This window comes from Labrus bergylta, chromosome 1 (assembly GCF_963930695.1).
Source record: "Labrus bergylta chromosome 1, fLabBer1.1, whole genome shotgun sequence".
Taxonomy (NCBI): domain Eukaryota; kingdom Metazoa; phylum Chordata; class Actinopteri; order Labriformes; family Labridae; genus Labrus; species Labrus bergylta.
Window position 1 is genome coordinate 12,075,049 of NC_089195.1, and position 55,000 is coordinate 12,130,048.

Consider the following 55,000-nt stretch of genomic DNA (forward strand, 5'->3'; position numbering starts at 1 on the left):
TAAAGTTACCTAGTGTCATGTTTTGTTTTTTACTCATTTATTTAGCATTTTTGTCTGTTCCTGTTTTATTTACTTGATCCTGCTCCTCATGTTTTCCTGCCTTGAGCCTCCCTGCCCTGATTGTGCTCACCTGTGTCTCATTATCCCCTGATTGTCTGTGTGTATATATCCCTGTGTTTCCTCCATCACGTTGCCAGTTTGTGTTGTGTTCCTGTGTGTTACCTTGTTCTAGCATTTTTCCTAGTAGACTTATAGTGATTTTGACCGTGTCTGCTATACCGTTTTGCCTTTTGCCTGCTCCCTTTGTATTTGTTTGCCTCGAAGATTTGCCTTCCTGTGTATCGACCTGGACTGTAAATAAACTGCCTTTTTCTGAAGTCAGCCATGTGTGAGTCTGCTTTTGAGTCCCTGTCTCTATCTGGTTCTATAGCTTTGCCTCTGTGCAATGCCTGTCAGCACCTGTGTGTCCAATCGGACTCAAAGCTGATCATTTGCTCTTACTGACATTGTTTCCTTTTTTCTAGATCCTTGCTTATGTTGTACTTACTCTCTGATGTACGTCGCTTTGGATAAAAGCGTCTGCTAAGTGAATTGTTGAAACCCTTAAAGGAGCAGCATGTAGCTCTGACACCTAGTGGTTGAAATGGGTACTGCAGTCTAAATTCTAGACTGCATAGAATTCTACATTGTAGAGAGCTGCCTGACCCCGAGTCAAACAACAGGACAGTAGAGGAAGGGCGTCCTGTAGTGTGGTGACGCTTCTCAGTATTTTGATCTATAACATGGAGATAAAGTTACTTGTCAGCTGTGTATATCAACCAGAGTGATTTAGCTCAGACATGTAGCTGTAACCTGCAGGGAGGACTGAAGGCTGGAGGTGTTAGCAATGCTATACGTTACACAATGCATTGCTGTTTGATTCACTTCCCTTGTTTTGTTCAGATCACCTACTGCGGACCGAACTCTGGTGCAATTGGAAGGGAACCGAGAACCCTGTTTTCAAGTTAACCAGAGCTCAGTTCTTTAGTCTGCACCAGTTTGTTTGAGCGTTCAAACCAAACCAAACGACCAATCCGACTAAGAGACCGAAGCTAGTTTCAAACAGACCAACCGGCTCAGGAGTGAATGCACGCTTAGGCCTCGTGTCCACCTGTCCTTTTTTTCGGGGCAGTAAAGCGCTGGCTGTGCATGAAGTGTTTGTGCGCAGAGAAGAAAAGCGCTGCACGTCTGTAGTGTCTCCATGACAACAGTCTGTTGACACTGTACGCTGTATTTACTGCATGTTTTTTTATTTTTTTTTTAGATTTTTTATTTCCCGAGACGTTTATTTATTACAAGACACGATCCGTAGGAGACTAAACTAGGGGGGATATCATTCATTTGGAAAAGAGCTGCGGTAACGTAAACAGCCCCTTTCTGATAAGTTGAGAGTGCTCGGAGAGGCTGCACAGAAAAGGAGGAGTGCTCGCTTTCTGCTGCGAACGCTCTCTCCTCATTGAAAACTTTTTTTTTTTTTTTTAAACGAAGCTGGCGATCAGAAAAAAACATTTGGTAAACACGAGGCCTTAATCTGCAGATACTTAAACTGATATCAAACAGTATGTTTTCATGTCTCTAAATACGATGTTTATCTGTTTGTGTGAGAGAGAGGTGACTCAGAATACGGGTTAGGAGATTTTTATCAGATAAATAAAGAAGCTAAGGTTTGAGTTTTACAGTTTTGAATCTTTCATGAGAAACAATCCTCCTGTTTTTATGAAGAGGTCGTGTTCTCGGTCCTCTGCTTTGGCATTCCTCCCACCTTAGTAACCGTGCATGTGACCCTGAGAGGAGCAAGGGTCACGGGCCAGTGGCGAGGGTCGTCGGGGTGTTGAAGGGGGGGTGAGTTCAGGGTCTCTAAGTCCTTCTTGTTATAAAAAGCCCCCCCCCCCCCCCCTCTGTCCACCGTCTCTTTCAGCGGGGAACTAAAATGAACTCCATGGGAGGCCACGGTGCTCCGTCGCAGGCGTCTGCTCGCACCACCCCACCCCACCCTAAAGCTAAGGAGGGCCGGCCATCTGCGCCCTTTGTCTGAGGAGGGGGAGAGCTCCACGTTTGGTTTCTACACACCCCTTCACACATGAAGGAGAGCAGAGAGAGAGAGATAGAGAGAAGAAATACAGATTGTGGAGGAGATCCCATCCTGCGCTGTTTTCATCAGTGTTCTCCAACGTGAGGTGAGAGAGGAAGAAAGACAGAGACACTTTAAAAAAGATAGAAAGTGACGAAATAATTCATAAAGAAATTGATTCATTTTGAACATCGTTATTTCCGGTGCATCTTGTCACAGCCTCTCTCTCTCTCTCTCTGTATGAAATATCAACCTTTCTCTCTTCTTCTCCCCCGTCTCCCCAGCACACAATGAGCGGCTGTGTTTTCCGGGGAGTTGCCAATTGACTCTCTGAAATTGTTCACATAGCTCATTGTATCTCCCCCCCCAAAAAAGAAGCACCCCCCCCCCCCAATGTTTGAATTATTCAACACGGCAATAACTTCTCATCAGAGTCGTCCGTTGCAGGCAGCAGTGGATTCACATCTGAACATTTGAATATCAGACAGGCGCAAAAAGAAAGAAAAGAAAACGCCTCCCTGGAGACGGTGGCTGCTTTACTCATAACTCATTTTAACGTCTGGCGAGGAGCAGAAAGGATGAAATATTGGGGAAAAAGTGATATGTGACGTGTAATCAGCCATGGAAATGGGATGCTAAAGGCCCATTCCACTTTTTTAAGAATCTCCCTGGGAGTAAAAATATCACAGAGCAGGGTTCATGACCAGAGGCCCCAACAATACACATCAAACCACCATTCAGGGGAGAGCAGGGTGGGCGATGAAAAAAGCAGAGGCGTTTGCTTTGGATGAAGCACAGATGTTCAGCAGGGATCCATATTTAGGCTGCCGTGGAGCCTCTTTCTTCCGCCTATCTGAGAGTGTGTTTTTGCGTTTTTAGGTCTCATTTTGTGGAAAGAAAACATGTGCACACACGCCTTTAACATTTGGACATGTGCTCGGCTGGCACCAGCGACCTCATCGTGTCCATAAAGTCCTTGTTGACTCTCTCTTTCACTCACTCGCTCGCCCCCATCCAGCCCCATTGTCTGTGCAGAACAGCTCAGTGAATGGGAGACCTAGTTTTGGATGTAGAGGTTGGAGGACCCTCTCCACCACTCTCTCCCTTTGGCTCCTTTTGTTCTCCTCCTCCTCGCTGGAGGCCCATCCTGGACCTACTTACCCACAAACAGCCAACTGCTGAAGTCACCCAGTTTCCACTGTGGGTCAGTGGGAGCTCAGGCAGGGTCCAAGATTTCACATCATTTAGCCAACAGTTATTTTGGGTCTACTTAAAGGCTTAATATGCGATTTTTCACACTTAAATGTAACAGAAATCAAGTATATCCTCTGAAAATAACTCTGAGTCATGACTGTCTACAATGGGTGTAACACCTGAGTCCCACTGTCTGTGATGCTTTCCGAGTTTTTTTTTTTTTTTTTTTTCCGAGTCATAATTTCACAGTTGGCTGACTCCTCCCCTTGCATATAAAAGTTGTTTAACAGAGGGACTAGAGAAAAGAAGAATAACATACTGTACTCACTGCTTAACTGTGTTTCTAGATCACGGTCATTTCAGGTAAATTTACGAGCATTATAAAGATCGCTAGCATTAGCATGCTAATATAACAATGCAGCGTGAGTTGTTTTTGTTTCATGCTGGTGCTCAAGGGCGACACCTGCTGGATCAAAAAGTCACATATAAAGCCTTTAAGTGACATGAGACGTGTTAACTTCATGTTGTGTTGGGGTTAACTCATGTCAGGAGCTTCCTTAAAGCCTGGTTCACACTGTGCGATTTTTCTACGATCGTATATAAGTCACATTGGACCAGACCTTGCGATTTAGGTGCTCACACTGTGCGACCCAATTGTCAGGCACGACCTGAGAGCTCACACTGTACGAGTGAAAATGGGACGGAACGTTGACAGTTGTTAATAAAGTTTCATTTGAAAACTCCAAAGGACGGCGGTTGGTGGAAAAAAAAGGAATTGGAAGTAGTTTTAGGATAAAGGACGACCTGACGATCGCCGAGCAGATCGGCCTGTTAAGATTGTAACATTATGCCGCTAAAACTACAAAATAATCTGAGCAGATAATCGGTTCCCTGCTATTGTCAGGAAGGAAGAATCGGAGCTCAAATTGGCCTGATTATCCTGCAGTGTGAGCCAGGCTTTAGTTCATAACAATGTTGGGACAGTACATTTAGGCCTGAAATGTTTGTCAAAAGCCGTTTTCACACATGCACTCCTGAAAATATCGAAAGAACTTCAGGAGGACAGCTCCTGAAATCCCCCTGTTCTGGTTGTTCATACATGCATCTCACAGTGGGAGACTATCGGGGTCTGACAGCAGCCCAACCTTAAAACTTCAGGAATTTTCAGGAATTTTGTAGAAGTATGAAGCAGGATGGGATTTACTTATCTCTAAATTCCACCAGACGTGTGTTCGGTCCGTCTCCGCTCCGTTAGCAGAGCTGATATGTTTTTATTTTAGTTATTTTAGTTACATTTTTTATATTTTATTCAGTGTGTGTTTCCTCTGTCTCCGCTGTGCTGCGTCTCATCTCCGTCAGTCCGGAGTCCTCTACAGCAGATACATAAGACTTCTATTTCTGCAGGATGACGGAGCAGGGAGGATCAATTTACCGCAGAGCAGAGCGAGCAGGACAGGAAGTCAGACACCAAATTTTCTCTTTTCTGTCTGTCAGCCGAATAAAACACTCTGTTTTGATGGTTCAGAAAAAATCCCTTTTGTGTGTTTGTTGATGTGTTTATACAGTTTTATACCACATACATCGTGTTATCTCGGGCTGTCGCAAGTGTAATCTATAATTACCGCGGGAACTCCTTTGTCTCTTTGTCAAATCAGCAAAGAGATCGGAGGTACCACTTTGTCCACAGGGGGTGCCAAAGTCGACACAAAGCTCCTCTGCAGATTTACATGTTGGGCTGACGGTTGCTATTTAGTGGATAATGTGAAATATGTGAAGTCAGTGTAGGGTCACAGCGAGTACAGATATTGGTGGATGTGTTTGTCTGTTTGTGTGAGTGGTGACACTTGCTCTTGATCTCCATGGTAACTGAGAGGATAACTCGCTTGCTCAACCCGTGTGTGTGTGTGTGTGTGTGTGTGTGTGTGTGTGTGTGTGTGTGTAGAAGTACAGTTGTGTAGAAATGTGTCTGGTATGTAAGAATGTAAGTAGTATATATGTCCACATACTCTTCAATTAAAATGAAACCCCCAAGCTCTTCCACTCCCCTCCACTCTTCTCCTACACACACACACACACACACACACACACAAACGCTCAGATCCTAAAAAGGGCGCTAAACGGGGCGTTAAAGCTGTCAGGGTGATGAGTGCAGGGCGGGAGTTCTGCTCCACATGATGATGTTGTAAGGAGGCCGCTGAGGTTCACACCCCCTCACTTTCATGATGATTCATTGGCTATCGTTCCCTCCGCTGCCTCACAGCCTCGTCACAGTCGCAAGTGAGCCTCGGTTTGAGTGGCCACAAATGAAATCTAAGAGAGCAATCAAAGCGGCGAGTACGATGGTTGTAATAAAGCACAAAGGCAGCTGTGTAATGAAACACAGAGCTGATGTTAGATAAGACAAGACGACGCCATAAACTCAACCTTCTTCTTACAGACAACAAACGTGTCACGCTGCCTCAAAACCAAAATATGACAAACAACACATTGATGCTGCGTGGCACACGGGACGGGACCATGACCTCTGAAGACGGTACAGCGAGTGGATCCCTTCGTCCCCTTATCACGCCGCCCTGACATTAAGCAAGCCGAAGCATCACAGAGGCCTATTCTGTAATTTCGCGGCTTGAAACGGCGATCTGAACAGGGCTATGGACGAGCTTGGCGATGTACTTTCAACTGGGAGGGCTGTGAACGCAGCGACAAACAAACAACTCAGGACGGCGAGCACTGAAACGCTGAATCATGTTGGTTTTGTGTTGAAGACAGGCGTAAAACGCTTTCTGTGGACACTAAGACGTCTGCAGCGTGGAAAGAAAGATGGTGCTAAAGTAATAGATGACATTTATAATACCGTTGGAAGCACAACTGAAACTGCAAACTTTTGCACGGTCGTGTTAGCATGTAGCGCTCAGAGTTCAGCAGGCGGGTATCAGAGTGGGGGCATTTGATGTTTAGACCCCCTCACAATCCGGGTATATTCAGTCATGCTTAGGTTTAGTCCGTTATCCGGCAGGACCCCGACTCCATACTCACACACACACCCACACACCCGACACCCCCAGGCAGCGCACCCTCTCCTGCTGGGCCTCGTCTTATCCTAATGGGATTGCCGCGGTGGAAGTCTCCCAATAATGAAAATAATGAAATCAGCAAGAACCCAAAGAAAGGTTAGTGCTCCTCTCGCAGGCAGCATCCCCAGCCAGACTGCACGCTCTCTCCCCCCCCCCCCCCCCCCCCCATACTACAGAACAGACAGAAAAACCACAGAGGGGAGAAGGAGGGTGAGACAGAAGGGGGAGGAGGAGGAACGCAGACAGAGCCTCAGGGAGAGGAAGGTGAAAGGAAACAAAAAACAGAAAAGGGAGGAGATTTATGAAGGTGGGGGGGAGATAATTAAGGGAGGGGATGGCTTGAAGGTAACCACCAGAAGGATTTTCAACTTACAGTTTGACTGAAGAAGCATCTACTGTGTCCACATGAATTCATGCATCAACCCTAAAAATACAATTGTGTTTATCAGACATGCACACAAACAAAGAAGAGAATTGTGGGATGTGCGAGCAGAGGCGTGGCGGAGTTCCTTTGGGACAGGAAGTGGGAGCACTGACAACAGGAAACGGGTGTGAAAACGGCTGAGAGACGATTCCCACAGCATCTACGCTTGTGTCGTCTCTATTCTCCTCTGGTTCCTCCTCGCTTTCTTCCCTTCAGCTTCTCTGAGAGCACATAATCACTGCTCAGCGGAGGTCAGAGATCAGTCGCCCGTTAGAAAGACAGAAGAGAGCAAGACAAGTCACCGCGTCTGGGTTTGTGAGCGTCTCGTTCAAACCCTGCAGTGTTTTGTGCTTCCCGTGTTAGCATTGGGTGTTTAATCAGAAGAAGCCCGCGTCGGCCATGATTAAAACTGTTTCCCCACTCAAAGATCTGAGACAAAGAGAAGCACTTTGAAGAGTTTGAAGTACAAACTGACGTTAACCACGAGTATAAATTATAGCTGTAGAGACATCAAAGACGTCGGACATTTTGCAAACAACATTCCAGAGAGTAAGAGTCTGCATGTCCCACCAGCCGAATGCATCATCAAAGATTTTTACATTTCCATCATTAGCAGGACGTTATTAACGATTAGGACACATCTTATGACATCCTGTTTCTGTTTACTGACTGCTCAAACAAACGTTATTCATCTAGCTAACAACGACCGGTAGTGTTGCCAAGCCCAGATCAAGTTAATCCTTTGTGCCATGGCCTAAAATGTTTTATTTAAACATATATCTAATCCACATTGTTGCATTAGTTGTTCCTTTATCTCAATGAGAAAGGGTGCTGCAGAGCGTTCTGCTCAGTCAAATCTGTGTTACTCCATGGCTGTCAGTAGTCCCCAATAAATTCTCTCTGTACTCCTGTGTGAGTTTGCTTAAACACAAAATATAAATATATATATATATTTTTTTTAAGATTTATTTTGGGGCTTTTTGTGCCTTTAATGGAGAGATAGGACAGTGGATAGAGCTGGAAATCAGGGAGAGAGAGAGAGTAGGGAATGACATGCGGGAAAGGAGCTACGGGTGGGATTTGAACCTGGGCCGCCCGCTAGCGCACACTAACCACAGCCCCACCAGCGCCCCAATAATTAATTTGTTGTCTCATAGTGAGGAGGTTCCTGGTTTGAATCCCTGTCTGACAGGAGTCTCTCTGTGTGGAGTCTGCATGTTCTCCCTGTGCATGTGTGGGTTCTCTCCGGGTACTCCGGCTTCCTCCCACAGTCCAAAGACATGCTCGTTAGGTTGTCCATGGGCTTCCAGGCGTCTGCTGCTGACGAAGGTAAGGGAGACGGACGTTTCCTGTTACAGCCTCGAGACGGTGGCTCCCCAGCCATTGGCTATACGACCAGTCAGGAAGGCCAAGCAGTACAACCTATCAGGGACAGTGTTGCCGTAAGTGTAAGTGTGGAAGTTTGTCTGTTTGTGATTGACTGGCGACCAATGAAACACGAGGATAAGAACTACAAAATAAAACAGGAAACACTAAAGACACACACACAAAACGAGCAACAGGAAGGAAGAGACAAAATAAAACAGGAAGTGAAATCTAAAGACTGAAAAACGTCACAAGAGAGAGAAATGTTTATGTTGTGAGGCAGTGCCAACTTATTTGTGAAATTTTAACGGATGGTTTCTGAATGGTTAATAAAAAATAAGAATGAGCCGGTATTAGCTGCAGAGGGCTTGTGCTTTTTGTTGCCATGGTAACAAAACAGGTCTCAATATCGATGGATTTTTACTACAAGTGCATCAAAGTTTTTATATTCTGTATCACAGCCGTACCAGCATGAGAGCAGGGAAGTCACATATTACAATAAGGATTATTTAAGGTGTGTTTGAACTTTGATCCTTCGATATATTAAAAAATGATTAAACTAGATTAAACATTTGTAGAGTTTAAAACGCAAAATTGTGCATTTCAATATCCAGGAACCATCTTGGCTGGAGTGACATTTCAAGAAGATATATTTCCTGTGTCACAACGATGTAGGAAGACCTTGGTTTACTAACTTTGTGTTTCCCTATGAGGACTGTCAGCCAGTCGTTTTAGCCCAGAGTCATTTATGTGTGTTTGAGTTAAGTATGTGTACCTCGATATATCGTGAGAATGTTTTAACACCCATTCAGACTAAAAACTAGTGACACTGATGAGGTCATGTCTCTTCCTCGTCCTATTTCTCAACCCACTCCCATTACTGCTCCCCTCCTCTGCAGGTCATTAGCTCTTTGAACCTGCAATATCTCTCTCTCTCTGTCCTCTGCACACCCTCTCTCTCTCTCTCTCTCCTTCTCTCTCTCTCTCTCTCTCTCTCTCTGGTCTTCCTCTGCTCTCTAATTTGCAGAGGAGACACACTGCCTCAAGGCCCTCCTGGCTAATTTGGCAGCATCCCACATCAGAGGCATGGGGCTACAGGCGGGTAGCTGGTATGGGTGGGTGGGAGAGTGGGGGGGGGTTATAATGTTTTAGGGGACGGTTGTGCCACACCTCCAGCGGGGCCTTAGAGACAGCAGTCTGAGCCCCCCGTGGATAAATGAGAGGTTAGCATGGGACCTGAACAAATCAATGTTCCCACTGGTGTGTCACTGCTGCTTCCAGTGACAGCGGAGGAAAGACATGCTGCATGTGTGTGATCGTCCACTCTGCCTATCTCTCTGACGTTCCCCTTTAATTGGGTGAATTGTGTGTGTTAGTATGAATTCAGGTTTTATTTGATCCCCTAAACTTAATAAGCATTCAAAGGCGCAATGACAGCGTAAAGCTATGGCACAATTCTGTCAGCATCATCTGCTTTGTTTAGATTCTGGTCCTGAATGCTCTGGATTTGTTTGGACCAGAGAAGGTAGGCGCTTTTAAGGCACCCCCACACGGCCGTTTTGGACGCCCCTCGGTTTGCCAGATATGAGAGCAGTTATCAGGTCAAACCAACAGGTGTTGCAGCGATGGAAGCGGGCAAGAGAACTGGTTCAGATAGAAGTGATTGTACCCGACCTAAAAAGCCTCTGCATGTTTCTAATAAGCTCCACGAGCAGAAACGTGCTCAAACTAGGATCAATATTGGAGATGCTTTTGAAAAATGGAGAGAGGTTAGAACACAGAAAGGTTTACAGACCGATGCAGAGCTGGACAAACACTGAAGCTTCAGTGTCCACCACATGGCAACCTGTGTGAGCATCGACTATAGAGAGGAGGGGGGCGGGGGGAGAGACAGCTCTCTACAATGTTTAGAATTTAGACTGCAGTACCCATTTTAAGTATTGCTCCTTTAACATACCGTCCCTCTCTGTGTAACTACAAAGGCATAATGATGCCAGAACTCCAGAAGCAATCTGTGAGTTGGTTAATGCCTCGTCCTTCATGTGCATGTAATCAGCTTCAAATGTGAGTGTTTGGTTGTCTTACACTTTTTACTATTGGCTCTTGCCTTTAAGTTCACCTCCATGCAGACTTTGTCTTTGTGTGTGTGTGTGTGGGTGTGTGTGTGTTAATTGTACAAGTGTGTGTTTGCTCATATATACACCTTTTATTTCAGGTCTGCATGCACCCAATGTTGTTTGTTTCTCTGATGTTTGCTAATGTGTGTGTGCATGTGTGTGTATATATGTACTTGTGTAAGTGCTCACTCTCAGGCTCTCTTTCCTCTTTCCAACTGGGACCTTTGTCACCAGATGTCATTGCCTGGGAACAGAAAAAGGAACAATAGTCACCGAGAGCCAAAGGGCAATTTGCCTGGGGAGGGGCAACACCAGCCTGTCACCTAACAGGTTTCTGTTTCACCCACAGTGTCATTTCATCAGCATGTTTGGGAGTGCTTTGAGTATTTCAGGTGTCTTCTGCCACGTTGAAGTGCTATTTAAAAACATGCTCCAGGGAGAGTGTTGAGACAGGGAGTGAGAATTGAGATTGAGGGGCGCAGCGGTAGTTTCTCATCAACAGTGCTGATTTGAGCAACAGGGCGGGGCACAGCTGTATAATGTGTTGTTTTGATACTGTATCACAAGGAAGGGCTGGGAATATCCTGGGGAGGAGATAATACCCAGGAAGCCTTTCCCCAGCAGCCACACGGTCCGAGCCAAACAAAAGAGAAGCTTGACATGAAATCTTGATGGAAGACAGATTAGCATCTTGGCTAGAAAGCCCTGACAAAGCAGAGGAGCGCACAGCTCGGAGGCCCTTGGGAACATAAGCACACTGACAGTAGTGTAGGCCAGTGTCAACACGAGGTTAGTTGAAGAGGCTCCCACCAAAAAAATGCTGTGTCACTCTCACCCAGTCATTTTATCTGATGGACGGTGTTTTGAGCAGGCAGCGATTACGCCCGGGCACCTGTGCTAGCACGCCGTCAGTTTGCACAAAGAGTTTTGTAAATAAGACGTAACTGAAGCTCAGTGGTACATATTTGTTGTGCAGCTGGGACTATTCAACCTGGGATTTGCACGTTTGTGTGTATGCAACATGGCTACCTTACATGTAAGCCAAGCATTACTGTAATTGATCTGTTGGGGGGGGGGGGGGGGGCTGCAGGCAGGTCATGCATTGAGTGTTTGCGTGATCAGGCTTGACCTCCCATGGAGAACAAATACCTATTGTTGCTGGCGAGGAGAGGACAGAAAGGTTAAGGATGAGGCTCTCTTTCTGAGGTCTTGTTAACCACACCAGTGGACAGGACAGAAACAAAAGAGATTGATTTAGGGCGCTGTTACCCTGCAGCTGCCCACTGCCAGGCTCCGTCTTCTATCTTGGATATTAACCCTTCAAAGTGTATTTCAATATGCAGATTCAAAAAGAAAAAAAAAACTTTAAAACATGATTGTACATCCAAATTAAAATGCTATTTATTCTGAACCTGCAACAGCTAAAGTTAGAGTTTCAGTTCTTACTTTTACTCAGTGAACTTGTGGAAACCGCACAAGCTGAGGTGAAAAGGTCAGCGGGTTGAATGGGAAGCAGAAGGGTGCTTCTGGTGATTTGGAAAAGCTGAACAGCAGGAAAACAAGGCTGTAAAAAGGTCAGCAGCGGTATGAATGACCACTCCTCAAATCTCCACATTTCACCGCCAGGACAAAAGGTGTCACTCTGGAGGGTCCTGCATGTTCATTGTGTGGAGTTTTGAGGCATTTTACACAAGTGAAAATTGGTTGAAAATTTCAGGCAGGCTTCCTAAAGAGGTGATGGTTGTGGTGGTGGGGAGGAGGGGGGCGTTTCAGGAGGCAGGATGACGTTCAAAATCGTTTTCTCATAGTCCACTGCACAGCTCCTACATTGCACCTTTTGTACATTTTGTGTTTTTTATTTTTATTTTTTAATATTTGATATTTTACATTTTTAAATTATTTTACTATTTTATATATTTTAATAGCTTATTATACTGTATTATTTAAGTTGTTGCTATTTCTGCTTTATTTCCTTGTTAATTGTTTCGCACCAATACACCAAGTCAAATTCCTTGTATGTGTAAATGTACTTGGCAATAAACCCCGATTCTGATTCTGATTCTGATTCTGAAATAAAGACACAGAAATGACGGACAGAGCAACAGAGTCCAACACTATCATGATTCAACTTTTAATGGCCTGTTGTGAAGAACATACTGGTCGACAGAAAACATGATGAAGCAGTTTGATTAAGTTCACCGGTCACAGGATATATGGTGTGTTCCATTTGTTCTCACCTGACTGCCGGGAGATGATCTAGGTAAATTCAGATTCAGCTCAACCCGGACATTAATGGGACGTTTTCACAGGTTTTGTGTTGGTGTGAAAGCTCTTTTGAAGACATTCTTTCAACCATCACTGAACCCTTTAGCCTTCATTCCTCTTCCCTTTCATCCCACTCCAACCTCCCATAGAGCGGAGGTGCACATGGAGGACGTTGCCTAATTACCCATGAACACCACAAGCCCAAGTGGTCCTGCGAGAATGATGTAAATCGGTGGCATTTAGAAAAATGTCAGCAAGTTTTCAGAGGAAGCAATAACAGGCGAGAGAGACCCATTATGGCCGAGCGTTTTAATTGTGTCAATGTGTCTCCCAGCCCTACGTAACGGCTTTCAGGATAAATGAGAGTTTCATTTTGTCAGGTCTAATATGTCCTCGGTCCACAGAGGCTGAATGGATGATGTTGACAGAGGGATGATGCATAATGGCTCCAGCTGAACACACTCTGAAATCTCTCCCAGGTGAAATGCAGTTAGATCAGGATTCACTTAAGATGTTTACGCAGTCCTGAAACATGCAGGACGGCCTTCCCCTGAAGTTTTCTGAAGTAGTTATTAAAGTAAATCCCTCTCAGTCTGAAGGGTTCTCTGTTGGACAGGATGGGGGGTCCCAGGAGGCTGGACTTGATGTTAGAAGGACGTTGCGGTCATAATGCTTAAGATATCCACTCTGTTATGACAGCTGATTAGTTTTAGGTGAATGCTGCTTGTTATCTGACGAGTAGAGAAGAAGATGAAGCAGCTTCGTCTATTAGCACCACGATCGCATTGGTTGCGCAGCAGTCGCAGGATATTAGCATCACTACACTTCCAGCTCGCTCACTGGCCTACTGTGGTTGCACATATGCTTAGCTAGTCTAGCTTACCATGCTAACAGGACCTGCTATGTAACGACAGGTAACCTAGCTTACCATGCTAACAGGACCTGCTATGTAACGACAGGTAACCTAGCTTACCATGCTAACAGGGCCTGCTATGTAATGACAGGTAGGCGAGCTGTCTTACTGAACAGGAAGTCAGCGTTTTCCAAAAGAGCTCCAGGAGAGTTACAGCTTCCTTTGAAAAGTAGCAGCCAATGAATATGCTGCGTTTAGCACACACTGCTCGTGTCTACTTTAAGTCGCACACGGTGGAAATGCAGACATACAAAGCCAGGTCAAAACGAGCAAACACAACTGGTGGGTTCAGACAGGAAGTAGCTCTGTTATGATCTACTTCAGTGAAGCAAACGCCGCTGACGACTGACTTAAAGGAGCTGCTCAGGAGGAAACCTTTACCAACCACCTTGTGTGACCAGAGCAGGTCACCGATCTTTGGATCCATACATGAGGGTTTGTGGTGAAATGTAAGTGTTTTGATTTTGAGGTCTGAAAATATGATCACCCTGACATACGGGCCGTAACGACTGCGCCCAACCATTCCGCCGCTGTGCGTTTAACATTTCACACAAAGCAGGGTGTAAGTATCTCGCCTTCGACTGGTAGTCTGTAAGCGCCGATAGAATCACACTCGTTGACTTCATTTGTTTAGTTGGAATTAATTGATGTGAATTAATCAACAATTCTCATGCTACTTGCAGCTCTGAATCTTAAAAATAAAAGGATTATCGGTCAATGGACGAGCAGACAATGCTCGCTGCAGCCCGGAACTTCCTGTCCATTCAGGATCTATTAGCATTCCTTCCTCTGCTTTATCTCACATGAGGAGCGCTGGGTTGTTGTGGTGATGAGCCGGCCTCACTGAAACGTTTGACCTCTGTCCCTGTATCTCCTCTGAGTCGTCTCTCTGCAGCTTTAGGACACAGCTTGTCTCTTCGTTTCGGTGTGGGCGTTGCCTTTATAATGACTTGGATCTGAACGATGGCGTGAAGAGGACTGGTTTGGCCTGTATGTGCAGAGGGAAGCCTCGAACAATGGACACTCACACTCCTGAGCTCTTACGCCTCTTTGAGTCTTTACCTTAATACCGGTGTCGCCTGCTGGGACACATGACTCCCTCCTGTTCTTCATCATTCCACTTTTCTGCCTCTCTGAGGCACGTGAGCCGCCGGCTCCCAGAGCGCCTTGTGACCTGTTGAGCGTGTGACCCAGAGTCACCCTTACTGAGGTAGAAAGTAATATGATTAAGCCTTGAGAACTTGTCATGCTATACTTCTAATCTCCATTTTACATTGAATACATTAGCAGTCGGGGACAGTTGGGGACAAATGCAACCTTAAACTCAGCCCGCAGAGCTGCACCTAATAACCCCAAACCAGGGAACTGGGCTAAAATCGTAAAGAGGAAGTTTCCGAGTGCTTTTTGTTTGCTGGCCGTGGCACTTTCTTAACTCCAAACAGGGACGCTCTGAAATGGGTTTCCTTCCTCTCCTGCTACCCCTCGCTGAGGGTGGAGAGGTGAAGCAGGGGGTGGGAGGGACCTTCACAGATTCCCCTGTGTGTTGGACTTGAAAGTTTCTATCTCTGTGAACTTAACATCAAACGGTCACGGGCTGCTGCTGGCTCTTTGAAGTGGCAGAGAGGCGGGGGTATCAGAGATGAATATTGGGCCTCTGCCTCGACATGTTCCGGTTCAAAACGGACCGTGCCGTGGTGTAAAAACAGCTCAGCTAAAGGTCCTCTGAGACTGGCACAAGATCAAGGCTGAGGACTTATCTCTCAGTCACCATTCCTGACACATGAAGGATCTACAGACTCACTACTTACTTATTGAAGTCTCCCCTGCCTCGCTTTGAGGCTCACATTATTTATTGTTTGAGAAAAGCCAGTTTGGGTTCGCTGTCTTTCAGGTCTAATCTGTCCAAAAAGCAAACACTGAACCATCACAACCTCAACTGAACTGCCTCTTTTTTAAGCTACCGAATAAAATAAAAGCAGTTTTCACAGTTTTTCAAGATAATTTGAGGAGGACTGCTCCTATAATCCTCCTGATCTGGTTGTTCACACATGCAACAGACAGCGGGAGACTGCCATGTCAGACAGGAGGAGGGGGGGGGGGGGTCTCCTGAGACAAGGCATGACATAAAAATAACAATGCAGAAGTTGGCGGAGCAACAGAGAGAGACAACTTTTCCAAGATGGCCACCGCCATCAACGAGCTTCAGAAACCAATTAGTGACGTAACTGAGACTACATCAGACTATATAAACAGGAAGTCTTTACTCAAGAGAAAATGAATTGGGTTTCACTGAGTTATCATTTCTTCTTTTCGTCGACCTCTCACTTCCGTGCAGTCATCCTCCTGATGTCATAAAGATCCCTGGATTATCTTAATATTTTCACTTTCATTTTCCTTCAGTCTCCCTGCCGCCCCGTCTGAGACTGGGACTTAGGAAGAACCTAATAAACCAAATCAGTGAGCCTAAAACATCCAAATTTTCAAGTAACATTTGTATAAATTCATTATTTAGTTTTCTATTTTAAACTATATTTAATAACAAACACCTCATGTAGGCTTTATAAATCTGTTAGCCACTTTCAATCAAATAACATTTGTAATTTTAAACAGGCTGCTCATACCAACAGCCTACTACCAGTACTAAGTTCCTGCTAAACTGTGTGTTTTTTAACGTCGGCCGACAGGTGCAAGCGCTCGGCAAAGGCTGAAACGACGTGCACTACGAAAAACTCACCACAAAATTCAGAAACTCTGCAAATTCAAAAGCAAATGCAGCGGCTGAAACCTGCTTCAAATGGAGCAAACGTGAAAATATCAGGAATTTTTTATGAGTTTTGTGCAGGTGTGAAAGCCCTACACTATAACATACCACTACTACTGTTATTACCAATTTGTTGGTTGGCTATTTAAGGATGGCCAAGGTTTAAAACATCAGTGCAGATTCTGTCCAAGTGACAGCTTCCAGTGTTGACAAATGAAGCTAACGCAGAAGTGCAGGAAATGCAGTTCCTAGAGTGTCCACTGCTAAAATGCTCATTTTCACAGCAGACATAAACATGTTTACAGCCTGGTTCAGCAAACCGGTCCCCTTCAGATCTTTGTCTGTTGCTAGGTGGACCAAAAGTTTGTTAGAGATAGCATTTCCAAGATAGCCACTGCCATCAAAGAGCATCAAAACTCAGCTTTAATTCGTGACGTCACTGAGACCACGTCACTCTGATTTTCTTGGAAACAGGAAGTCTTTACTCAAGAGAAAAAAATGCTCAGTCAAAAATGAATTGGGTTTCACTACAAGTGTTAATTTCTTCTTTCGGTCGACCTCTCACTTCTGCACAGTCAACACAGGGCGCGTGCACTAACCACAAGACAACCGGTGCCCCTGTATTAGAATACAATATGACTAGGAGGATCTATACTTTGACTCAGAGACTGTAAATATTAATGGACGAAACCTGAGTGACGTCACCCATCTGTTGCTGCAGGGGGCGCTAGGGTCCCATCAATGGCGGTCTCCATGCTGGAAATGCTGTCTCAGTCTAACTGAGTCAACAGTCAACCTAACAACAGGCTGAGAGCTGAGGCGGGTTTTAAGACTCCTGACAAACCATTACACCACGCCCACCTGTCAATCAGGTCAGCTACACACCTTATTGTGAATAACTCTTATCCTTCATCAAATCAAAACTGATGAGTCATCAAAACATTCACCCCCCGTACAGTGTGTGTCGATTGAGACATGAACTAATCAGACCTATTTGTTTTTTTGAACCAGGCTGTAAACATGTTAATCTCTGCTGTAAAAACAAGCTTTTTAGAATGGGTGTGTATGTGACTTCCTGTGCTTCCGCAGCCAGCCTCTAGTGGACACTCAAGGAACTGCAGGACTTTACACTTCAGCATCGGCTTCATTTTTTTTTCAACACCGGAGGATGCTGCTGGACTCTGACTCAAGTCATCAAGTTGTGTATTCTACTTATAGTAGGCTACAGCACTGCTAATAGCTTTTAATTGGACGGGCATTAGGACCCTGCGGATTCCTCAGGCTGAGGGGGGCCGGGCTCTGGTTTTCCCATGCACCACCATCCGCTGACATTGGCCACTGCTCCACATTAAACACCCCGCATTCATAAAAACGCAAAAAAAGGAAAGAGGAACCATCTGACAAGAGCAGCAGCATCCACTGGTCGCTGCCTCACTGTTTACTGCGCTCAGCTCGTCACCAGAACAGAAACCAGCGCGCACACACACACACACACACACACCGAGGGGAGAAAAATGGCCAAAAGTGAGAGGCAGAGAAGAAGTTTGAAGAGTGAGGAGTTCTTCTTTGATTCCGACGCGTCTCTCTTGGATCAGCAGGATTTCGACATGTCTAGTTGCCCCTTCAATGACGTCTTCAACTCCAAAGACTCCCACATGGAGCAGATCGACACTTTTCTGAAAAACGTACAAGTTTTGCTGGAGGCTGCTCGGTTTCTGGAGAGCTCCGACAGGAAGGACGGAAGTGAGTTTATTTGTTGCTGCGTTTGATCCGTTTTTTTTTTTTTGATTTTTTTCATTTGCCACTGAATTTCAGGAAAACAAGACTTCATTATCAACAGACTCAGACAACAAAGAGCTGAGTTCATTCAACTAAGTACCACTGCCTGCTAGAAGCACAGCCTGTATGCCTGCACAGCCGCCTGATATGAGTGATATAACCATTGCAGTTACAGGAGAAGATAGAAGAATGCTTTATGAATGTTTACTGAAGTGTTTGAGCTGCTTTATCTGCACCGTGCATCGCTCTGCTGCTGCACAACTCCCAGCACTATATTTAATACCACAGCATTGATAAATAAAGCTTTGATATAGCCTAACATAACCACGGGGTGAGCGTGGGTGTGCAGGTTGGCTTCCAATCCGAGATGATAAATCTGGCCACATTGCAGCGCCCTCCAACTCAGTTCAGGATGATGTCATTGTGCCCCCGCACACACGATCGAAAAAATCCTGAACTTTATGGATAAAGCGCAGAGAACAAGACGAGCCTGCATGCTGATCAGGCTTTTATTAAACGCATTTATAACCGTGTGGTCTGGATGTTTAATGTGTTGGCTTATATTGTGCAACCTTATGAGGAATCAGAAGATGTTGCGCTGCAGATTGCATTGCCCCCCTCCTATTGCACATGGCCTTAAAATAGATTTCAATGGCGGATCATTAATGATGATTTTATAAGAATAAGAGTGATTATCCTCCCTTCCCCTTAACAAGCCATTATTTAAAGACAGAAAACTCTCATATTCGAATATTTAGCTCCGAATAGTCGAGTACTTGGGCCCAAGCGCGTTGCAAAAGTCCTTTTGAGAAATAACACGGATTATTATAAAGTAACGTGGGAATTCTGCACCGACACGGCTCTTCTCTCGGTTGTTTGCTTCCTGCTACGTGTGGGCGTGTCGCACTGGTTTCCACATGGCGCAACGCTCCTCTCTGATTGGTCAGATGCGAGCTCAACCCTCGAAGTCTGTCAAAGCCGCCCCCCAATCAAACGCCCGCTCGGTAGTGACGTCATGTGTTGCTGGGCCTGGCTTCAGCCGGCAAGTACACCCCCACTGCCCTGGTGCATTATGGGATTTGTAGGCAATTACTCGGCAGTTTGAGGAAGAGGAGACCGGGTAGAATAGTCATCAGAGGGTTAAATGACATAAGGAGCAATTGTGTTCAGTTGAAGCGATATTATCTCACAGATTAGTCAAAGCTGTCTTTTTTATGTTTGCAATCATTGACAAATAAAAAGCATCTATGCCTTTAATAGGAAGACGACCTAATATAATGTTGACTCTCGTGATGTAACCTATGGATGTAACCTAGGCACAATTTCTGCTTAATCATCACCAGCAGCAAAATAAACTCCATTAAAATGAACAACATGATCATATTTTAAGAATGTCTGATGACCTACATGGACTGTAATAAACTCTTACTAACAGACACAGTAAGTTTTATACTGAGTTATTCTAATGAAAGTGAAATCCTTCAATAACGCAGCACTGTTTCTGGTTGATTAGTCACATATCATAGAGACTAAGACAAGAAATTTGTCATAATTGTTGGCATATTAGAAAACCGCACTGATAGACTCGGTTTCCCAGAAAGCACTGCGCGCAGACCGGCCGTCAGGTGCCCGCCTCTCAGCTGTGGAGCTAGGTAAACAAACAGGAGAGAGGAGGAAACGAGCAGCAGCAGGCACTTTGCTGGCTCCGGGCTCCCTCGGGGGATTTTATATCGTTTTTAATGCGTTTTTATAACCGTTTAATATCCTGTTTCCTACAAACTTTTCATACTTTCATACGCCGAGGCTGACATTTTCTAAAGGCTAAAAGCGAGCAAAGGATCGGCTGTCGGCTGCCACCGTGGAACCACTAGATCCTTTTCCTCCACCTCCTCTTCTCCTCTCGACAACCACCGGAGATTTTAATATTAACACGACTTTTTCTTTGGTTTCTTCGGGGTGAAATCAGAGGCAGTAATAACCGATGTGTCGTCTTTGTATTTAAAAGCGACAAAGCCGACGTTTCGTTCACGGAAGGAGTGCAAAGCTTGAGTCCGTTTAACGACAGCCAGCCTCAGGGAAGAATGACGGCTGTTCAACTAATCAATATCCAAAGGTTATTAGAAGCTGCGGAGTTTCTAGAAAGGAGAGACAGAGGTGATTTAAACATTTAAATGTCATTTTAAGGGGGGGGGGGGGGGGGTGATTGCCTGCTGATTATAACCCAACGCTGTGCATTTAAAAGAAGGAAGGAAGGAAGTGTTGTCACCACCGATGTCTGAGCCTACCTGTCCTGTGTCACCTGTAAAGTGTCCCAAAGTCAGCATAACGTTTTCTTTCTCTCTGTCCACAGAGTGTGAGCACGGGTATGCATCGACGTTTCCGTCAAACAACCAGAACACAAACTACCAGAGGCAAAGAAAATTCCGAAACAAGAAGTTCAGCAGTAATCACAATAGGTGAGTAAGAACCGTAACGCACGCTCTGTGGGTGACACGCAGAAGAGATGACACTGAAGGGGGGAACAGGATTACTTCATGTTTTCAGTCCCAGCAGCCATGCATGGTGCAAGTCTTCAATATGGGAGACTATGAGGTCCAACACAAGATGACATTCATAAACATGATTCTGTATATTTGGTGTTTCTTGCAGATGTTTGTGATTCAACCCGTCTGTTTTACTACATGCACTCTGCACTGTGTTGATGCACTCACCACGCCATCATTCACTCGTTTGTTAAACAGGAGAGCCGTCATTAGGAGCGTCATTGTGAGCGTCATTGTGAGCTGGCTGCAGCTTCTGACATGAAACATACAGTCAGTTTGCATGGCTTTGTTTGAAGAGACTTCAAACGTGTAGCAACTTGTTTGGCTTGAGAGGGGGGGGGGGGGAGAGAGAGAAGAGAGAGAGAGAGAGAGAGAGAAGAGAGAGAGAGAGAACAGGGGGGAGGGGGAAGCACCAACAGCTCTGCTTGCTTTTCATCAGCTGATTGTCAAACGGACTGCAGTGGCTGAGGTTAGGGACCGTGGTGAAAGTGACGACCTCTCTAAACGAAAAACAAGTCATTCTGATGTTGTAAAGTCCTCTCCACCACAGATAAATAAACACATGAATCAGCTCCACTAAGATACCTTTAATTATTTCTGTTCCATGCATACCTCCCCCCCCCCCCCCATGTCACATGTAGTCTTCACTGTGGGAGAGAGTAGTAGTTTTGTCTTGTGCCCTAAAGGAGGGAAAGCAGCTATTTATGGCCGGTGTTGTTTGCAGACATCCAAAGGTGAACACTTGGAGGCTTTTCTCCACTAATGATGTTTACTTAGGGCTGTCAGTTATTACATAACTATGCTGCTTACATTAATCTGTCCATTCACTGTCATGCATCAGACCCCTCCATGCTCTCTCTCTCTCTCTCTCTCTCTCTCTCTCTCTCTCTCTCTCTCTCTCTCTCTCTCTCTCTGATCCTTTTTAATATTAATGTTAGAGCGGGCCACAAACAGGAACTGCGCATTACTCACCACAAGCGCTGAGCGCTGCCTAGTTCTGCATGGCAACAGTCAGGATCAGATATAGGTCTGAGGCGCTGTCCAAACAGCTTCTGATGAGTTTGCCCTTTTGGGGAGGATTCTTCATAAATATATCTAAAAATGTACTCTGTTCAAAGTAAACAAGTCTTAACACAGCTCCTACGGTGTGACAGGAAATAACAACATGTAGTCCTGCTCTCTGCAGGGACATGCTCACATCTCTAACACCATTTAGCATTTAACACCATTTCTCATCCTCACGTTGTGGTGCAGATTCTTTCATTCTCGCTGGACTTGCACACCTCGCTAAACAACATTATTTGGATGTCCCTTTAGGTGTCAGGTTACTGATGGAGCACGGTTCTGTGTCTTTAGGGTCCACTTTTACTTCACAGTTCTGCTAATGAGAAGGCCAACACGGGCGAGAAATATTGTTGGTATGAGACTTAAGTTGTGAGTCATTTTCACATCCTTGTATGATGAGAACGTTATCCAGAGAGCGTCCACAGGAATCTACAAGTCACACCTTCATCGTCTTCAGTCTGTGAACGACAAACACAGAGGAGGAAGGATTTGTGTTTTACTACCAACACAACCAAAACCTCATCCACTGAGACCTGCTAAAATATGATTGAACTCAGTGCTGATAGAAAGGGATTAGACAAACTGCAGCAGTGTTTGAAACACAGTTTGCAGGGTGGCAGGAGCTCATTCCAGCTGTAGCTAACTTCTCAGTAGCATGTGGAGGCTTAAAGTGATGGGCTTATCTGACTCTGTCCTCTATATACTGTTTATAGCAGGCTCGCTTTATCTCCTTGACCCACTCTGTCGGTGCGTATACATGCACACTTACAGGAGGGACTCTGCTGCACGTTAGCGTGGCCTTGAGCCAGTTTGTAATCTGTGCTGCATTGTTGTTGAGCTCCAGACACATGTGGTTGATTTGAGAGGTCGTTAAAGAAGTGTGTGATGATAAAAGCCAATGGGAGCGTTGAGCGAGCTGAATAAACTGAGCCTTCTGAATGTGAGGTCGCGCTAATGTTCAGTGATTGTTGGGGACTTGAACCAGGTTTTGTAGTGATTCCTCCTTGTGCAAACTTTGAGGCTTCCCCGTGGTTGTCTGTTTTATAACTGACTTAAAGGAGGAGTCAGTAGAAATGTTCGTAAACATTCAAACCGGGCCCCTCCACCCTCCCTGCAGGATGTAGTGTGTACGTTTACTGCTTGTAGCTACACTGCAAGCTAACGCACACTAGCGCAAGCTAACCGCTGGTGTTTGTCACCTGCCTGTCCAACAGGAAGCAGACCAACTCCACCTCCACAGGTAAAAGACAACACAAGGTTCACTCTCGTTTTAGAACGAGCTTTATCCGCTTGGTGTTTCTCCTCACTCTGATTATATTTTCTCTTCTTTGATGCTATGTCCACGTCCGTCATATTCACCGGTTTGAATCTCGTCCAATCACTGAATTGTATCCTCTCCAAACGCACCTGCTGCGCTGTCATTGGCTGGAGGAAACACACCAGCTCCGCCCAGAAACGTCCGGAGTCAACCAGAACAAAGCAGAACAGTAAAATCCAATCAGAGGACAGAGTCTCTGCAGACACAGTCACCACCACACATGTATGGAGGCCCATAAGGGACGATGGAGCAGCTTCACTTTCGGAGAAGTCTGTATTTTATTTTGAAGGAGAAGTCTGTATTTTATTTTGAAGGAGAAGTCTGTATTTTATTTTGAAGGAGAAGTCTCTATTTTATTTTGAAGGAGGAAGCTTCTGACTCTACCTCTTTTAAGGGCTAGGATCTTCTTTTGCATCCAATAATTCTGTCCTGTGATTTCCTGCAGTCATTGTCAAGATGAAGCAGAACACTGACGTGGTTACAAAAACATTTCTCATCTTTCCGAGAGTGACACTCAACCAAAAAAAAAAAAAAAAAAGACATTATTACTCAACACACAGAAGGTGATTGTGATGAAATGCCGGTTTGTAAAAGATTACAGATCAGGACAAGGGTTTCCAAGCAACACGGACGGTGTAAGCACAGCGACAGATGATGACGTGGGTTATGTTCTTCTAAGTATTTGTCTTCTGTTAGCCAAACTACGTCTCGTACTCACAGAGCGTCACAGATATTAGTGGAGTGTTAAAAAGTAAGGAGGCATGCTCATCAAAGCCTGCACTGATCATGGAACGTTTTGACTCATTAGTTTCCCTCCAAAGAATCATTTCTGCACTTCTTTTGAGAAGCTGAACAGATTTTAATTTGGATTTCTCAGTTTTTGTGATTTCTATGTGTGACTGGCTGCAGCAGAGCACAGCCATGCATGACTTGGACGAGCTTGTAGAATATGTAAGATGAAACCTGTCAAGAGCAGGCGTGTGAGCACTTAAGGCTCTCACAGGTTTTGTAGGGACCGGCTCAGGCTGGCCGGCTTCCTCTATGAACGCCGTGTTTTGCTGTGATAGCAGCCACTCAACCTGTCCATGGACCCTGTCATGTTAAATCAATTACACTGCCACAGTTGACTTCACATCCAGTCTTGCATACTCGACTACATGACCAGTAATGTATTCAAATCGAGACATATGGTGTTTTTATTGGTCTAAATAATTCAACATGAAAAACTAATGTCCTTTGAGGTAGTTCTTTACACACTGAGCCACAGGCTTTGGACGCCCCCTCTCCCCTCCCCCCCTCCATCTCTTCTTTCTTATCTTCTGTTTTCTCCATATTTCCTGTTTCCTCCGAAAGCAGCTTTGTCAGCTGAGCTCAGAAAAGCATATTGAAGTATTGATAACCACCAGTGCAGAGAGCAGCTGCGTACATGACTCGGAGGACGTTGAGTCCATCATCCCCGGCTGGAACGTGTGCACCTTGAGGCGAGGTGGAGTGCGTGTGTGTGTGTGTGTGTGTGTGTGTGTGTGTGTGTGTGTGTGTGTGTGTGTGTGAGAATGGGAACTTGGCCATTTTAAGCATCAGGAGGAGAGCTGGTTGTCTCCCTTCAGCATGTTGCCACACAAAGAGACTCTTAGGAACCAGCTGATTCACTTTACATTATTAACAGAGCACTGAACCCTGGCTGCTGGATGCACAGTGTGCATGTGTAGGTGCACGCTCACACACACACACACACACACACACACAGCCAAAGTAGTGCAGTGCATTATTGACAAAGAGGCTGTGTAACTCCACAGTGAAGTCCTGGTTGTCACGGTGACGTATGTTGGTGTAAAGGCTCCAGAGCGCTGAGCCTAAAGTTGGTCACGTTGGGTGTAATTAATAACTCTGTAAATCAAATTTGACAAGGTAATTCACCATGTCTCTCTCGGCCCCTGACTGTCGCGCTCATATAATTAATATCATAAACTCTTTTTAATTTTTTTTTTTTTATTGCGCCTGAGTTTTTGCACGTGGAGCGTGTTGGAGTCCGCTCTGACAACTTGTGTTTTCTGTCTCTGCAGGTCCACACATAATGAGCTGGAGAAGAATAGGTAAGTTTGCATTTTAGCATCAAATCATCCTAAAAGCAGCGCCTGCAGACACACGCTCACTCTGCCATGACATGTGATAAGTTCACCTTGACCTACTTTCATTTTGTTTCCCACAATGGTTTTTGTCCTTTTTGTCGAGCCGGCACTTCCTCTTCAGCAGGTCCTTAAAATCAAAAGTACGAGGTGACCCAGCTGTGCAGAGTAAAGGACATACACTTCTCTCTTTTTTCATCTCCCTGCCCCCCCCCCCCCCCTCCTCTTTTTGTGCACACATTCTTTGCACCTTTTTAGAGTTATGCAACGGCTTGATTGCCAGGTTAAGAGCTTTGACTCAGACAGACAGGCGAGGCTGCATGCAGGCAGAGCAGAGTCAAAAGTTCACTGTTTGTTTTGAAGGAAAGATGTGTTTGATGTAACCTCAGCCCCAAATCTGAACACAAAGTCCTTTCAGTTGTTGTCAGATCCTACACACATTGAACTATATCTCTGCGTTCAAGATAGAATCTCCAGTGGAAGAAATGTGGGGTATTCAGGGAGTCCTTGGCTTGTGATGGTTTACCACACGACTTGTGAAAGGAGCCAACACTGGTTTCTTAGAAGCCCTTATCTGATGGAGTTCACCACCCACATCGACTGCTCGCTGGTGTTGATGCTCGGTGACTTTGCAGCCTTTAAGAGTCCTGCTGTAAAGAGGTTTCTTTGACACCATAAATAAGAGGGGCTAGACTTACAGGATTTATGGTATATGAAAAAACAAAGAAGCCTCCCTTCCATTTCATTATCTGTGAGGGTGTGGGTACACCGAGAGGATGTGGGAGGCTGGATCCATTCAGTGTAATTACATATCACCTCGGCCTGTTTTTTCTCACCATCCTCCCTGGCAGCCTCGTCCAAAAAGGATGGGAACATTGGAAGGAGAGGCGTCCAGTGAGTTATATTTAGACAGCAGTTGATGTGTCATCTCGATGCTCATATGTGATGCCACACGAGGCCGGCCGGCCGCTCAGCTGACTGGCCTCGGCAGATTGCAGCACCCGTTGTGTGAAGATGTGTTTTTCCAAGTGTTCCTCCCACACAAATAAAAAGCTCCGATGTTTGTTCCTACAGCAGTGTGAAGGCTGTTTTTCGTCACTCCTACTACATTCTTGCAGTGAGCCGCTTCGTAGTAAGGCTTGTTCCTGTGGCCATTTATGGCCTGCAGTTCTTCCTCCAATCAGAGGCGACTTGTGTAAGGCCCGTAGGTGGCCCAGCAGGAGGGATCAGAGCTGGCTTGTTGCAGCACTGATTAGTGGTTAATGCAGTGAACCATTAAAAGATAACTTTACCACGGGAAAATGAACGTGCATGCATTATGAAAGGGACTGAAAAGATGATTGACAGCCTCTTTGGTGTGTTTGACATCATCACAGTTTTATTCCTGTCATGAGTACAACACCCATTGAAACTTGCATCCTCTACCTCCTCCCTTTCCGGGCTCCACCTTGCTGGTCCATGGAGAGAGGGAGAGAGAGAGAGAGGGAGAGAGAGGGAGGGAGAGGGAGAGAGAGGGAGAGAGAGGGAGAGAGAGGGAGGGAGAGAGAGAGAGAGGGAGAGAGAGGGAGAGAGAGAGAGAGAGAGAGAAGCAGCTGATTACAGTGCTGGGAACAGGCCGTCCTGTACCAGATCCAGATCCACCCCCCCCCCCCCCCCTTGTGTTACCTTTCCAGCGGGACACAGTGAGCATGTTGTTATTGCTTCACTCTCATCCTGCACCAGTAAATTTGAATTTCCATTAGCAAAGAAAGAGGGCTGAATTGAAAATGGTAATCCATTTTTTTAGAAGCACACTTAAAGTCAGAATCATTTATAATCCCCCTTTTTTGCCAGCAGTTAATCCAATTCCCTGTAAGCACATGTCTCGCTGTAAGCTATATGTATCAGGCGTAGTTGTTCACTCGAGTGTGTCAGGCTTATAGCATGATTCCACAACGGCAGCTTCCATGTCTTCCAAGTCTTGTAAAATGAAGTTTTGCTCCGTTGTGGTCCGGCCTCACTCGGGCCTTTTTTCCCCCCCCAACACTTATCAGCGATGCTTATCTGCTGCCGGTGAGACAATCTGCCACCACAGGTCTCGATAACCTGCGCGATGAGTAGAATCGTCGTGACAGCAGAGACCACGGGACAAGGATAAAAGGGACCCGGAGAGAAGGGAAAGAAATTCACATTCCAGATGCTCCTTGCTGTGCGACCAGATAACGGGGGTGACTCTGCTGCTTTGATCATGAACCTCCTAACAGGCCGATTTCACTTTCACATGTCGCTACTGAATTACACCTCCTAAGAAGGGTTTAACTGTAAAAAAGTATGAACGCTGTAGCAGCTCCAGCGCTTTGATCTCACAGCTGTCTGCCTTTTAGCCCCCCCTTTCTTTAAAACAGGTAGATAACTTGTGTTTGTTTTGGTGCTTACAGCTTCAGTTTAATCTGACCTGTTGTTTCATGCCTCTGTTTATGGAGAATCAATACGACAGGCGGTTTACCTGCGACGGTAAATCCACCAGAAGTGTTGCTTCTCCTTCCCCATCCTCTTCCACCTTGACCCGTTTCCTTTTCTTTAATATTGTTTATCACGGCGAGGCCTAAATTGTTTTTCCCCGTGGTGCCATAGGCAGCAGGAGCAATATTAGCTTTTCCGCTCGATTCTTTATGAGGCGATGTCGGGCAAACAGTGCAGATTAAACACCTTTTTTGCGTGCGCCTGTGGAATATTAAAAAGGCTTGGGTCGGCCCTCTCCCCGTTTGTTTGGACTCACTGGTATGTTAAATGGTAAATGATCGTCATGCATTATTTGCTATCACTTCTGGATTGGCGTGGGCGTTCTCTCCGCTGTCAGAGGTTTTGCTTTTGATGTTCTACAATTCACTTAGCAGACGCTTTTATCCAAAGCAACGTACATCAGAGAGTAAGTACAACACAAGCAAGGATCTAGAAAAAAGGAAACAATGTCAGTAAGAGCAAACGATCAGCTTTGAGTCTGATTGGACACACAATCACACAATAATATGGAGACCATCATCATTAAGTTAGTAGGTATTCATGAAAGAGCTGGGTCTTTAGCTTTTTCTTAAAGATGCAGAGGGACTCTGCAGATCGAATGGAGTTTGGAAGTTCATTCCACCGTGATGTTCATGAGTGTTTTGTGGTTCAGAAGATTCAGCATACAGGACATACATATCTCATCAAATATAACCCTTAGAGCTGCAGGACTTTTGACGTGTATTTCAGTCATTTCTCTCCCTGTGCGTGCTTACGCTCCATGAAGAGAGCTGAACTGCTCCACCGGTCTTTTTTTTTTTTTTTTTTTTGTCGTCCCAGTGAGTGCAGCCTTTTCTCCGGCTTCGCTGCAGGGCCTAAAACTGGGACCATTTGTTCTGACCAACGTGACGACTTGTAAGCTTTTCTTGGCTCAAAAAAGCAAGCTTAAGGGACTTGATCTTTGGTCTGGTGAGCCCAGCTAGAGCATGCACACGTGCACACCCTCCCCCCTCCCTCCCACCCCCTCCCCTCCCTGCAAAGCCACCCGGTGCTAGTCCTTAACAGCGTAGCTTGACTTTGGCTTAGCTAACAACACTGTCAGAGGACGAGGATGTAATTGGCAGGCTGATGGGATGAGCACAGAGATAGGTTAAACACACCTGACTAAGGGAAGCCTTGAGCACGCAAGCCTGATCCAAACTCCCACTGTGTCAGCATGAGCACGGGGAACATTTCCGCCCTGTGATTAACACAGTGAGACATGATCCTGTATCGGGGCAGGACCAGCCACCACAAACACTCACACAGTAACAACAGTGACGGCTGCATTGTGGTGACATGTCCACCTCTTTCCAGACCAGAGTGGAGGGTAGCCAGTTGTAACGAGGAGGCTATGTCGGCTCTCGAGACGTAGACGACACCTCGTCTAAGCTTCACTTTGCACGACAGGAAAGCATCCTGAAGCAGGGAACAGAAGTGATAATTTCCGTGTAGCTGAGGTTGAGGAGGAGTGAATGACTCTTCATTGATTGACCTCTAAATGCCACCAGTCTGCTGGGCTGCCAGGTATCTGACAGGAGAAGGTTTTTGTGAATGAGCGCTCTCTGTGGGTCACTGACATACAGTTAAAAGAGAGACACTCGCCTTTAATGTCAGGAAAATAGAAAAATCCATAGCCTTAAAGACAAACAGTGTTGATCAAATCGACCAGATTCTACCTTCCTAATGAGCCGAAGTGGCTGGACTGGACAAGAGATAAGGGGCACAAACTAGAGGATGAAAGAAGGAAAGCTGGCTGTGGGAGACCACAGACGGTTTCAGCATTATTCAACATCGTAATCTGAACGCACACGCGAGACGATTCAGCCACACTGAGAGACCACACACCTGCAGCTTGAAGACACGAGATCTAAATCAAACATGACTTCAGAAGAAAACAAACATGGAGGACGCTGGACGTCGTCAGCTGACTGTCCTGCTGTCAGCGAAAAAACAGAAAATCAGATAAACAATACGGACTAAATCCTGGCTGAGAGGCGGCGGCGGCGGCTTTTGACTATTTGCAGGGGCCTTAAGTCGTCTGGTGTGTAGCCGCTCAAGCGGACTCTTTGCGGTGTTTGCATCCTGTTGAAATCAGCCGCAACACTTCCTGTGGTTGAGTCTTGCAGCGGTAACCTCCCTGTATAATTGACTTGGCTTGGTACACAGCGTTGTGTTTTGTGGTCGGGCGTTCCTGCTGGTTTCCTGTCAGCTAGAAGAAGAAAGTGTAAAATAAAAAGTCACCTTTTATTGAGCTCTCAGAGTCGGTCTTTGCACTGATGTTTCTGTGGACAGGTGTAAAAAGGCGCCACACAGGCGCATGTCGGCACTTGAAGCCCCGCCCCTCACTCCAAACCGGTCTCGCCTTTCTGACCCTTGACTTGTGTTATCTTGACGCCTTTTTGTTGTTGTGCCCTTATCCTGAAAAAGTGTGTACACACAGCATTCTGTGGGAGGACGGTGTAATCGAACGGGAACAAGGCCATATAAGGGCATACGGGCTCAGTCAGCACGCTTTCAGGGCGCCGTCCTGGTCTACTTTTGATTTGAATGACCTTGTTTGTAGGTGTTTCAATTAAACAATCTGGAACAGGGAATGCATTTTCAGGCTATGTTAGCTACATGTGCAGCCTGTGCCATTAAAGGAATGTTGAAAAGGTTGAATAAGCCCACATTGGGCCGATCGGATGAGGCTGTGGTTACATCCACTTCCAGGAAGAAATGCTCGTCTTCTCCTTCCTCTGTCTATGAGCAGCTTGTCACGTGAGCAGCCAAGCTAACCTAATCTGTACCTTAAGGAGAGAGGAAGATAGAAAGGGGGGGAAAATAGGATGCTTGTTAAATACACAAGACAGACTCAATTAGACTAAATCTGACTCCAGATTCTATTTTTAGTCGTACAGCTGGGGAAAAAGGGGAAATCACTACCGCCTTCTGACCAATCAGAGATGGGAGTTTTTCACCAATGAGCACAGCGGGATGAAGAGAAGTCCCCACCCTTTAACGCTCGCAACATCTACCTCACATGCTCTCTGATTCAGGGCGCTCGCTCACTTTTTTTGGGCCTTTTCTGTGGTGTTGAGAACTCGCCCTCAGTGGAACAGCGAGCGTGCCAAGTGGGTTAAGTAACTTAGCGAGTTGAATCAAGGTGAGGGAGAAAGCGAGAGTGTGGCTCTGTGTGTTTGGACACTCTCATGTAACTGTTGATTTAGATCACTTGGATTACACTCCTACCCCCCCCCCCCCCCCCCCTCTTTATTTTGGATGTATTAAAACCACATCACACACATCTGGAAGAGGATGTGGTCTGATGGGACACCCCACTCCCCCCCTCCCTGTCCCCAGAGGCGACATCTGGCTGGATCTCTGGAGCTTTACACCATGCAGTCACATTTTTTTAGGAGCCAGGCCCATATTGGAGTTTTAATCCAAAGCCTCTGCCCTTACTCGGGGAGTCACACATGGCTAAAGGGGAGCGTGAGGGTTTAGGGTGGGTCAGGGACGCTGTGTGGCGCTGTGTGGGGAAGGATTCAGGAAGAGATCAGATGGATGGAGAGCTGGTGCCAGAGGAGCTGAATGCACTCCTGCATGTAGTTGCAACATCACCAGTTTAAGTCAAGTGTTGCACTCCATCACTCCAAGACCAAATGCTCCAAAAAATGATTTGGACACGAGCGATGGATCGTGATTGGTGCATCCGGTACGTGATCTGAGGCTCATGCCAAAGATAGCGGATTGACTTCTTGCGACCGATGTACAGCTCGCCTAAAGGCATGTTCTCTCCTCCACCTTTTACCCCCTCCTCCCCTCTCCGTTTCTACTTAGCTTAACATCACTTTCGTTGACTCCATCTCTTTGTCTCCCCCCTACTCTCTCTCTCTCTCTCTCTCTCTCTCTTCCAACCTTTGTCAGTGGAGCAGATTAAAAGGCAGTGTGCACGTGTGAACTAATCCGTGTGTTAGTGATGGGCTTCAGCCCCAGAGTATCTTGGCCCTGCCGCACAGCCAGCCCCCCATCCCCCCCCCCCTCCCCCAACTCACCCCTCCCACCCCTGCTTCCTCTCTACTCGAATGAACTCTGCGTTTGTGTGTGCACTCCACTTTCATCCCTTGGCCTCCAAACCCGCCCGTCTTTTGCTCGATCTCAGCCTCCTCAGTTTCCTCTCCTCCCAATCTGTCCTCAATCACCCCCCCCCCCCCCCCCCCCCCCCCGCTCTGTTGCTATGCATCATGCATGGCGGATGCTGTTTGTGGCTTCATCGGGTTGAGTGTGACGGCTGCATTGGTCTGCGTAGTAATCAACTGTTTCACTTTATTAACTGCTTGTGGCTGTAGTTGAGCAGCGGCAGGTTCCTCTAAGTGCAAATCAATTCTTGAGCCCGTCCCGTTTGTTTTTTATTCCACAGTTTCCAGTGCGGTCTCAGCCCTGAATCTTTTACAAGCAGTTGGAAAGATTCTCGCTCTTCCTCCACGCACTCTGAATCTCTTTTTTTGGGATTGAGGTCACAACTGCTTAACTGCTCACAGATATATAAAAGTCCCTCTCCCTCCCACTCGTGTGCAGCAAGCAATGCATTTTTCACCCATTTTGCATTTCCTTTCTTTTCCTTCCACTTCCATGTAACTGGAATATGGGTCATCGTGCTGCAGAGTTCCCGTAATGATCCCCAGACTTGTTAGTCATATTTTTTAATTTCCAAGACTTGAAAAAGCAGTGGCTGTGTGCAGGAGAGAGATGAGCTTTCCCGTCATCCCTCAGATTTATCAGCAAGGGGGGGGTGGTGGTGGTGGTGGTGGTGGTGGGGGGGGGGGGGTGTCACTGGTTGATCAATGTGGAGCATGCTTCTGTGTCGTGCATTTTTAGGTCGCCGCATTGATATAAAAATTTGATTCAGAAGTTGATGCGATCGAGTAGGTCTGAGTCGCTCCTCGTTGCTAAACTCGCTGGAACTCGTCTGACAGTCTGGCTCTGGTTTTGTGCCCGTGGCTAGTTTCTGGGCAGATTACACACAGAACCCCCCCACACCCTCCTCCCCCCACTCTCTACTACTCTCACTCTCTACTATCTCGCTCTGACTCTGCGTCTATCCCACTATCCCATCTGTCCGCCTTTCATAACGGAGATGAGGGGAGCATCAGTCTGTCAGAAAAAGAGAGCCGGCGATCGCCGCCGGCCAAAGATTGCTCTAATCTGGCGTGCGTGTAGAAACGTGACGGACCGACTGAAGCATCAGCAGTGGACGACATGTAACTTTCAGCGCTCACACACAGATACCCAGCTCCACAAGCGTTTAAAGTCCTGAAGTGCCTGAACAAGAGGGGAAACCTAGAATAATGACTTCACCGTCCTATAATCACCATATAAAAAAACGTGTTTCCATCTGCGTTTGTCATTTCCTGAACCTGCCATTTATAGCCCCCATAATAAAACTGGAGCGGGCTGAAGCACATACTGCCGGCGCCAGTTAGCGGCCAGGCTGCTCGCTGTTTGATGATTGTTCCAGCAGGCAAACGAGTGAGTGCTAGTTTCCCCCTTTTCAGTCAGGTGCCACTGTCTGAATGGATAAACATGTGACCTCATCTGCAACCCCACAGCGGTCATGTGAGAGGAGGAAGGGAGAGAATGACACCCCCCCCACACCCCCCCTCTGTCAAAGAGAGAATGGGAGAAAGACACAGGGGGGGTAAAAAAAAAAACAGAGAGAGTCCTAGGAGAAGCATCCTTGGCAGGAAAACAAGCGTGCTTTGTGTTAAGTCAGCGAGCCAGTAAACAAAGGTGGCGAGCGAACACAGGAAGCCATTGTGTTTGAGTTGAAATGCTTATAAACGGGTGAAGTCTGCGTACTGGATCTCACTCGAGAAAAACTTAACTGACACGAGCCAAAGTTTAAGGTCCAATCAGTGAGATGGAAAAGGTACCTTACTATATGATCAGACATTAAGGAAACATGCTATGTTGAAGTGCTGGCTTCTCTGACAACAATGCAGCAGCCAGTATGTCCTCCTTCTAACTTTAGATTCTGGTCCTGAATGCTCTGGATTTGTTTGGACCAGAGAAGGTAGGCAGTTTTAAGGCACCCCCACACGGCCGTTTTGGACGCCCCTCGGTTTGCCAGATATGAGAGCAGTTATCAGGTCAAACCAACAGGTGTTGCAGCGATGGAAGCGGGCAAGAGAACTGGTTCAGATAGAAGTGATTGTACCCGACCTAAAAAGCCTCTGCATGTTTCTAATAAGCTCCACGAGCAGAAACGTGCTCAAACTAGGATCAATATTGGAGATGCTTTTGAAAAATGGAGAGAGGTTAGAACACAGAAAGGTTTACAGACCGATGCAGAGCTGGCTAAACACTGAAGCTTCAGCGTCCAACACATGGCAACCTGCATGAGCATCGACTCTAGAGAGGAGGGGGGGGGGAGAGACAGCTCTCTGCAATGTTCTGATTGATTTCAGTCAAATAATTCCTCTTTATTTGACAGTAAATGGACTAACCGTCTTTAACATTTCCGAAGTGATCAGCTGCATTATGCAGCAAAGCATTATGGGGAGGAAATGTATAGGCTGCCATGTGGACCGAGTCCCACCCCTCTCCATGTATATTGTATGTTGCCATCTGCAGAGCCTGGATCAGCGTGCCACATGTTCACATGTTGTTTCACATGTTTCACTGAGTATGATCTCAGTGAAGAAGACGGTGGCTGCTTTTCAACCACGCAGTAATGGAGTCAGAAAATAAGAATCAGAGGACGTAAAGACACCTCCACAGTGTGCGTGTTTGATTTAATTGCCGTCCTCCACACAGAGAGATAATTTACACCCAATGGACGAGGGCTTAGTCTAATTTAAACGAGGCTTTGCTTTACAAACTGCTCGTAATCACGCCGGTAATCTGCGACATGGCGGTGAATCTTGATCCGCGGCGGCTTTTAAACGAGCCCGACATCAGAGAAGGAGTAAATGCAGGAGAGGAACAAAAGCAGAGTCAAGTTCTTCCATCTCTCCGTGCACGAGAATCCCTCAGTAACGATGGCTTAATTTCTTCTAGCATGTCAATTTAGCAGATTGACCACCGAGTGTAATTAGTGTAATAACTGGGTGAAGGGTCAGATGTCCTCCCCCTCTGCATGCATCAGAAGTAGGTCAAATAGGGTGTGTGTGTGTGTGTGTGTGTGTGTGTGTGTGTGTGTGTGTGTGTGTGTGTGTGTGTGTGTGTGTGTGTGTGTGTGTGTGTGTGTGTGTGTGTGTGTGTGTGTGTGTGTGTGTGTGTGTGTGTGTGTGTGTGTGTGTGTGTGTGTGTGTGTGTGTGTGTGTGTGTGTGTGTGTGTGTGTGTGTGTGTGTGTGTGTGTGTGTGTGTGTGTGTGTGTTTGAGAGGATGGTGGGCTTTGCCAAAGTGAAGAGTATTGACCGGCATCTCGGCTTTGCAATCCGACCCTCCCCTCTAAGAGCATGTCCAGTAATTATGTCAGACATCTTGGACGGCCTGAGAAGTTATCCATTATTCACGTCTTCTTCACAAGTTGGGAATCTGGGGCAGCCGTCCATTTCTCGTCTGCCCTGTGCGTCTGCGCACACCGTTGGTTTTCAGAAGCCTTTGGATGAAAACTGGGCAGGTGGCTTTGTCAGCGCTGTTTTCAGGTGGCTTTTGTTTTCTGAATAGCAGAGAGGAGAAAAAAAAAAAAAAAAAAAAAGGATTCAGTGTGTGTCACAACCAGGTGGTGTTCCCTTTTTATTTCCATTTATTTTATTCACACACAAAGAACACATTCATAAATATGCATTCACCTATTTTCAGCTCGTTCTCCTCTTCTTCTCGATACTCGCCCACAGGAAACGACAGGCCTCTCTCTCGATTTACACGTTGATTTAAAAATAATAAAATATCAGGAAAGCCTGAGCGTCTTTTTCAAACATGTCCCTCACAAAGAGACTCACACTAACACACACTGGTCGAGGGGAAGCGCCCCGTTGTCGACTGAGTCTTCGGTGAGCCTTCTGGTCTTCAGGATTGAAAACACCTGACTCCCATTTCTCTGAAGTGTGTAGCAGGATAATGAATCAGAGGGTAAACTAAGCCCAAAAATAAATCTTACAAAAAACAAAACAAACTATGCTTCTGTGATCGGCCTTGCTCTGAGTCTCAGGTAACTCCCACAATCATGTGTGAGATCAGCAGCAGCTTCAGACGTGCTGAACAACCAGCTCCTTCATACATCTGTATTAAGACTGCAGCCAACAGAGAGAGCGTGGGATTTCAAAAGCAGCTGTTTACTAAGTTAAACCTGCATGGTAACAACAACAACAACACATAATGGAACACGTTATGTCAACTGGCTTCCCGGCCCAGGATTGTCCCTCCGCGGAAAAACACAGCTTTTCTGTGTTGTCTTGTGCACGGGCTGAGAGGGATTGGATTTCGCAGCTGTGCGTGACAGTTTGGAGCGGAGGTCCTGTTAGCGACCGGCCACGTGTTATGTAATCCACCGCAGCTGAAGAGTTCCCCATTCAGGCGACCTGCAGCTCGCAGCGCCATTCATCCAACACCATGAAAACACAATGCAGACAAAAGCCTGCGCTAATGATGCTCTGCGTTAAAGACACTTGATTCATGTTAGCTCCACACCACAACTTGTTGCTCCTCTTAGTCTCTACACTGCAAAAACTCTAATCTCATTTCTAGTCTTAAATATCTCAACACACTTGATTGAAGATGGATCCTCTTGACATTGGTGAGTCAGCGGACCAATCAGAGGCTCAATTGCACCGCTTGTTCTGCCATGTCTTCTGTCTACAAGCGATAAGCTGTGTGCTCCTTAACAGGCCACACAGCTCTCCCAGGAGAGCAGGAAGTGATGTCTCATGTTCAGCCACATTTACACAAACCGCCTGTTACCCTGTGACGAAATAAGAAAAAATAAAACAGAACTGAAAAACTGTAACCTCCACCTTAACTCATTATTTATTAAAACTGCAATATAGTGCAATATTGAAACAAACTGCAATAATCTTGAAAATGTGTGTATATATTCCATCTGACTCTTATTCGTGTAAATATTTCTTGTACCTATGATTGAAATCTTACTTACATTCCTATTCTATTTAATTAATATTTGTATTACTATGTTTCTACTGCTATATTTTGGAGCAACTGTAACAAATCGAATTTCCCTCTGGGATTAATGAAGTATTTCTGATTCTGATTCTGACATCACATTCATCTAGGAATAACATTCGATTGCAATCTCACCTTTGAATCCCATATCAAAACAGTTGTCTGATCATGCTTCTTCCATCTACGCACCATCTCCAAAATTAAAACAATCCTAACCCAACGAGACCTTGAAAAGATCATCCACGCCCTCATTTTCTCCCGACTTGACTACTGTAACTCCCTCTTTTCCGGAATCACAAATAAATCACTGTCTCGCCTCCAGCTGGTCCAAAATGCAGCAGCTAGGCTTCTTACTGGTTGTAACAGACGACATCACATCACTCCAATTTTAGCTTCATTACACTGGCTTCCTGTACGTTTTAGAATCGATTTTAAGATTTTACTCATTACTTTTAAAGCACAGACGGGACTGGCTCCAAGTTATATAACAGAGTTACTGACACCATATGAGCCAGCTGTTTTTTGTATGAGCCAGTCTTAGATCCTCGGGTGGGAGCCTCCTGGTCGTTCCAAAGTCGAGACTTAAAACTAAAGGTGACCGGGCCTTTTCAGTCAGGGCCCCTCGACTTTGGAACGACCTCCCTGAGGAGATAAGACTCGCAGACTCCCTCAATTCTTTTAAATCCCTTTTTAAAACATACTTTTACAGACTTGCTTTTATGTGATGTCGTCTTCTTAATGTCTTCTCTTACTGGTTTTACTATTTTTATCTTCTTCTACTTCTTACTGTCTTTTATTTATGGTCTTATCTCGTATTTATGCTCATATCTTAATCTCCTCTTGTGTTTTAACTTGGTAATTTCTTATCTTACTTACTTTGTGTATTTATGTTTCGTATTTATAGTTAATTTTTATTTTTATTAATATTATAGTTTTGGGTTTTTTGATCCTTTAACCACTTGTTTTTATTTCTTTTACTGCGCTTACCTTCTCATTGCTTTTTATTTGCTTTTATCTCTTAGTTTCTTACATCTTTTTAAATCTTTGGTCCTCTTGGTCTCAGCTCGTGTTGTTGGGTTCTTGTGTTCCTGGGTTCTTATGATGGTTCTTATGATGGTTCTTATGATGGTTCTTATGATGGTCGGGTTATATATGTCTGGTTGTGTATCGTGCACTTTGGGTTCTTTTCTGTTGAATTGTATTTAATTATTTTTGGTATTTTGCATCTGTTATATTCTTACTGTTTTTCTGTGTTTGGTTTAGTTTGCTTTGTTCTTTCTGTTTGTCAAAGCACTTTGTAAACCTGTGTTTTTAAAAGGTGCTATATAAATAAAGTTATTATTATTATTATTATTATTATTATCACATCCTGTATCCAGGTTCACCAATCCTTAACTGTAGCACCTGAGGAGGTGAAGTTAAGGGGCTGCACGGTGAATCCACAGCTGTTTGTCAAACTATCACCGGTCTGTTCTAAGATCTCTGAAGCAGCGTGCTCTGGTGCTGGTTGCCGTGTTATGTGCCTACATAGAGGTGGAGGTTATGCAGATTCAGGCCGCAGCTTGCAGGTATTTATGGTCACAAGCTGCCACTCATATCGTAAGCTGCAAACCGCTTAAGCTCTTTGGCCTGAGGGTTGAGTTGATAAAGAAGCCTTTCTCTGGGATTAGGGACCTGTCGTAAGGGCATCACCAGAAGCTCATGACCTTTAACCTGATAACAGCCTGACCTGATAACCCAGTCTCCACGGTTACCTCAAGGTGCCTCTCAAGGGCTCAGAATCATTAGAACGTTGTTGGACGCACAAAACTCGTCCTGAACATTTCATGTGTGAACCCAAACAGCCGAACTCTTCTCTTCGACTCTCCTCTTTCCTGCGCCCCTCGAGTACATGTTTCACATTTAGTCAATGCAAAAAAAATCTGGAAAATTCAGCACATTCTACGACTCCCATCGTGAGCCGGTTGCAGGATCTGAACTAATCATCCCCTCTCTTTCCGTCCCAGGGAATTTTCCTGAACATTTCCTGCTGTGGTCATTCAATTCCTCTTTCTCTCTCGTGCTCTCTCTCTCTCTCCCTCCTCTCTCTTTGTCTCTGTCTCCCTCTCCCTCTCTCTCTCTGTCTCTCTGTCTCTCTCTCTCTCTCCCCCTCACTCTCTGTCTCTCTCTCTTTCTCTCCTTCTCTCTCCCTCTCTCTCTCTCTTTTTCTCTCTCTCTTTCTTTCTCTCTCTTTCTCCCTCTCTTTCTGTTCTAGTGAATTTTCCTGAACATTTCCTGCTGTGTTCATTCGACCCTGACTTCACGCTGGACTTTTACTAGGGAGCTGTTAGGGGGAATTTCTCCTGTAAAGTCCCCGATGGCGCTCACTCTTCAGAATGTGGACACTTTCAGGAGTTTAGTGTGTGTGTGAAATACTTGAGAGTAAGAGCTCGAGTTTGAAGCTCCATTAGCAGAAGGTCCAACGTGACACCTATTCTTCCTCCTCTCTCCCACAGTCACACACTGTTCCTCAGACACTCCCTCCTGCGCTACAGTTATCAGAGTGCTCCGCTGTAGAGCACATCATGCACCCAGAGATTAAATGTCAAGCACACGTCTCTCATGTCTGTCTGTCAATATGAGTCACAGCGAGGATGTGTGTGCATGCTGCCAGGCTGTAGCATGAGGAGATCACACAGTCCATAAAGTGGCTGTGGAAAGGACAGAACCAGGACGCGCTGTGCTGGATGAGGTGACAGCATAGCAGACTCCTTCTCCCCTCTTCCTCCTTCTCATCATCATCATCGTCAGGTGATTGTGGAAGGGTGTTTTGCTGCTTCACACTGACTCGTCAGAAAGCGGTGAATCAGCAGCTCCGGTCTTACAGCTGAAAGTCGTTATGGGATATTTCGGTGGTAGACAGATGCATGCTTGAGATGCAGTGCGGTGCCAGAGGGGTCAGCGTACCCCTCAGCTTCCTCTGTACAGTTGTCATGTCAGATCGGGTCAGTGAGGGGGAGGGGGGAGAGAAAGGCAGTCGGGGTTATCTGAGGTTGTCTGCTGGAAGGGATGTTTAAAACTCAATGGGAGTAGAGGAAAAGAAGATAGTGGTCCCAGAGGACTGGAGTTTGTTAACTGGACGCCTGTCAGACACACACACACACTCACACTGTGTGTGTGTGTGTGTGTGTACATGGCAGAAAGATCCACTTAAATTCCTCGTTTCCACGTGATGGAGTTGTTGTCTTAATTACGGCGTCGAACAAAACGGACGGGACTAGAAGTCGCTGGGACAGATATCCTGCCACGCCGTCCTCTCTGTAGTGAGGCCTAGATTCTGGTGGAGTGGTGTGCGTTCCCCTCAGGATGCTGTGAAGGACGAGAATGTGATTAATTACCAGGTGATATCTGCGTGTGCGTGCGTGTGTACGGTAGCGTTGGTGTTCCAGTGACACATTAACAGATGTTTCACAGACAAAGAGGAGACTTGGACACTCAGAGATGACCTCACACAACGGATGGTTATCATCACACTCGCCCAGACTGACGGCGTGTGTGTACTACCTGTTATGTGACTTTCATCACTACAGACTGCAGCAAACCCCCCCCCCCACTCGTCTGGTTCACGTCCTTTAATCGCACACTCACATGTTCTGCATGGGTGTAATGCCTCACTCTGCTCTCTTGTTCTTATCAGCAGCATCCATGCATAGCTGAACCTCCCCTCCACACACACACACACACACACACACACACTCCTCCAGTCTTAAAGCAGCAGAGCGTACTATGGAGCTGTCTAGCCTGGCGTAATCAGTGCAGAGAATTTCTGCTCCAGTCTCCTGGGTCTGTCTCCTTTGGGCTCCCCTTAGAGATAGTTCCTGAGTCTTGGTTGCTCCAATGACCCCCCCCCCCCCCTCCCTGGTTCCCTTCAGGCTAGCTGAAAGGGCAGCTCCTGCTAATGGAGTGCTGATTGTGTTATAGCCACAATTATCTCTCGTTACCTCTCGACTCTGAGCCATTAGCAGGAGAGATAGTACCCGGGGCCGCTCTGCCGTCACAGAATAAGGGACTGTCAGGATGATGGAGTGTAAGAGCCAAGCAAGGTCCATTACACCTTTCCACCCCCCAACCCCCCCTGCCCACCCAAATCTGAGACTTGTTAGTCATGTAGACGAGGAGGGTAACTGAAGCTGGGTGCAACAAATACCAGCAGAGGATAAAGTATTGTCTGGAGGCTGAATCATATGTAACCTGCTGCGGTGCTGAACTATGGGGGGATTTAAAATACATGAGCCCGCTTGTAGCTGTGGATTCTTACAGAGTGAGATTACATTATTTTTTATGAGCCTGCACTCCGAAGAGAAGCGCTTGCTTCAAGGTGACAAAGGTCGGGACTAAAGCTGGAGTTAAAAATCCAGCCTGAGAGACTTCAACAGTACTGTAAATAAAACAGAAAGTTTATTTTGTTTTCACTCGGCGGGGTTGAAGCTGAGTAGGACTTTGAGCCGCAGCACACAATGTATGAAACACTCCTCTCGTCTTGACTGTTGTACATTGTCTTCATTCTCTAATCATTCTTTGTCTCTTCCTCTGCAGACGAGCTCATCTGCGGCTTTGTCTGGAGCGGTTGAAGGCCCTCATACCTCTGGGACCAGACTGCAACCGGCACACCACCCTGGGCCTGCTCAACAAAGCCAAAGCACACATAAAGGTACGGATCAGGAGCATGTGGAACTTGTGCATGGTTAAATGTTACAGCACCAATGTTACTGTATGTCCATGTTAAATAAACAAAAATAGATCGTGCAGGTGTTCAGGACGCTGCCCTCTTTCAGATGAAGAAATGTGTACAAGATATGGATCTTACTCATCGGGTTGTGGCGGGCGTTCTGCTGGGATCCCTCGTGGTTTTGATGTCCAGATGGATGTGATGACGTTCGGTTTTTAACTCCAGGGTGCGGTCTGATTGGAGCTTTCAGCCGTCTTCATCCCAGAAGCCTTTGCAGCAGATTTATACAGTTCATCTAATAAACATTGTGTTTGTAGCGGAGCAGTGCCTCCTTATTAAAGAGTTTACTTCCTTTAATTTATTCTGTTTTAATGTTTAATATTCCCGTCCTTTTATTTACCCTGCGGCCTGATGCGTTGTCTTGGCTTGTAATTGAAGGTGTGGCGTGTTATCAGCCGTCTCCAGCTGCTCGCTGCGTCCTGATTTTAAAGAGCATGTAACACATTCAGACGTCCTGCTGCACGCCTTCCCCTCCGCTTTAAAGACCGCCATGAGACGGCCCGGAGACTGAGCAGTCTGTATGTGAGAGCGCTGCTGTAGTGAGCACGTAATGGAGAGGGGAGGGGGGCGGGGGGTGATAACGCCCATATTGTTGTCATTCCCCACACTGTGGTGTCAACCCCCGCCGCCGCCCCCCTCGCTCTTATTGTAATGAAGGTAGGCGTAGAGAAGGCGAAACGGTGTAAACAAGGAAGGTGAGGGAAATCATGGAGCGGTTTTCCATGCTGGCAGGAGGAAAAAGCAGGGGACACAACGAGTTGAGTGTGTGAATGTTTGAATAGACGAGGGAGGGGCTTGTTTGTGTTCTGACAGACGGTGGAGATGAATGGAGTTTCCTTACAGAAAATGTATCTTCACTATCTCTCACTGCTGCTTCAGTTGTCTTTCCTACTTTCCTCTTTTCTCCTCCATGTTTCTTCTGCTGCTCCACCTGCTGCACTCGTGTTGAACCTTCTTCTCCTCTCCTCTCCTGTCACCTCCTCTCCTCTCCTCTCCTGTCACCTCCTCTCCTCTCCTCTCCTCTCCTCTCCTCTCCTCTCCTCTCCTCTCCTCTTATATTGGATCAGTTCACTGACCCTGCTCTCTGACACTCAAAGTTCACCTGTCCTGTGTCCCGCTCTTCTCTCTCTCCTGAGCAGAAACTTGAAGAGGCGGACAGGAAGAGCCAGTACCAGCTGGAGTCTCTGGAGCGCGAGCAGAGGCACCTCCAACGCCAGCTGGAGCTGCTGAGGGGAGGCAGCAGTGCTGCGGCCCAGAGCAGCCCAGGGGAGGGCGAGAGGATACGCATGGACAGTGTAGGCTCAACCCTCTGCTCCGACCACTCTGACTCTGACCAAGGTGAGTGTGGCTGCGCTCTTAAAACAGCACTGCTCCTCTGGGACGCCGTGTGAGGGGAGGTGTCGCTGAACTTAATCAACACATCATTCTGGGGTCGTTTGCATGTCAAAGCTCTAAACAGGACATTTCCTGGTGAGAGGTTTAATATGTAAACACCCCCAGAAGGCTTTCATGGTCAAGTCTGGTCTTTTGAATTTTTAAGAAAAATATGTAAAGCTATTTAAAGACGATTAAATAGTTTGTTTCCCCTCCTCTTCTCCCTCTCTCTCTCTCTCTCTCTCTCCCCCCTCCTCTCTCTCTCTCTCTCTTTCCTTCTCTCTCTCCCCCCCTCTCTCTCTCTCCCTCGTCCTGGTCTGCAGAGGAGATCGAGGTGGACGTTGAAAGCACGGAGTTCTCCCATGGAGAGCTGGACAGCGTCAGCACAGCCAGCACCAGCGACCTGGACGACCACAGCAGCCTGCAGAGCATGGCGAGCGACGAGGGCTACTCCTCCTGCAGTGTCAAACTTGCCTTCCCCTCCTAGAGTCCAACACCACCTCCACCTCCACAGCCACCACCTCCACCTCCCTCGCCAAACCTGCCTGTCCGCCTACGCACACATCCAACGGAGGCCACGCCCCCACAGCTAACCGCCTTTGTGTCGCTTCAGCAGCGCTTCCTCCTGCTCCGAGCCTTTAGTTTCCCCCGCTCCTCCTCCTCTTCCTCCTCATGCTGCTGGTGGAGGCACTCCACTGCGAGCTCTTCCTCACCTCTGAGCTTCGAGCCGCCCCGACCGACACGCCCACAGCAGGGACGCCAACACGGCGATGTGAGGCAGCCAGCTGGTTTAAACCTTCTTTGAAAGGGAGATCAAACATCTTCATCTTTGAACCCAAATGAAGAGTCTGAAGTTTTCAAACACACGACCCCTATGTTCATCCAAAATGCACTTAAACGATCTCTCCTGCTGTGTGTGTGTGTGTGTGTGTGTGTGTGTGTGTGTGTGTGTGTGTGTGTGTGTGTGTGTGTGTGTGTGTGTGTGTGTGTGTGTGTGTGTGTGTGTGTGTGTGTGTGTGTGTGTGTGTGTGTGTGTGTGTGTGTGTGTGTGTGTGTGTGTGTGTGTGTGTGTGTGTGTGTGTGTGTGTGTGTGTGAGACCTTCGCCATATCGACGCAGCTTACCCCCTCGACGTCCCCTCAGCCCTGAATTTAACCCTTCGTCTTACCCCCCTTCTGTTTTCTTTTTTTTGCCTCTGCTCCACACTGCAGAGGCTCGGACACTTGAACTGGTGCTATTGTGAAACAAACCAACGGGGGGGAGCAGGTCAGATCCACCGCCACGAAGCTTTTAAAGCCAACGCTGTGCGGCTGCCGCGGTCGTCTCCAGCAGAGCACGGAGGAAGAACGACCACGAACAGAAACGGAGGGCGGGGAAAACAAGCATTCCTGTCGGAAGTGGGTGCTCAGTGCGAATCATAACAGGTGTGTGTGTGTGTGTGTTTCATCCCTGCACTCGCCTACTTTAGAGCTGTCCATAAAAAAAACGGCACAAACACAGAAACACGACGACCACAAACGTCTCTCCAGCAGTAACAAGCAATAACTCCTAGGCTCCGCCCCCTCCTCCCTGAAGACTGTGTGACCGTCCGACAAGCTAACGTCCTCCTTCTTTTGTACATACGAGTAGTTTAATAAATGAAACTTCAAAAAAGAAGAAGAAAACAAAGGGGGAGCTCCCGGGTGTTTGTTTTTAAAAAGATCTCTTCCTGTGGCGGCCAATGACATGCGGATGGACTCTCTGACTTTGTTCTGGAAACATTGGGATGTTTTTTTACGCTGTCGCCGCCACGAGGAGAAAAAAAAAAAGTTGAATCAACTTCCCCCGTCGAGCTGGTGGAGGAGGCGGAGTCTGTGTGGCGCTCTTTTTATTTATTCGACTCTTTCTCCTTTTTGTTTGTTAATGTTCATGAAATGTGGGGGGGAGGGGTTTGTGGGATTCCACTGGCGGTCAGGTAATCTGTGGAGAGAGAGCGTGAAGCGTGCAGGGAACAAAAACGGGTGTTTATGATGTCATTGCTCGCCATCCAGACTCCACTGGCATTAAGAGTTGCACTTCAGCCACACTGCTTTCTTCTTCTGTGTTTTTATTTCCTGTCGTGTCTGCGTCTCTCTCGCTCTCTCGTTCACCCTTTTGTATGTGAAAGTAAACGCCACCTTTTCAAACTATTTATTTCTCACTCCCTCGGCGAGCGCGAGCAGCGGCGAGACAGACGGCCTCTGACTCGTGTTCGCTCTCATTCCTCTCGCTCCTTATTCCAAGAGTTGTATATTTGATGGGTTTATTGTTATTTGTCTTTTTTCTGGGGGGCGGCGGGGTGGGGGGGGGATAAGAAATGTAGCCATTTTGTTTTCTGATGTTTTACTCGATGGACACTTGAAATGTAATTGGGCCCCTAAGCTGCTCTTAGTGCTGAGCCTCGCCTGGTTAGAGCCCCACGCCGTGTGAGGAGACGACTCCCCAAACCAGCACGCACCGGACAACGGGATAGGCCGGAAGACTAAACCACTCCATGCTCCGCCTTCAGAGGCGGGTCCAAACGTATCTTCCTCTGAGCGTTTTGACCTTTCGTACACAAATGGCGTTTTAAAACTCTCCTTTAGTAAAACTCCACCCACGGTGAAGATGTTCAGAAACTCTGTTTAAGGTGTTTCTTTGTCGACGGGGAGAGCGTCACGCTGTGCGCCAGTTTCTCCTCCGTGTGACGTCATCGTGGGACGCTGTCTCTTTAGTTTACATGAGATTAGTGTGATGGCAGACGTAACCAAACTAGCGCTGGTGCTAATGATGCTAACTGGACTTTTTACACACTCACACACACACACACACACACACACACACACACACACACACACACACACACACACACACACACACACACAGACAGTTACTCTCCCACTATGTGGACGAGCAGAGACCCCTGATTGGATGACGGAGGTCACTGCTGATTCATAAAAGACTCCCACCGCACAACGCCAGCGGTTTTTAGAAGAGACCCGGTCAGACTTTGGGTTGGTGGGATGACTTTAAAAATGAAATGGTCATTGCAGAGGAGTGGGGAGAAAATGTTCTTATGTCTGAGACATCGTTGTTAACCTTCCTTTAAACCTGCCTACGTGTCAACCAGGTCTCGTATTAACTCCTCCTCTCCGGTCGTGTTTGAGAGTCGGTCTCCTCACTCGTTGAGCCAGCTCCTACCTGATGAAAGGGGGTCTAACGCTCCACGTTCCTCCGAGCCGAGGATTGTAGTCTCTATTAGACGTGTGTTTTAGTCGACAAAATGTGTCTTACCTTTTACAAAACAAGGCCTCCGATTGAGGTTTTAAAGATGAAATATATATGGAAAAAAAAGAAACAGAACAAATCCTTTGCTTTCTCTGAAGGACGTCGTGAAGGTGGAAAGTTTAACGCCGGCTGTGGTCACACTGAGTCGCCACATTTAGGTGCTGGATTATACAGAAGAAAAACCACCAAAACCACCTCAGAACACCTCAGTGTCCTCTCTCTCTCTCTCTCCCCCCCCCCTCTCTCCCTCTCTATTTCTCTCTCTCTCTTCCCACTCCCTCTCTCCCTCTCTCTCTCTCTCCCTCTCTCGCTCTCCCTCTCTATTTCTCTCCCTCTCTCCCTCTCTCTCTCTCTCTCTCTCTCTTTCTCTCTGTCCCTCTCTCCCTCTCTCTCTCTCTCTCTCTCTCTCTCTCTCTCCCTCTCTCGTTTTGAGGGACAGTTTACATTTATTCCTCCCCCGTTTAAGTTATTAGCCTTCAAATTCTCGTTGTTTTTTTGTTCTCTCGTCTTCATTATGTCGATGTGATGAACCTGCACTGCGGACAGGAACAGAAAAAGGTCCCACGTTTGCAGACCTCAGTAGGCTGATCAGACTTGTGATTCGTCATCAGAAGGCGATCTATCCAGCAGGACGCGCCCTAACCGACGGTGCTGTTGCGTCATTATCAGATCTAACTGTTGCACTGAGCGTTAACGGCCCTCGCCGCAGACTGCTCAGAGTTATTATTTTAAAGACCACCACGATCATATCTTCATGAGCTGGAGATCACAAAGCTATATTCTTACCTCCGGGTTTCAGGTCAGGTGTTTTCATGCGGGTTTCACTCTCCAAGAATGTCCAGTTCCAGTTTTGCAGCTTGGCCAGCCGTGCACCAGCTCCGACAACAAGTGGACGTTGCAGTGTTTTTTTAGTTTGTCTGTAAACCACACTCCATGCTGGCGTCGGTCTCACAGGAGGTTTGACTTTGAGTAGGACGCTCCTCCTGATGTTCTAAAACTGTGGCCATCCTTTGTAAAACATGCAGTCTGATGATGATGATGATGATTCTAGCCGTGTAAGTTGAAGATGCAATACTTACAATAAAAACACCAAGATTTCCAAACCTCAACGACTCCATCGACCTCTTTGTGCTGAAAGTGGAAAAAGTGATGTCAGGCTCTTTATGTTTTCTGCTGTCTGAAAGACAACGACACATTTTCTCTTGAAGAGACTGATGGTCGTTCTCTGGAGGGAGCATGTCAGGACGTCTCCTCTCACGTGTGTTCTTCTCTTTATTGATGAATTTAAAGGTCCAATCAGTAAGATGTGTAGTGAGTGAAATGATAAAGTGACCTTACTATATGATCAGACATTAAGGAAACATGCTATGTTGAAGTGCTGGCTTCTCTGACAACTTTAGATTCAGCTCCTGAATGCTCTGGATTTGTTTGGACCAGAGAAGGTAGGCGCTTTTAAGGCACCCCCACACGGCCGTTTTGGACGCCCCTCGGTTTGCCAGATATGAGAGCAGTTATCAGGTCAAACCAACAGGTGTTGCAGTGATGGAAGCAGCAAGAGAACTGGTTCAGATAGAAGTGATTGTACCCGACCTAAAAAGCCTCTGCATGTTTCTAATAAGCTCCACGAGCAGAAACGTGCTCAAACTAGGATCAATATTGGAGATGCTTTTGAAAAATGGAGCGAGGTTAGAACGCAGAAAGGTTTACAGACCGATGCAGAGCTGGCTAAACACTGAAGCTTCAGTGTCCACCACATGGCAACCTGTGTGAGCATCCACTCTAGAGAGGGGGGGGGAATTTAGACTGCAGTACCTATTTTAAACACTAGGAGTCAGCGTTACATATGACTCCTTAACTGGCAACAGGTTAGCAACATGATTGAGTATAAAAAAAAAAGAACATCACCAAAGAAGGATCTTTCTGAAGTAAACAATGGGAGGGGTCTGCACACTGAAGACCGTGCTGCATGAATGCACATAAAGTACAGAGTAGGAAATCTGAGAGAGAGAGGGGAACAGCATGTGGGAAAGGAGCCACAGGTTGGACCTGAACCCAGGCCACCCCCCCACCCCTCCTCCCCCCCCTCCCCCCCAGAGAACCTTAGCCTCCGTACATTGGCCACTAGGCCACCGGCACCCTCGCCACCTCTTCTGTTCACAACACTTTAAGGGCACCGGTGGCCTAGTGGTGAAGTAATCATTAGTTGGCTCGACCCATTTACGGAGTCTGTAGTTGTTGAAGCGGACAGCCCCGGTTTGAATCCAACTCCTTTCGTGCATGTCATCCCTCACTCTCTCGCTTCACTTTCCTGTTTCTGTAATAAAGGCATAAAGAAGAAGAGGTGCGGCTGCAGAGGGGTAAACACGACCCTGTCCCATTTCACTCTTTTACAAATCATCACATCCTGTTCCTGACTTTTCAGGTTTTATTGTGAAGGGCTCTCGGGTCTGTGTCCAGGTGTCACTTTGAGTCCTTCTGCTCCGTTAGCGTGCACGTGTGTGTGTGTTTATTCTGTTCGAGCTCACATGATGTCTGAGACATCAAACCGGTCTTGTGAAGAGAGTTACAGATTTCTGTTGTTCTTGAACACACCACGAGCATCCACCACATGAGACGTTCTCCTCGAGTGATCCCAGCTCATGAAAGGAGGCTCCACCCCCTCCCCCTCCTCAACCCGTGTTGTACAGAAACCGGACCCCAGCATGAGGACCATGATCCTCCATCAGCGTTATAAAGGAATCACTGTGACTGATATTTGATTTAAATCACCACAATAACTGAGAGTGAAAAATCAACGTGACAACATCATCACACCATCTCTGAAGATTCATGAAACATTCTATAAGTATCTATAAGTTTTATGATAGCTAGAAACAAAAGAATCATTCATGCACTCACAGTGTCAGTGTTTGTGAATCAAACAAAGAGAAGTCTAGTCTACAGGGGCGCCGGTAGCTTAGTGCAGGGGTTCTCAACGGGTCGAGTTTCAGGACCCAACACCAACTCCTTCATGATCTGAATTTCAACCAATCCGATTTCTGATGAAGTTTGGACCTCGGTCGGTACAGAACGTGACAGAACAAATCAATCAATCAATCGAACTTTATTTGTATAGCACTTTTCATACAACAAATGTATCCCAAAGTGCTTTACATCAACATAAATCAAACAGCAACAACATGACTCCCTCCCCCACCCCTGTCCCACAATCCAAAAACTACAATAAAAATAACTAGATAAGAACAGGTACTGAGGAAACGCTATCATTTATTCTAAATGAGGAAACACAGGAGGTTCATAATGTAATAAAACTAGATGAAATGAGAGTCAGTTAAAAGCTCTACTAAAAAGGTAGGTCTTGAGTTTGCTTTTAAAAATGTAGTCTCAAGTCTCCTGGCAAAGACACAAAACAAACGTGTTGACACTGGACTTTTCCAGGCACACATTGACGACCCACTGAAAATGGCTCCGCGACCCACTTTTGGGTCCCGACCCACTAGTTGAGAAACACTGGTATGTATGCGTCATGCGGGTGACCCGGGGTTCAAATCCGACCTGTGGTACCCACGTGTCATTCCTCTCTCTCTCTCTCTCTCTCTCTCTCTCTCTCTCTCTCTCTCTCTCTCTCTCTCGCTCCCGACTCCACTGTCCTGTCTCTAAAATAAAAATTATTTTAAGCTTTAAGTGTATCAACGCCGTCCTCATTCATGCACAACACGCTTTCAACCTCGACCTCAGCGAAAAGGAAGTGTGGACGACAGGAACAGGAGGAATACAGAGAAATCCTTCCTGCATATTATCTCATCTCCTCCTATCCCGTTTTTATTACCAACGAGTAAGGTCTCTAACCCGTTCTGTTTCAAAGCGTCTCCAGACAACACTTGTCATGAATCGTCGCTTTAACAAATAAAGATTGATTGAAGAGTAAAAGAGTCGGAAATACATGAGGTATACAAACATCAGTCTACCTGCGTGTCTCAAAGGTGATCTTAAAGGTGAGTCCATATCTGTGACTATCAGAGATTTTACATCGTGTGGAATATGAGTTAGTCATGTTGATTTACATCTTCATAGAGTTCTTAAAGTAAGGAGACATATGACTCCGCTGCATGCTGCTGCCCCCTAGAGGACTAAACTGTCATCAGCCGTCCTGAGCAACTGTACCTACTGCTGTGAGAGAAGAGAGGGAAACAGTCCGTGTGTTGTTTGGTTCTGGGTTTGATTATTAGTGGTTTACGTTCAGCAAAAAAAAATTAAACTAATGGAAAAAAAATAATTTCTAGATGAAATATTTAACATGATTCAATCACACAAACATCTAATTTCACATCCTTCAAATGACAAAAAAAAAATGCCAGAAACAGGCTGCCCCTGAAGCTTCTGGAGTTGCTTGTTCACAAACACTGAATGAGAAGAGTAAAGAACTGTTTAATATCAGAGGCTACGCACATCTCAGGACTCACCACTAGGAGGCACCATTGGCCTTGAGATGAAAACGTGGACACAGACTGTTTCATCACAACACTCAGACTGAGATCTCTTCAGCATGTTGGAACACTATGTTGAGTATATTTGAGACTCATTCAGGGATTTACCTTCTGATCTGCAGCTTCAAAACTGGACCTGAAGACCTGAAGACCTGAAGACCTGAAGAGAGCAAACAGGGAGCAGGAGCTTACCTCCATGAGCTCAGAGTGCAGGGCGGATTGTATTTGAATGTTCACAAAGGAAAACCATTAACATGCTGCAGTGACATTTTGTTTTTTAAAGATTTATTTGGTGCCTTTTTATGTTTATATTGTAGACACAGGATGGTGGACAGAGTCACAAATCAGGGAAAGAGAGAGAGAGAGAGAGAGAGAGGGGAACGGCATGCAGGACAGGAGCCTAGGGTCCGATTTGAACCCAGACGCCCGCTGCAAGGACTATTGCGTCTGTACATGGGGTGAGCCAACAGCGTCCCCTACAGAGACATTGGTGGACGTTTGAGCCTCTGAGCAAAACATAACAAGCTGAAGGTAACACCATCCCGTCCAGTGTGAACACAGAGCCTAAAACAACAAGCCCAATACGTCACATACATCATGCCTGTCAGCAGAGGTCTTTGAACGCAAGTTATTTCACCGCTACGCTGCAAAAAAGAACTCAGAGAGAAACAACGACACGACTAAGGAGAGAGAGGGGAGCAGACAACGTCAGAAAGTGTAAAAAAACAGCTGTAAGTCTGATCGGACACACAGGTGCTGACAGGAAGTGACCAGAGGCAGGGAAACCACATCGACAGTTATCCTTGAGAGTTCTAATCAGCATCAAAACCATCCTAAATGTCAACATCATCATTATCATCATGAAGGTCGTAGGTGTTCAGAAAGAGCTGGGTCTTTAGCTTTTTCTTAAAGATGCAGAGGGACTCTGCAGATTGAATGGAGTTTGGAAGTTGGTTCCACCACTGGGGGGCGACAGAGGAGAAGAGTCTAGTTAGCGTCTTTCATTGGCAGACCAGAAGGAGGAAAATTTCTCACTTCAAATTTAAAGAGTTTTAAATTTGATGGGAGCAGTAACTGGGAGCCAGTGGAGGGAGATGAACAGAGGAGTGACACATGATGTTTTTTGGGGAGGTTAAAGACGAGTAGCTCTGCTGCATTCTTGAACCCAGTAAGGAGTTCTATCACAGTGTGTATTGAAGTGTTTTGTGTTGTGCAGAGTCTGATTTTCATCGTTAAACAGAAGAAGAAAACATTTCAACTCAACAAGTCTCGCTCGAGACTTAAAATCTCCATGAAATCAAACTTGGAGAGTATTTAACTGTCGTGTTGTGACGTATTTCCTTCTGAAACCATAGGACAGAAGGAAATACACACACACACACGCACACGCGCGCACACACACACACACACACACACACACACACACACACACACACACACACACACACACACACACAGTCAGATGCCTGAGGATGATGTGCTGCTGACACTTTCCATGATCTGTTCCTGTCTCGGCGCTGACACATTTGCTGTTGTGATGAAGCCGCTGCGATCTCACAGTGCAGAAAACAAGGAGCAGCGTTCAGAAATCTGCTCCAGAAAAAACCTTCCAGGTGTGCTGTCTGTGAATCAGCCTCAGCTTGAGCAGGTGTGAGGCAGCCTGGCTGCTTCTGCCCCGGATAGATGACATGAGCTGTGAGCTTAATACTAAAAAATATAATGTACAGTTAGAGCCACTAAAAAATTCTATCTACGGTCCAATCAGTGAGATGTGTAGTGAGTGAAATGATAAAGTGACCTTACTATCTGATCAGACATTAAGGAAACATGCTATGTTGAAGTGCTGGCTTCTCTGACAACAATGCAGCAGCCAGTATGTCCTCCTTCCAACTTTAGATTCTGGTCCTGAATGCTCTGGATTTGTTTGGACCAGAGAAGGGAGGCGGTTTTAAGACACCCCCCACACGGCCGTTTTGGACGCCCCTCGGTTTGCCAGATATGAGAGCAGTTATCAGGTCAAACCAACAGGTGGACTCAGCCCCTGTTGTGCCATGACAGCACTTTTGTTGAACGAGGCTCCTGCGCTGCTGTGTGCATCAGATGATCAGAATACAGAGGAGGAAACATGTGAGTGTCTACTCCGGACTGAACCCACCAGAGAATTTTATCCGTCAGTGAAATGTGTCTGGTTAGCAAAAGAGGCGCAATGTCAAAGAGGGGCATCTGTGTCAAAGTCTGAGTCAACAACATGAGTGTGGATGATCATCATGTGACACATCTCAAGGGCAGCTGTTATGACTGGCTCCGCCCCCTCTGTCCGCTCTGCTCTCTGCATCTACACGACCATCCTCCACCTCGACAGTCATCGTGCTCCCTGTCTCATCACTAGCCCCTCTTGCTCTCTCAGGAGACAGGAGACGTGAGAGTAAGGAAAGAAAGAAGAGGAGACAGGAGACAGGAGACAGGAGACAGGAGACAGGAGACGTGAGCGTAAGGAAAGAAAGACGAGACGTGAGAGTAAGGAGAGTAAGGAAAGAAAGACAAGGAGACAGGAGACAGGAGACATGAGAGTAAGGAAAGAAAGACGAGGAGACAGGAGACGTGAGAGTAAGGAGAGTAAGGAGAGTAAGGAAAGAAAGACGAGGAGACAGGAGACATCCTTCAGTCGGACAAAATACCCTCAGCGATCCTTTAGTGTTAAGCATGTCTGTGAAGCGAGTGACATCATAACGAGTCAGCACAACGCAAGTGTGTGTGTCACCTACATGTGTCAATGCTCGTTATCGCTCCTTATCTATGTGTGTGTGTGTGTGTGTGTGTGTGTGTGTGTGTGTGTGTGTGTGTGTGTGTGTGTGTGTGTGTGTGCAGTGAAGTGGAAAACAACACATCACTTCATCAGCAAAGTGCTACTTCCCATTTTTGCAAAAATTGCTTTTAGAAAAAGAAGGCACTCAGCAGAACAAGGAGGGGGCGGGACAAAAACCTTCCCACTTAACCACGCGGGAAAAAAACAGATCCGTCACGGCCGTCCATCTGTCACTCCGTGAGGCAGACAGGAAGTCGGTGAGCTTGGATGTTAGTCACCTCCTGATCCTGACAGTGACCTGAATGACTTCGACGTGCCGCCCTCGCTGCTCTGCATTTCTTAGCGTTAGAGGTTACACAACACACACACCTGATGGCTGACATATAAACATTAAAGGATGTTGTATGCATGTGGGTCAAACCAAATGTTTCACCTTGAGTCCCCTCCCCTAAGATGAAGCCCCACCCCCCGATGTGTCACTCGGGGCTGACAGTGTTGTTCTAAAAGCGCTTGTCAGGCGGTTGAAAAGCCCCGGGAACACCTTCCTCCCACACCTTTCCGACTGGGGAGAGAGAGACGTGTCCATTCATTCCCCAAACCGAGAACTTGACTTTCACACTCATGTCACGCTGTGATTGGCCAGCTGTGCAGAGGTTAGAGAGGGCGTGAACTCCCTCGAGCTTTTTTTTTTTCTTTGTTACAGATCTATCTGTGGTAGTGGTCTGTGGTCTTTTGAAATGTGCTGTTATTGTTTCCCTTCATCCAGGGCTGCAGTCTGTCTGTGTGGGGGCCTCTAACTCAATCAATCTGTATCTGTATAGCGTCAACTCATAACAAGTGTTACCTCAAGACACTTTACAAAAAGCAGGTAAAAAGACCATACTCTTTGTTATGATAAAAAAGACCCAGATTAATCCATCAAGAGCACTTCAGCAGAGCAGCAAAAGTTACAGTGGTAAGAACAAACTTCCTGATTAAAAGGCAGAAATCTTCAGGCCGGATCCCAGGCCAAACAGCCCTCACAGCCTAGACTGCACCGGGCTTGAAAAAGGGATAGGGGGAGATGGGATAAGATGCAGGAAGAGGGATAGGGAACATATAGGGGGGCGGTTGTTCAGGCAAGCTGTCCATCAGTGATCCCAAGGATCACAATATATACTGCAGACTGCCTACTAACTGTTAGCATGCCGTTAGCAACATTCTAAAATATGGGTCAAAGCTACGATAGATAAGCTAGCATCAAGCTAGCATCAAGCTAGCATGATCGTCCATCTGTAAATAGAATTAAACAACATTTTGCATACTGTGACGTCACAATGAGTATGAAAGTCTGCGGTTTAGCACACAGCCTAAGTGCCCTGCCCTTCAATTTGTAGGCGCCATGTGTGTGTGTGTGTGTGTGTGTGCCTTTGTGTGTGTGTGTGCATGTGTGTGTATGCGTGTGTGTGTCACTCATTTCCCTTCCGTCTGGAGGACGCTGACGCACAGTAGTCGGTACGATCTGCTTTATCTGCTTCTCCTTAGACTTCTTCAGAAAACTGAGAACTCGTTGATGTCTCAGAAACGTGAAACTTCAGAGAGAACTTCCTCTTTTAAAA

General features: G+C 46.4%; 1 protein-coding gene across 2 annotated transcripts; it reads left to right on the forward strand.

The window, feature by feature from the left end:
* The first annotated feature begins 17,566 nt into the window (after positions 1-17,566).
* Positions 17,567-47,218, forward strand: mxi1 (max interactor 1, dimerization protein). Of its 2 annotated transcripts, none has more exons than XM_020653256.3 (6): positions 17,567-17,966; positions 20,353-20,458; positions 24,992-25,021; positions 41,259-41,373; positions 42,591-42,789; positions 43,149-47,218. In XM_020653256.3, exons 1-6 carry the CDS (start codon positions 17,738-17,740, stop codon positions 43,310-43,312), a joined length of 843 nt encoding a protein of 280 aa, XP_020508912.1. In that variant the 5' UTR covers positions 17,567-17,737; the 3' UTR covers positions 43,313-47,218. The 2 variants fall into 2 exon arrangements, with proteins under 2 accessions (XP_020508912.1, XP_020508913.1); XM_020653257.3 differs by lacking the exon at positions 17,567-17,966 and adding an exon at positions 19,656-20,156.
* Positions 47,219-55,000: the final 7,782 nt, after the last annotated feature.

Coding starts and splice junctions, on each gene's coding strand:
- mxi1 (XM_020653256.3), top strand. CDS start 17,738: ATGGCCAAAAGTGAGAGGCAGAGAAGAAGTTTGAAGAGTGAGGAGTTC. Junction 17,967..20,352: donor CTCCGACAGGAAGGACGGAA/GTGAGTTTATTT, acceptor CTCTGTCCACAG/AGTGTGAGCACGGGTATGCA. Junction 20,459..24,991: donor TTCAGCAGTAATCACAATAG/GTGAGTAAGAAC, acceptor CTGTCTCTGCAG/GTCCACACATAATGAGCTGG.